This window comes from Oryza glaberrima, chromosome 3, assembly GCF_000147395.1.
Source record: "Oryza glaberrima chromosome 3, OglaRS2, whole genome shotgun sequence".
Taxonomy (NCBI): Eukaryota; Viridiplantae; Streptophyta; class Magnoliopsida; order Poales; family Poaceae; genus Oryza; species Oryza glaberrima.
The window spans coordinates 1,073,216-1,124,748 of record NC_068328.1 but is presented as its reverse complement, the minus strand read 5'-3'; the positions used below and the strand labels follow the sequence as shown (position 1 = coordinate 1,124,748).

Genomic DNA, 51,533 nt, shown 5'->3' with positions numbered 1-51,533 from the left:
AATGTACAAATGAAACACATGATTTTTTCTTTACTGAGAAACACAACATAAATGTAGACTCTCACAACGCACGCGCACTCACCCATATAAACATACATGCACACGCCATATCTCTATGAGCACCTCTGGAAGAGTGGACCATCATATCTTGAGATTGACGAAGTCACCACGATTGTTTCGCGGTTGATGGATACATCACTAAATGCAACACCCGTGTCAAAGTTTAGGAATTAAACATGGATGGCCTGGTTCCACCACAAAGGACCTATCTAGTCGGCTACGCTCAATTCCCAAACAAAACATATGAATTAAAAACGAGACCGCCATGAAATGATGTACCTCAAATTCTTCTAACTGAACACAATAGTGAACGAGTCCCTATAAATCCTCATCAATTAGCTGATGAATACGCAAGTATGTCGGGAGAGAGGGCAAGTCAAAATGGAGCGTTATTCCTTGATTAGCGTATGGTTTGATGGGATTGCCTGTGAAGGTTAAGTTTAGGGCAAATTTGGGGCCATTACAAAATTATCGTTTGGAACTGCAATATATCTATTTCTTAAACAAATCATTATTTTCCTTTCATAAAAAAATGAATTATGAGGCGGTTCAGATTGATGATATTTTTAACCATACCATTTTTTTGGGTGAAATTGCTAAAGATATGCATATATTTAGTTTTTTTTTACCAAATTTTGGCATAAGATATCCTGCCAAAAAATTTTAGTAATATTATCAACATGCTAAAATGTTGACAATGCCAAAATTTGATAAGGTTTATTTTAGCTATAATATAAACAATCCTACAATACTTTCTTATAAATTAGGGCTTATTCACTTTGATGCTATTTTCAATCGTACCATTTTTTGGTAAAGTTGTCAAAAAAATATCTATGTTTAGTTGGTTGTCAAATTTGATAAATATATAAAAATCTTGCTAAAATTTTATCAATATTATTATCTTGCCAAGTAAAATTTTTAATCTGAATATGTCCTTGATCTTCTCTGTTTCCGAACGGGCCCAAGCATGGGCCACCGCTGATGAGACTGACACGGGGTCCGCCGTACGAAGCCGGCCATTCCGCTCCGCGGCTCGTGGGGGCGAACAACCGCCCCTGACACACGAGTCACTCGCGCGGTACGACCCGGTCCTCACGGCTCACGCCATCGCATCGCACTCGACACCGTCCTCCCCACGCGGGGGCTCTCACTGAGAGGTGGGCCCATCAGGTCATACCCACACGACAAGTAACAAACGCCCCAGTCCAGGAGCAGTTGGGCCCGTACCGCCGCGCCGCCGCCGCCCGCTGCAACCCGCCCATAGACCGGAGCCCATCCCCGCCGTGCGTTCGCGCCTCGAGATCGGGCGTAGGCCCGGTCCACCGCGTTGCGCCCGTGTCCCCACACGCCAGTGGGAGAGCCCCCGCACTGCCCCTCAGGTGGGCGTCCATTAATCGGGAACTCCACGCGCCGCTGCGTCCCTTCCCCCTCCTCTCCTTCCTCCTCCTCGTCCGCCATCTCAATCGAGAGAGCGAGCACACGAGAGAGAGAGAGAGAGGGAAGCGGAGGAGGGAGAAGAGATCAGAGGAAAGAGGAAGAGGAAGAGGAAGAGAGAGAGAGAGAGAGAGAGAGAGAAGAGAGAGAGTGAAGAGAAAGAGTAGCGTTGATACACCGTCGAATCGAATCGAATCGTGCCGGACCCCCACCATCGCCTCCCCTCTCCCCATATCGGAATCGGAACGGGGAGCATCGCATCCCTTCCCTTTCCTTTCCCTCTTGCGTTTGCGTGATTCGTACGGTTTATCACCGCCTCTTTCTCTTCCACTCTCCCCGTCGCATCGTCGTCACCGCCGCGCGCGCCGCAACGCCCACGCCCACCGGAAGTAGCAGCAGCAGTAGTAGTACCAACATTCGTTTTCCCCTCCTCATCTCTCGTCTTTTGTATTCTGCTGCTTCTGATTAATGGAGGAGTGAAGTGGTCGGGTGTTGGTGTGGTGCTGTGTGACTGCTTGCTTGCAGCTGCTGTTGACGGCGGGAGCGATGGCGGGAGGAGGAGTTGGAGGAGGCGCTGGCGAGCACGCGGCGGCGGCGTACTGGTACGACGCGTGCGAGGACGGCGCGTCGCTGCTGTGCGGCATCGACTTCGCCGCGTCCGCGGACTTCGACCCCGGCCTCATACCCGCGATGGACACCGGCGCCGACGACGGCTTCGTCGCCGAGATCGACAGGATACTCGAGAGCATCAACGCGGAGAGCTCCCCTGCGCCCCCACCCCCGCCGCCGCCGCCGCTACCTGAGCCCGTGCCTGTGGCTCCGCCGGAGCTACCGATTCAGGAAAAGCAATTACAGGTGGCCTCTGCGCCCGTGGCCAACAATGCCGTGGCGGTGGTGGGCGTTGTGCAGAGAAGTAAAGGCGTGGTGGCGAGGAAGGAGCCGAGGAGGGAGTCGCATGGCTGCGCTGCAAATGGCGGCGGCGGTGGGGAGTGGAGGGACGGGAAGCGCCCGCGCCTCGCCTCCGGTGGTGTCGGGGGACCGCGTCAGGAGTGGCGGCGGAGGCCGATGCTGCCACCACCGCCCTCGCGTGGGTGGGATGACCGGCGTGGAAGGCGCGATTTCGACAGGGTCCGCAAGCACGAGCACCATCGGCGCGAGGCCCGGGGTTTCTGGGAGCGTGACCGCGGCGGCAAGATGGTGTTCCGCCCAGGCACCTGGGAGCAGGAGTCTGACCGCGAGGCAAAGCGTGCCAGGACGCAGGATGGAGGCTCCATGGAGAAGAAGGCAGAGGCAGATAGGATGGGGGCTGCGCAGCTGGAGAAGCCTGTCGCGGAGGAGCATGCAAGGCAATACCAGCTAGAGGTGCTTGAGCAAGCTAAGAGCAGGAACACAATAGCCTTCCTGGAGACCGGCGCAGGGAAGACTCTCATCGCCGTGCTTCTCATCAAAAGTGTGTGCGATAAAATGCTCAAGGAGAACAAGAAGATGCTTGCTGTCTTCTTGGTTCCCAAGGTGCCTCTTGTGTATCAGGTACAGATAAACGAGTGTGCTTTCAATCTGTAAAGGTTGGAAGTTTTGGGAGGAATAACTGTGTTACTGAAATTGCAGCAAGCTGAGGTGATTCGTGACAGAACCGGCTATCGTGTTGGGCATTATTGTGGAGAGATGGGACAGGATTTCTGGGATGCTAGAAAGTGGCAGCGCGAATTCGAGTCGAAACAGGCAAATTTATTTCATCAATTTGCTTTTGCATTTCTAATTTTACACCATTATTATTGAGGATGTTTCATGGCCTAACTCTGAGCTGTACCTTTTCCTAAAATCGCTCTTATTTGACCAACACTTGTTTGTGCAATTCCCTCGGATATTAAATTGTATTATAATGGAGCAATTGCATGAATGGCATTGCCATATATTATCAATGATAATACTCAAGACCTAGATAGCAGATTTCTAAAAAAATCCTTCATATATAGTACATCATTTTGTGAACGTGACCTGTGCATCCTTCATTCGTGATCATGGCTTTTGGTATCAATCAAGACATAGTGTAGCCGACTTGCCATGCATGAAAGAAAAATTGGGATGGTAAAAGGGATCGGCTACCTGATATATATTCTCGTAATTTTGGGATATATTGATAACCATCTTTATATTCTAATTAACCACACCTTTCGTTTTCTTGCACGTCCCATACTTTAACATGGCACGTTTTGCTCGTGTGGAAGTTGAAAATATCTCAATTTATCACGTGCTGTATGCCTGTATATCGATGGCTGGATGTGCATCCATCTGTGGAAATTATTTATGTTTTTCTATTACAAAAGGAAAGGCGTATTTGCATTGAATTAAATATCTTTTGTGATTTGCTCACATTAGATGCATTCCTTTTCACGCAGGTACTAGTTATGACAGCCCAAATTTTGTTAAACATCCTCAGGCACAGTATTATTAAAATGGATGCGATACATCTTTTGATTTTAGATGAGTGCCATCATGCAGTGAAAAAACATCCATATTCTCTAGTGATGTCAGAATTTTATCACACGACTCCGAAGGAGAAGAGGCCAGCAGTTTTCGGTATGACGGCTTCTCCTGTCAATCTAAAAGGTATTTCCCTGCCCTGTTTCCTGCCACCGTTTCCATCTTTCATGATCAATCGCTGTTTCATACGTAGATTCGCCGTTGGTTTTCATATGTTTGTTAATACTATTATGTGGATAGGAGTGACGAGTCAAGAGGACTGTGCCATCAAGATAAGAAATCTTGAGAGCAAACTAGATTCAGTAGTTTGTACCATCAAAGATCGTAAAGAGCTTGAGAAGCATGTCCCCATGCCTTTGGAAGTTGTTGTCCAATATGACAAAGCAGCCACTCTTTGGTCCTTGCATGAGCAAATCAAACAAATGGAAAGCATGGTTGAAGAAGCTGCACTCTCTAGCTCTAAGAGAACTAAATGGCAGTTCATGGGGGCTAGGGATGCTGGGTCTAGAGATGAGCTGCGTCTTGTCTATGGTGTTTCAGAGCGTACAGAGAGTGATGGTGCGGCTAATTTAATCCAGAAGTTGAGAGCTATAAATTATGCTTTAGGTGAACTTGGACAATGGTGTGCATATAAGGTATTTCTTTCATGTTGAACATTAGCGTCTCATTAATCATTGTGCATTTTTAATTGTTCTTCTCCTAATTTCAGGTTGCACAGTCCTTTTTGACTGCATTACAAAATGATGAAAGGGCAAACTATCAGGTTGATGTCAAGTTTCAAGAGTCTTATTTAAAAAAGGTTGTTGATCTGTTACACTGCCAGTTGACTGAAGGGGCTGCAATGAAAAGTGAGACCAGTGATGTTGAAATGCAAAATACTGAAAAACACAACACAAATGACCTTGAGGAGGGGGAGCTGCCTGACAGTCATGGTATTATTTTGTCTTAATTTTAAGTGTGTTATGTAGTTGTTGTTCCTTTAGATTTTCCTTTTAACCTTCCATCATTTTGATGCCCCTTTTTCGTTAATCTTTATCATTATGTGACTTAACTTCTCCATGCCATTTTGATGCCTACTTTGCTTTTAATATTTGATTATTTGACTTGTGAGTCTAGCTCAGTCTCTTTCTAATGATATCATTTTTCCCACCAGCTGTTTCTGTAGGTGAGCATGTAGATGAAGTTATCGGCGCTGCCGTAGCAGATGGTAAAGTTACTCCTAGGGTGCAGGCTTTGATCAAAATACTTCTCAAATATCAGCATACTGAGGATTTTCGTGCCATAATCTTTGTGGAGAGAGTTGTGACAGCATTAGTTCTTCCTAAGGTGAAGTGCTGTTGAAGTTTTATTTCTGTACATGTATTCCCTTTATATCCTTTGTTAATGCTCTTTGTTTTTCTTTTTCTTTTTTTAACCTGATAGGTATTGGCAGAACTTCCATCTCTAAGTTTTATTCGATGTGCAAGCTTGATAGGCCATAACAATAATCAAGAGATGCGCGCGTGCCAGATGCAGGATACAATTTCAAAATTTCGTGATGGCCGTGTATGTTTCTTGACAATGTTAATTTATTTCATTTGTCAACGATAAGTGATAACCACCTGTCAGTTGCAGCTCATTTATTACTCAATGCCAGATGATTTCTCATAAATGTTTTTGACATGCCTTGCAGGTTACACTTTTAGTCGCAACAAGCGTTGCAGAGGAAGGGCTTGATATTCGACAGTGCAATGTTGTCATTCGATTTGACCTTGCAAAGACCGTCTTAGCCTACATACAGTCACGTGGTCGTGCAAGAAAGCCTGGATCTGATTATATATTAATGCTTGAAAGGTTAATTTTACTCGATTAGCAAATATAGACACAAAATTGAACGATTAAGCCTTTGGATTTGATATAGTGGTTATTTTTACTCAATTGGCTTGTAAATTTGTAAATGCACAGGGGCAATATATCACATGAAACTTTTTTGAGGAATGCTCGGAATAGTGAGGAGACGTTGAGAAAGGAAGCTATGGAAAGAACCGATCTTAGTCATTTGGATGGTACTTCTGTGTTGAGTCCTGTTGATACATCACCTGGTTCAATGTATCAGGTTGAATCAACAGGTGCTGTTGTCAGCTTGAACTCAGCAGTTGGACTCATACATTTTTACTGTTCACAGTTGCCAAGTGACAGGTAAATTATTTAATGTATTTTTAGTGTACAAAGCTTATTTAGAATATCATGGTGTCAGATTCAGCCTGATTTTCCAATTCTCAGATACTCAATTCTTCATCCGGAATTCATTATGCAAAAGTATGAGAAGCCAGGTGGTTCAGTGGAATATTCTTGCAAGCTTCAGCTCCCTTGTAATGCCCCGTTCGAAAAACTTGAGGGTCCTATATGCAGTTCAATACGACTGGCACAGCAGGTAATATGATGCTTTTGTTTGAGTTAAAAAAACCATAATAATACCAGTCCTGTAGCCCTTTTGGCCATCACTAACATGAAACCACACTTGTTCTCTTTGTGCAGGCTGTTTGTTTGGCTGCTTGTAAGAAGCTGCATGAGATGGGTGCCTTCACAGATACGCTCTTACCTGACAGAGGAAGCGGGGAAGGGGAAAAAACTGAGCAGAATGATGAAGGTGAACCACTTCCTGGAACAGCTCGCCATAGAGAGTTTTATCCTGAAGGTGTTGCTGATATTCTACGGGTGAGTTAATTTCATTCTCACTCATTTATTTCTGTGCACTTTCCAGTGCAACTAACCATTATCTGGAATTTTTTTCAATGGATTCCAACAGGGAGAATGGATTTTATCTGGCAGAGATGGCTACCAAAACTCTCAATTTATTAAGTTATATATGTATTCTGTGAACTGTGTAAATGTTGGGACTTCTAAGGACCCTTTCGTTACACAACTTTCAAATTTTGCAATTATTTTTGGCAATGAGCTGGATGCAGAGGTATGTTCCATCATATGCATAATGCATGTCCTGAAACTTGAATAAAATAGTCTAAAACTGTAACATAAGCACTTGTTCTTTTCTTTTCAGGTTTTATCGACGACGATGGATCTCTTTGTTGCAAGGACAATGATAACAAAGGCATCTCTCGTATTCCGTGGACGAATTGAAATTACAGAAAGTCAGGTTGACCTTCTTGGCAAATGAAGAACTTCCATTTTCATGGTTTTACATTAATGTAGCTAATACCTAATATTGTGATTCCAGCTGGTGTTGCTGAAGAGCTTTCATGTTAGGCTCATGAGCATAGTACTTGATGTTGATGTTGATCCCTCAACTACACCTTGGGATCCCGCAAAAGCATACCTCTTTGTCCCTGTAGGAGCTGAGAAGTGTACAGATCCTTTAAGAGAGATTGATTGGACTTTGGTTAACAACATTGTTAACACTGATGCCTGGAACAATCCACTTCAGAGGGCACGCCCAGATGTCTATCTAGGCACCAATGAACGAACACTTGGTGGGGATAGGAGGGAATACGGGTTTGGGAAATTGCGCCATGGGACTGCTTTTGGACAAAAGGCCCATCCTACTTATGGTATTAGGGGAGCTATTGCTGAATTTGACATTGTGAAAGCATCTGGATTAGTTCCTGCTCGTGATAGAGGACATTTTAGTGATTATCAGAACCAAGGCAAGTTGTTCATGGCAGATTCATGTTGGAATGCTAAAGATCTTGCTGGAATGGTTGTCACTGCTGCCCACTCAGGGAAGAGGTTTTATGTGGACTGCATTTGCTATAACATGAATGCAGAAAATTCATTCCCTAGGAAAGAAGGCTACCTGGGGCCATTGGAGTATAGTTCATATGCTGATTACTACAAGCAGAAGTAAGATGACCTTTTATTTAATTCTGAAATCAAGGAGAGTGGCGCTTTAGTTTTTTTTACTCTTGAGTTCCCCATTTTCCTTCCCTTTTTATGGCTTTACAACTTTAGAGAAGTACAGCATGATTCACTGTCTTGTTCTCAGGTATGGTGTGGAGTTAATCTATAGGAAACAGCCTCTTATACGGGCCCGTGGTGTTTCATATTGCAAGAATCTTCTTTCTCCTAGATTTGAGCATTCTGACGGTAAAGTTATGCAGTCATTTTGTTTTATTATTTAATATTTCATTCTGAGCAGTGGTATATGACAATATTTTGAAGGAAAATAAACTAAAGTCTTATGTGATTATTATGCTACCATTTGTTCAACAGCTAGAGAAGGTGACTTCTCTGAGAACCTTGACAAAACATACTACGTGTATTTGCCACCTGAGTTGTGCCTTGTGCACCCACTTCCTGGATCACTAGTTCGTGGAGCTCAGAGGTTGCCCTCAATAATGAGAAGGGTGGAGAGCATGCTTCTTGCAGTTCAATTGAAGGACATAATTGATTACCCTGTTCCTGCAACTAAGGTAATCTCAGCATCCTTGACTACCCAAATGGTCATTTTTAGGAAAAGCATCTTATGTCCCCCCTGGTAGTCCCTTGCATTTTCTTACCTTTTTATAACACACCATTCTCATCTAGTGACTGTGTTAAATAGGGCATCTAGCTTTAGTGGGTTCTGCTTGTTAGCTAGAAGACAGTAGCACATGTGACATGACTTCACACTGAATGTCAAATGTGGCATATTACCACAGGAGGCCCACAATTATCTTGAAATCTTGAATTTTGATTAGTGTTGGTAGGCAAGTGATAAACAAGGATTCACTCAGCATCCATAATTTATGTTAATTTTGAAATAACAGGTAATCATCCTAAACTAAAGGGTGCTTGTAAGGACTATATTTCCAAAAGAATGATTAATTTTGGGAGGTTGCTGATTAACTGTATGCTATGTATCATATAGGGGGTACATGGTATTTTTAATTTTCTATCTGCTCCCTATTTTGCATTTCAGTGCCTCCCTGGAGTGCTCACCTAATATTTTCCTCTACTCTTTTTGACTCGTTGCATGTGGGCCAAAAATATAATTTTATTTTTGAAAAAAATGCTTATATATGCTTGTTGATTCATAAATTCACAAGTGCTTGTTGGGGTTCATGGCAGATACTAGAAGCCTTGACTGCTGCATCATGCCAGGAGACATTCTGCTATGAAAGAGCAGAGCTGCTGGGTGATGCATACCTGAAATGGGTCGTGAGTAGATTCCTCTTCCTAAAATATCCTCAAAAGCATGAGGGACAGCTTACAAGGATGCGGCAGCAGATGGTTAGTAACATGGTCCTGTACCAATATGCTCTGAATAAAACCCTCCAATCATATATTCAAGCAGACCGGTTTGCTCCATCAAGATGGGCAGCTCCAGGAGTGCTACCTGTATTCGATGAAGAGTCTAGAGAGTATGAACCTTCCATCTTTGACGAGGAATCAACTGGTTGCGAGTTACAGAAGGAATCCTATGATGACTATGCAGATAACATGCAAGAAGATGGTGAAATTGAAGGAGACTCTAGCTGCTATCGGGTTCTGTCGAGCAAAACTTTAGCGGATGTTGTTGAGGCACTTATTGGGGTGTATTATGTAGCAGGAGGGAAAATCGCTGCAAACCACCTGATGAAATGGATTGGAATTCATGCAGAGTTGGATCCTGAAGAGATCCCACCTCCAAAGCCATATGACATTCCTGAGAGCATAATGAGAAGCATCAACTTTGACACGTTGAAAGGTGTCTTGGGTATCGAATTCCAGAATAAAGGTTTACTTGTTGAGGCCATAACACATGCATCGAGACCATCTTCTGGTGTTTCCTGTTACCAGCGTTTGGAATTTGTTGGTGATGCTGTGTTGGATCATCTCATAACCAGGCATTTGTTTTTTACATATACTGACCTACCTCCTGGCCGCTTGACTGATTTGAGAGCTGCAGCTGTTAATAATGAGAATTTTGCAAGGGTTGCAGTTAAGCATAAGCTGCATGTACATCTTCGCCATGGATCATCTGCATTAGAAACACAGGTAGGTATTTTTCTTTGTGGTGACAAACTAGACATTGTTGGTAGGTCTTGTTTGATTAGGAAGAACCTTTTTCCTCTTCTTTTCTGAAAGCAATGCTGACTCTTAATTCAATCTTCCGTAGATTCGAGAGTTTGTGAAAGATGTCCAAGAGGAGCTTTTGAAACCAGGTTTCAATTCTTTTGGGCTTGGGGATTGTAAGGCTCCTAAAGTTCTTGGTGACATTGTTGAGTCGATTGCTGGCGCGATATTCCTGGATAGTGGATATGATACCTCAGTGGTCTGGAAGGTAATCATTTCTGGACTGTTTGAAAGGGATCTTTGTTGAAGTGCTCATTCGATATAAGTTCTCTAAATAAAACTATTCTGCACCAGGTTTTTCAGCCACTCCTTCATCCAATGGTGACGCCAGAGACCCTTCCGATGCATCCAGTTAGGGAGCTCCAAGAACGCTGCCAACAGCAGGCTGAAGGCCTGGAATACAAAGCATCCCGAGCAGGCAACATAGCTACTGTTGAAGTATTTGTTGATGGTGTTCAGATCGGTGTAGCTCAGAACCCTCAGAAGAAGATGGCACAGAAGTTGGCAGCGAGGAATGCACTTGTGGTCCTGAAGGAGAAGGAAACCGCAACAAAGAAAGAAGATGAAAGGGATGGCGAGAAGAAAAATGGTGCTCAGATGTTCACCAGGCAGACCCTGAACGACATCTGCTTGAGAAGGCAGTGGCCAATGCCTCAGTACAGGTGCGTAAACGAGGGTGGCCCTGCCCATGCTAAAAGATTCGTCTATTCGGTGAGGGTGAACACTTCTGATCGTGGATGGACGGATGAATGCATTGGAGAGCCAATGCCTAGTGTGAAGAAGGCTAAAGACTCTGCTGCAGTTCTTCTCCTCGAGCTTCTGAATAGAGATTTCCCTGACAAGCCTGACGGTAAGCAGCCGTAGGCACTGTGGTTGTTATTGGTGGTGGCATTGTGGGCATTTGTGGTGTTAGGCATTCAGCATTCTTACACAAACACAAAATTAATTACCCATTCAGTGCTCCTCAGCTTTGGCTAATAAGGACATAACCAGAGCTGGTGAGTGAGAGTAGAGGATTATTTTTACCTGCGCTGGCGATTATAGTGGTGAGATGTGATAAATAGGAGCCGCGATAGAAAAAGGATAGCTTGATAGCATAGGATAGGCGCGGGGCCTCATAATTCTGTCGTGCAATGTGTAAACAAAACAATGCATTAATCCAATAAATTTATATTACCATTGCGCTGGCATGCTATGGATTTGGTGAACATCTTATTTCTCCTCTTAATTGACTCAAAATATCGAACTCTATTGGTGTTGCCGTTCAAACAAGTCTGAAAACTCCATTTAAGATGACACTAATATGGGAACATGCTATGAAAAGTTTGATGCAAAGTCCAGCAGCTGAACAAACTGGGCATCTTATGCAAACCCACGACGAAACGCCAGCAAAAAAAACACGATACTGAAATGGGGGAAGAGAGGTGGTGCCAATGCAGCAGCAGGAGGGGGCTTCAGGCCGTGAGCTCCATGATGGCGCTCACAATGTCGCCGTCGTGCGCCTTGAGCGCCTTGACGGCCTTGGCCCGCGACACGCTGGCCTGCGTCATGACGAGGTCGATGTCGCGGGGCTCTATCCCTGTCTCGTCCACCTCTTCCTCCTCGTCGGCCGGCGCCGCCGCCGCCGCGTCCGGCTTGGACATCACCTTGCTCAGGTCTTGCATCCTGAACTGCTGCGCGGCCTGCGCCTGCAGCTGGGAGCTCAGGTCCTCGATCTTGGCCTCCCCGAATATGACGTACGTCTCCGACGTCGGGCTCTTGAAGACGTCAGGCTTGGACACCACGAACAGTATCTGAAACACACGGGATTCAGAGAAAACATTAATTCTGTCTTCCATTCGAATGAATAGATTGTTTGCAGCAGCTGCACAGTTTCTTACATTCTTGGCTCTCTTGATGGTAATCCTGCTGACTCCCGTGACGGGTTTCATTCCGAGCTTCATCATGGCCTTGCGGCTCTTTTTCTCGCTCCTGCTCTGCTTGGAGCCCTCGTTTCCGATTGCACCTTGTTCACCTTCAATTCAAGGTCATTTAAAACTGCAAGTCAGGCTATAAATCTTGCTATCTAGAGTAGTACATTAGTAATTGCTACAAGAACCGAAAGAGACACCATTAACGTAATCCAAGCACCCCGACGCACTAATACGTTTCTAAACAGTAGTAAAACCCAACTACTACACACGCTGCATTTCACATGGAAAGATTGCAGTATTAACGAAGACGAAACGAGAAGAAGAAGGAGAAGAGGAGGAAGAGAGTTAACCGTCTTCATCCTCATCCTCGTCGTCATCGTCGTCTTCTTCGTCGTCGTCATCATCCTTGGCATCCTCCACAACGGGGGCGTCGTCCTCCGGCTGCGCCTTGGCCGCGGCCTCGTCGGGCTTGACGGGCGGCGCGGCGCTGCTCTCCAGCTCCGCCTCGGCGGTCGCCACCGGCGCCGTTTGCTCGCTGACCATGTCGAGGAGGAGGAGGAGGAGGAGGAGACGAGCGAGGCTCGCGGTTGCAACAACGACTTGCGGTGGTGGCGCGCGCACCAGGAGGGTCGCCTCAGGATAAGGGGAGGGACCAGAGCCGAGTCCGCGCCCGCGTCCTCGCGCGGCGGCGACTTATCCCTTAACTTGCTGGGCCGCGCGGGGTGCTGGTGTCTTGGGTGCCGGACGCCAACGCAGGAGAGCACGCGGCCCATGGGTGGGTAGCCCGTCTCGTGTGGATGGAGTCGTGGCCCGCGCCGCGCGCCCGGCAAGCGAGGCATACGGCACGCGGCTCAGCGTGGTCGACGACAGGTTCAACCGTGCAACAGAGCATGATGGTGTGCGCACCGCAGTCGGGTACCGGAGACCTACATCACGAGGATTCATGCGCCAATCTCGACCGGGACAGTGTACGTGCCGAAATTTTTTCCTCTCTTTGCCTTCCTAGGCTTCTCCCTGAGTCTGAGCTTATGCACAGCACTACTAATTAGTAGGAGGAGTACCTGCGTATGGAGTGTCTCTTAGTAATATTTTGCAACACGGTGGCTGAAGGGTGATATCCACACATACATGCTTGCGTGTCGCCCAAACTCATGCACGAATATGTAGTGGAGCACTTGGGAGATCTGGAACTAATTAAGGCCGCTACCAAAAGTTATAGAACCACTGTTTTTCTGTAGCAACAGCCAACATGTACACAACTATGCTGTATATACACACGTGTTGACGCATGTTTAAGTCCACGCAAAGTGCATACCGACTGCACTGCAACATAAACAAAAATACTACATTGTTGCCGGGCGCATTAAGATGGCGAAGGAGTGTGCATCATGTGTAGCATATCTGATCGAATAGACTAAAACAACAATGTGCGACAATATGCATAATGAATTGAAAAGAAATCATCAAAAATCTCCAAACAAGTTAATGTTCTACTATAGGGCACTTCTCGCCTATCGAGCTCTTATTACTGGCTGCCCACGAGGAGATGCACTTGATAGTGCAGTGACAAGGGATGTGTGGTTTCAATGTCGAGGTCTCGTGTTCAATTTTCAATGCACTCATAATTTCTTATCAAGAAATATTTGGAGGCACATCTCTTTCTCCAAATCTCGTTTTTTTACTAGGTGCCCGTGTCCTAGAGCGAATTGGACAGAGGGAGGTGATGGTGGTGGAGAACGACACTGGCACCATCGAGCACGAAGATGGGTTGACACTAACATCTGATCCCCCTACTCCCTGCTATCAGCAGAGTTGCCTTGATCGCGTCATTAGCTCTTAACACCACGGTGGCCGATGTCTCCCTCCAACTAAGTGGCACCACGTCTCTACATTGGATCTACTCGACATAGCGTGTAGGCGGCATTGTTGTGGTGTTGTGTCAAGAGCACGTTCCATTACCGCCAATGGCATGGGTGGCGTAGAGATGGAGCTTCTCCACACCAACAGATAAGGAGATAGGTGGAACTGGAGGAAAGTTTTTAAACTTTTTGAACCTTTTTAATTTTTACTTTTAAAATAAATGCTTCTAAAAACTTATTCTCAAAATTTGAACCTTTTGGTCACACTATCCTGCCTGACGTGATAAAACAACACTAACACACCATATGCAATGGACGTGACAGTTTTATCCAGCCACATCAGTAAGAGCGGCGTGACTAAATAACGCTGCCACGCTAGCGAGACTGGCATGACCAAATAACGCTATCACACCAGCGAGACCGCCGTCATAGTATTGTTTTGCCACGCCAGCTAAGCTGGCATGGCTAAAGGTTTAGATCCGAAAATAAGGTTTTGAAAAGTTTATTTTTAAAATAAAAAGGTTCAAAAGTAAAAGAAAAAACACAATGGAGGGGGCCGGGGGAGGATCCTATTGTTGTTGCCGTCAATTCTTTTTTAAATATTACATATATACCCTCACAGTCACAACTCGGTAGTGGCACATTCGTTGGTCATGGATTCAAGGATCACCAGTCACTACGGCCGTGCCGCCGTGGCACGTACATATTTGAAGAAATCTAAAATATGGCCATCCGGTCGTGACGCCCATTGGAACACAGTCCACCAAATCTGCTTACCACCAACCCGAGTTCAATGGGAACGTGCATGATGTAGTGACCCATGAACTCAGTAATGGCCTCTCTCTCAAGTTGATGCCGGACACACAGGTAATTCGTGGCCAAATCCTACTCAACCTGGAGCTAATTTATGCTTCAGTGTGCCCCAATAACCCAATTACCCGGCGCTATCCAATCACACACGCCCCCACCCACCCAAATACACTTTCCATGGTCGATCTGCAGGTTGGCCACAATCCCAGTATCCCACATTGCAAATCACGCGAGTACGTGGCACTTCACCTAACAATGTGCAATGCCTGGCCGCGGGCTATATATGTGTGTTAACCTCGACGACTTAATTGCCAGTTAATTAAGCTAGCTTGTGTCAGCTCACCAATTAAGTGACCACTGTACTAGCTCGAACGGGTGGCTAATTGTGTACTAATGATGCGGTTGATCATGACGGCGGAATCAGCAGCAGTGTCGGTCTTGTGGTTATGCACCATGGCAATCGTGTGTGCCGGTTTCCCTGCCAACGATGGGTCACTGCACCCCAACTTCTACGCGGCGACGTGCCCGCAGGCGGAGACCATCGTTCGCCAGGAGGTCACCCGGGCCCTCTACACCAACATCGGCTTCGCTGCCGGCCTCGTCCGCATGCACTTCCACGACTGCTTCGTCAGGGTACGCACGCACGCGAATTAATTCACCATGCAATGCATCATGCAAAATGGATTATCCATCCATGCATGCAGGGGTGCGACGGGTCGGTGCTGCTGGAGTCGACGTCGGACAACGTCGCGGAGAGGGACTCGCCGATCAACAACCCGAGCCTACGCGGCTTCGAGGTCATCGACGCCGCCAAGGCTCGGCTGGAGGCCGCCTGCCCAGGCGTCGTCTCCTGCGCCGACGTCCTCGCCTACGCCGCCAGGGACGGCGTCGCGCTCACCGGGGGCCCCCGCTACGACGTGCCCGGCGGCCGGAGGGACGGCACGGCTTCGCTCGAGCCGGAGGTGGCGGACAACATCCCGGCTCCGACGTTCACACTGGACCAGCTCACCCAGAGCTTCGCCGCCAAGGGCCTCACACAGGAGGAGATGGTCACCCTGTCCGGCGCGCACACCGTCGGCCGCGCGCACTGCACGTCGTTCAGCGATCGCCTCTACAACTTCAGCGCGACGGGCGCCGCCGACCCCAGCGTCGACCCGGCGTTGCTGCCGCAGCTCCGCCGCGCGTGCCCGGCCGCGGGACCCGACGGCGCCGTGGACGCCGGCCTCGTCGTGCCCATGGAGCCCCGCACGCCCAACGGCTTCGACGCGCTCTACTACTGGGCCGTGCTACGCAACCGCGCCCTCTTCACCTCCGACCAGGCGCTGCTGTCCAGCCCGCCCACCGCCGCGCAGGTCAGGCAGACCGCGTACGGCGGGTACCCGTGGAAGCTCAAGTTCGCCGCCGCCATGGTGAAGATGGGGCAGATCGAGGTGCTCACCGGCGGCAGCGGCGAGATCAGGACCAAGTGCAGCGCCGTCAACTGAACGATTCATCGTCTGCTCATCTCAGTTTGCTGTCTTGCTCTTGCTTGTGTGGAAGTAGAAATAATTTGTTGCGAACGAGCTAGCTAGCTCCTAGCTCTGCTATGCTACTTTGCTTAGTGGTCTGCTCTATCATTATGTGTGACGGCCTTTAAAAAAAAAAAAGAAGTGTGTGACGAAGTTTCCTACTTTGATAGGAAAAAGTACATCGAAGGTCCCTCAACTTGTTATCGAATTACAAAATCGTCCTCCAACCACAAAACCAGATATATGTCATCCCTCAACTTACAAAACCGGGTCACTCTAGGTTCCTAGGCAGTATTGACTCTGGTTGACCGCGGTTTTGTCCAATGTGGCAGTTGAGTCAGCTTGGACCCCACATGTCAGTGAAACACAACTTTTTCCCCTTTCCCCTCTCTTCCCTTATCCTTTTTCCCGTGCACGAGCGCTACCGACGGTGACGGGAGGCGGCGTTGAGAGCTCACGCTGCGGGAGAGGAAGGGGCTGCGGCGGCAGGTGCACACCGTCGTCGGCGCGGCGCGTGCGCTGGAGGCGGCACACGGCAAGCTTGTGGAGCAGGATTGTGGGCGATAGGAGGAAGCCGAGGGGAAGCTGTGGGCGACAGCGGAGGCGGCTGTGGTGGCGATGGCGGCGGCGCCCAGGGCGGAGGGGAAGCAGGTGCTCACATACCTTGTGCTCGGGTCGATGTGGTTGTCGTCATTGCCAGCAAGGTGGTGGGGGGGGGGGGTGTTAACAACCAAATTTGGTAACATCGACATCGGAAAAGGAGATTAGATCGAAGTGGAGTCGGAGGCGGAGATCGATCCGAGAACAGAGCAAGAATCGGCTGAAGTCCAAATCGGCTACGATAAGGATCGGTTGGGTCTGAGTCGGACTAGGTAAGCCGATGCAGCCGATTCCGACAGTACGACTTGGTGTACGACATCGGGTTGAATTGAGGTGCTTCAAGATGATTGCCGCACATGGATAGAGTCCTGAGAAGGCAATTGTATCTATTAATTATGATGTTTTATGTAATTTCCTTAGAGATATGTTTGGGCAAAAGTTTGCCGCAAAGACTTATGGTATCTTAGAGTTTGTTAGAGATAATGGTCGTGTCCGGTATGGACATATCTTGTAATTCTCGGGTATAAATAGACCCCGAGCCCTATGTAAAAAACAACAACACATGTTCAATACAATTTCGGCGCATCGCCACCTTTTTGCTTTAGTTTTATTTCGACGAGTTCCTGCTTTCGGGTTGAGCTGCATCGGTTTCGATCTTCAACAAGAGGTAAAACTTGTTATGACAGCTTGTGTTCTCGGGATTAGTGCTTCCATCTTTATGATACTCTAATCTTGTTTACGTAATTCGTCCTGTTATCATATATCGTACATAATCTCTGACAATATCGCTATCTAACCTACAATCGGCTAACATCTGTTAGTAGAGGGCAGCCGATTAGGTTAGATCTTGATGTTGATTTAGATTATATAAGATATCCACCACTCTATGAAACTTCCAGCGGCTTGATTGTCTAGATATTGTTCTTCTTTTCATACTTAATGCTGCATCAGTTGAGTTTGATCTATTAAGTCGTGCTTAGAATATCAATCTCTAGCCTGCCTTCTGGTTGCCGATTAGGGTAGTATCGGAGTTTCAGCCGATCTTATCTGATTTAACCATATTCGCTCTATATGCTTCAGTGACATGTTAAATCCGCCCTTTATGTCAAGATCTTATTGCATTTAAGTATATTAAGTTTTTGTTTGATATATTATATTTGTTTTAATATCCTGATATAGAGTAGTATCGGAGTATTAGTCGATACATGCTAGATCTATATGATCGGCTATGCTATAAATATATATAGTTCTGTTATTAATATATATTTCGATCCAAGTGGTTTATACTGTCTCGGCATGGCGACCGATCTATCCCAATCACTTGATTTAAATATATATCGATATAAGAGCTATATATTGGTAATATCTACAACCAATCAAGTAGGTTTAGTTTTTTATTATCTATTTATAGTCGCCGATCGATTCACATATGACATCGGCTCAAAGATAAATGATATGTCATCGGCACTTAGCCGATCGGCTATCATTTATAGATTTAACCGCGATCTCTTTGTTTCTATTTCTTGTTGATTGCAGGATCAAATCAACTGGCACGCTAACACACCCGAAGGTGAGCTTTGGACCTGCACTAGAGTTAAGCAGATCTCCCAGGTCTTGTGTTTTACGTCAACAGGGGGCGGAGGAGGGAAAGGGGAAGGATAGAGGAAATTCGTCGCTGGCGAGGTGGGGGTGATGGTGGTGGAAAAATGCTGCGGGCGGAGGCCGTGGCCGGCGACGTGGCGTGCCCGCTGCCGACCCCCTCCTCCACACCAGCTTCTCCCGCGGTGCCAGCTCTCTCCGCCGTGACCGCGGACGCAGTAGCGTTGCGGTGTACTGCTTAGCAAGGAGACGGAAAGTGACGGAGAGGGAAGCGGGGAGGCCAGCGGCGAGCGATAGGGAGGGAGGAGACGAGGCCGGTGGGGTGGTACGGCTGGCGACGGCGGCTCCCAAGTGGCGGCACGTGGGCTCAGTGCTGGCCGAGCTTGCCGACCTCCCCGCCCCCCTCGTGCGGGCGGCCCGGGGGGTGGGTCAACTCGGGGCAGTAGGGCGGCCGACGATGGGCGGCGGGGTAGCATGGCGACACGGCGGCGGCGAGCGGGGCGCAGCCACGCAGGACCTCGATGGTCGAAGCCGAAGCCACGAATGGCCTGCACCGAGATCGACTCGACGACGCCGCCATCAGCCGTCGGCGATGGCGACGCGCGGCTGTGGCCGGCGGGGGAGGCGGACGAGCTAACACCGCCGACACGCCTCATGCCGGCTCTGCCGTGCCGCTGTCGTGCTACGTCCTCCCAGGCCTCTCCGACCCTAAGCTCGCCCGCGTGGCCTCTAGCTTCCTCTCGACCTCCGACTCCGCAAGAAGGGCAGCGTTGGCCCTCATCGTCACTAGTGAGCTCGCAGGAGCTCGAGGCATCTAGCGGTGGAGGCTTGCCTCGACCTCCCGGCGAGCCAAGCGGCGTCGCGGCGATGCGCCACCCAGCGTCGTAAGCAGGGGGAAAGGGGGAAAAGGGTAGACTAAGTTGTTTCACTGACATGTGGGACCCACGTGGGTCCCACGTTGACTTAGCTGCCACGTCAGATAAAACCGGGGTTAAAACCCACCGAGGACCTAAAGTGATCCGGTTTTGTAAGTTGAGGGATGACGTATATCTGGTTTTGCGGTTGGGGACGATTTTGTAATCCGATGATAAGTTGAGGGACCTTCAATGTACTTTTTCCACTATGATATGGGTCTAAAAAGGCCCACGTAACAGTCACTAGGCCTAGTTAGGTTACCACGCCAAAGTGGGCCTGGATGGCCCAGCCCATGTTCGTATAACGTACTAGTCAACCAGCCCACGGCCCTTCTCCGTTTTGTCCTCTACGGCTCTACGCCACTACGTGCAGACTTACCTAGTTGTACATAACAATCTCGATCGTTTTGCTACGGCGTTGAGGCCGGAACGGAGCCGGTCGTCGCCGGAAAGAAACCTACTCGTAGCTGCTCTGGTTTCCTCCCTACGTTCGACCCGGAAACGAACACCACAAGATCAGAGAACCTTCCTCAATTATTAACCATCCTGTTCTTCACTGAAGGATGATCAGACGAAAAACTCGTAGAGTTTACATCGCGGATTGCACATGGCGCGTCCACTTCTTCCGATCACGTACCAGCACACGGGTATCGTCATCAACATCTCAACCTTCTTCTTTTCTTTTTAACCTTTGCATCCGACTGACGATGTGCTAATGACGATGATCATCGATCATCAGCGGCGTCTTCCCCATTGGAGCAATGGATGAAGCGGTTCGAGGAGGCGGAGAGGCTCGTGGCCGACGTCGTCGAGAGGATCGCGGAGAGGGAGTCCGTCTCGCCGTCGCTGCCGCAGGAGCTGCAGCGGCGAACCGCCGAAATCAGGAGGAAAGTCGCGATTCTCGAGACCAGGCTTGACATGATGCAGGAAGACCTTTCTCAACTCCCAAACAAGCAACGCATGTAAGTAGTTAAGCAAACCACACGTGATATTGCAATTGGACGATAGTATATTGATCAAATTGGCCTAAACGTAACGTTAATTTTGTTTGCTTAAACCTGGCAGAAGCCTGAAAGAGTTGAACAAGCTAGCAGCCAAGCACTCCACTCTGAGCTCCAAGGTGAAGGAGGTTGGCGCTCCGTTCACCCGGAAGCGCTTCTCCAATAGGTGAATTTGCCAGCTTATATACTCCACTATTTTAACCGCTTGCAGCTTCAGCTGAGTTTCAACAAGTCTGAACTCTGAACTTTACGATGAAACACTTCTTCCTACTTGTGTCTTTCTGAATCTTTATTTAGGAGCGACCTGCTTGGACCGGATGACAACCACGCAAAGATCGATGTAAGCAGCATTGCCAATATGGACAACCGTGAGATCATTGAGTTGCAGAGGAACGTTATTAAAGGTAAGAGAGGATATACCTTTTTTCTTCCCTTCTCGTCTGGCGTCAGCACGTACGTGTGCTGCTCCATGTAATGTACAGGTGTTCAGTGACTGAACTTCTCTGAATTATGATGCAGAGCAAGACGACGAATTGGACAAGCTGGAGGAGACGATAGTCAGCACCAAGCACATTGCGCTGGCGATCAACGAAGAGTTGGATCTGCACACTAGGTTGATTGTAAGTATCTCAGTAGCTCCTATTTGTAAGCATCGTTTCTGAATTAACTTGGTTCCTATACTAATGCCTTTTACAAACGTTGCAGGATGACTTAGACGAGAAAACAGAAGAGACAAGCAACCAGCTTCAGGTGATCCACCGTGCCTATTGTTTGATTCTACAGATGCCCGCATATATTTATCTTATCTTTCTAAGATAAGCTAGCTAACATGTCGTTTCGTGTTTGTATGTACAGCGTGCGCAGAAAAAGTTGAAATCTGTAACAGCACGCATGAGGAAAAGCGCTTCCTGCTCATGCCTTCTCCTGTCGGTTATTGCAGTTGTAATTCTTGTAGCTCTATTATGGGCTCTCATCATGTACTAGTAATAGTGTCACAAAGACATCAAAAGAAGGCATCAACGCGTTATGAATACGCAGAAGATACATAACAGTGCTATAGTCTGAATCCAACCAAACAGGTCTGCATTCTTCAGAAAAGGGGGTGAAATGATCTTGTAAGTTGTAAGTTGGTGGACTATTGTCACCATCACTCACATGCATTTTACAATCTTGGCCACATCCACATGTGCAGTACTTTACAAAACCTATAGGATGCCCTATCCCTGCAGGACGATCTCATTTGTGTTCCTATTTTACAGGTCAAAGAAACGTACGCCCCAGTGCCCCACTAGCATAAAAACTATCACACTTGTGCTGCCCTTCACCGATCCCTGCCCTATGACATGCCCTGCAAAGGGCAAAACTACCTCGATCAGCACCATTTGCACACTTAACCACATGATGGCTGCCATTTTTATATCAAGCCTCTAGAACTCCATGCACGTTCGGTTCTGTCCCTAGCACATGAGACAACTAGCCGGATGCCTTGACCGATCTTGAAGCAACTGCAGTTTTTAATCCTCGCAGGCACTGTCCCAGTTTAAAATCCCTCATCCGAGTAATCTCCTATCCCTTGGTAACAATGACAAATTAATTTACAACGCCACTCGTTTAGTGGTTCAGTGGTCACTACTGCAATGGCACCAAACAACAGATGGTCATCGCAAGTCGCAGCCAGGGTTAAACCTATCAGTTTAGCCGATTTGATCGGTGCTCACCGAAATACCGAAATTTCTGAAATTTTAAGCAAAATTTAGTTGAATTTGAATAAATATTACCAAAATTCATGGAAAAATTAAAAAATTTCGGCCGAAATAATATCGTATCGGAGGGGTCTGAAATGACCGAAATTTCCAACCCTGGTCGCAGCAGCTGTTTTACCGGCTAGTTTTTTGCACACATCGCACCAAATATCCCAAAGCCCTGCCTGCCTGAAAATCTTGGCCATGTCTCTAGCTACAGGCCTTCACATGGCTGCCTGAAAGCTTGTCTGCGCATGCCTGTCAGTGTCAGTGAATATTACTAGTAGTAGAAGCAGTTGATAAGAACATGTAGACTGGTTAGTCCACTGCAGTGACCAATGTTCATTTACTAGTTATTGGGGTTCTTCTTCAGATCATTTGCTAGCCTCCTAGCTATAAATTTGTCCACATTGTTCAGATCTTTGACGCATTATTCAGCTGCCTATAGTAGTAGCTAGCTAGGTGAGATCGAGGGGCAATGGAGTTGGTGGTGGCGGTAGCAGGTGCAGTAGTCGTGGCACTGAGCTTGTGCATTGGAGGTGTGCAAGGTCAGCTCCAGGTAGGGTTCTACGACCAATCGTGCCCCCAGGCCGAAGTGATTGTGAGAGACGAGGTCGGCAAGGCCGTGAGCGCCAACGTTGGCCTCGCCGCCGGCCTTGTCCGGATGCACTTCCATGACTGCTTCGTCAAGGTCGATCCCAATAAACTAATCTCTAATTCGATCTCTCCTTTATATTGTTCAATTCATTCCGGGGAAATGGGATCAATCAGCTGATCGAGATGGTTGATCGATGAACTGTTTTTAGGGATGTGACGCGTCGGTTTTGCTGGATTCGACGGCGAACAGCACGGCGGAGAAGGACGCGATACCGAACAAGAGCCTGAGGGGGTTCGAGGTGGTGGACAGCGCCAAGCGGCGGCTGGAGAGCGCGTGCAAGGGGGTGGTCTCCTGCGCGGACATACTCGCCTTCGCCGCCAGAGACAGCGTCGTGCTGGTACGCAGCTAGCTCTTTCACGGTGGCTGCGAATTTGTTTTTAACTTGCATACGGTCGGTGGTGGACGGCAGGCCGGCGGCACCCCGTACCGCGTTCCGGCCGGGAGAAGGGACGGCAACACCTCCGTGGCGTCCGACGCGATGGCCAACCTGCCCCGTCCCACCTCAGATGTGGCCCAACTCACACAAAGTTTCGCCACTCATGGGCTTTCCCAGGACGACATGGTCATCCTTTCAGGTACAGGTCCATATAAAAGCCCACATAGGTCAACTTGTTAATGACAGCCCACTATTCAATTCAGCCCAACTTCTGGAATTCTCATAAGGCCCAGGCGAATAGGCAATAAATTAAGAACTTATTAGCCCCACAAATAATCTAATCTAAAACTCGCCGTTAGTTTGAACTCAAGATCTTAGAATGTTACTTAGGTCACTATAAACATTAGGCTACATGCATATCCACCACTCTTCTTCTCGAAAAGATTTATTTTTTTTTCTTTTTTTTAACAAACAATATTTTTCTCTCTGTGTTTTTTTTTTAATCAGGGGCGCACACGATAGGGGTGGCGCATTGCAGCTCGTTCAGCTCGAGGCTGTACGGGTACAACTCCAGCACGGGGCAGGACCCGGCGCTGAACGCGGCGATGGCGTCGCGGCTGTCGCGGAGTTGCCCGCAGGGGAGCGCCAACACGGTAGCCATGGACGACGGCAGCGAGAACACGTTCGACACCAGCTACTACCAGAACCTCCTCGCCGGCCGCGGCGTCCTCGCCTCCGACCAGACGCTCACCGCCGACAACGCCACCGCCGCGCTCGTGGCGCAGAACGCCTACAACATGTACCTCTTCGCCACCAAGTTCGGCCAGGCCATGGTCAAGATGGGCGCCATCCAGGTGCTCACCGGCAGCGACGGCCAGATCCGCACAAACTGCAGGGTTGCAAACTGAGCTAGGCCTCGCTTGCTGAACAACATTTTTGAAGCCTCTACTTGTTCCTATCATCAGAGTTTTTGTTCTTCTTTTGTCTCTATGCTTTAATTTGTCAAACGGCAAAAATTCAATGGAATTACGCATTGGTTTTGAACTAAATTATCCAACCATTACGCGTGAGATATTCATTGCTCTTTGGAATTTGGACAGTACAGTGAGGCACGAGAGATTAGCAGACATGCAAGCTCACAGGTTCTCGAAGCTCTGCTAAAAAAATCCTGCGAAGCCATGGCGCGTTGCCTGGAAATACAGGGGAAAAAAGTGTTTTTTATTTAGCTGGTGAATGCATGGATCGGCGCCACACGCTGCGTACACACTTTTAGTCATGTGCCAAGCAAAATTGAGAGCCAACCTAACAATCTAATCTAGCAATCGCAATTTTTTATGTTGAACCGGACACTGAATATTGATAAGGCTGAGACTTTCTACGAACAGTTGTTAGTTATTGGCCGTAAAGTTGACGCTGGCGAAAAGAGGCAACAGGCCTGCAAATGCAATGCAACCAAAGCAGAGCCAACTTTGATATCAAGATGGAAGAACAAACAAAAGGAGGACTTAGTGGTTGGCCCGAGTACAAGACGAGTCTAAGGAAATAATACTTCTGAATCCTGATACCGGTATTAATGAAGTATGGTAGTGATCATGCAAGCAATTCGATTAGTACTGTTACTGATTAAGCAAACTGCTGAAAAAGATATTTCTTCTACAGTGCTGGTACTGATTTATGCAACCTCACTTTATCATGGCTTCTCAAATTGAGGTCAAAGCGACAGCAGTCCATGCTGGATTGATTGGTAGGCTATAAATTGCCAGGTTTCTTTGCGCGATTTATGCATCCAGCTTCTACCAAACACGACTACCTGCATGGCTGCATCTGCATGCATGTGCAGGCAGTACCACCCCTACTCATCCATCTGGTAGGTAGCAGTTAACAGAAGGGATTTATCCCATTTTTTTTTCCAGGTAGATAAACACGTTTCTGAATGCTAAAGAAGCTTGAACTCGAATTATTCTGACAGTGAAGTTTTGTCCTGAAACAGCCTAAGGAATGTTCCTACTTTCTTCAGTTATTATTGGTTAATTACTGCATGCAACTTCACCCAAATCTGCAGGGCCCTGCGTTTATACTTCATGATGTACTATGATTCCTTTGGGTAAAGCTAACCGCACAGATCCAAACGTAGTGTCACACCATTAAGCTTTAATGGTGCGAGTGAAGAAAAGGGTTTCAGGCTAAGGTAGCTTCTCCTTAACGTGGAAGCCATCGTGCAAGAATCTGGCTTTGAGTTGTCTGTCGTCTGCACTGCCCTAACGAACCGCACTATACCAGTACAGTTAGTCCTTTTTCTCTTGTTAACCACTGCCAGAAAACCTGATAGCGATCATGCATGTGGAGCAAGGAGGACCCAATTTGTAAGTAGGAGTAGCAAGCATGAGTCAAACGAAGCAATCGATTAGGATGATGCCTGTGGATTCCGTGAAGTGTAACTAGCTGGCAACGAAGAGCTTGGGCAGCAGCATTCCGCGTAGCTGACGCTATTTTGCGTACCGGATGCAACTAATGGGAGAGATGACAATAATAGTAGAACACTGCAAACTGAAGCAACCCCAACATTTTTAGTACAAACCGACCACGCTACGGTGCATTCCGGAGGACACGGTTGGCTTGTTCTGAAGTGTGATATAGCGAAATTTATAGGAGTACTTAAGTTTTTATTAGTCATCAGGAGTGTGCTGGAAGCAGGGCACATCCAGCCATTTCTTCCAGACCGTCAGTTTCACATCCCAATCGTTAAATGTTCAGGTAATAAAGTCGCAAAATTCACAAGCTCGAAACAGCAGACGTGATTCCGAGGGACCTCTGTCCTGAAACATCCATTGTCCCATCATTTACTTTAGCAATAATCGCATGCTGATGTAGTACTACTCCAGGGCCCAGATTTGCATGGGGACAACTGACAAGGTGAGAACAGAGAAGAAAGTTCCAAGCTACAGAAGAAGAAAAGAAAACAAATTAGAGTCGTTCTCATCATCTCAAATGCCAGCTCAGCCCAACATGCACCCTGCCTGCGGTTTTCCTGTAACATAACATGTGTTCTGCTTAACTGCTTGTTGCTACTGCAGTGCCAGTTCAAATGCTCAATTACCCTCCGGTTAGTATTTACAGCAGAATGCAGATGAAGACCAAAAGCCTTGAGCATTTTTACAGTCCAAAAATCAAAGTTGTTTCTTTGCAATGCCTTTCTATCGCCTCCACTCAATCATGCTCGCCCCCAAAAGGGCACCACCCCAATTGGCACCATGCATCTCGCTCCCCCACTTCACCCCCCACATGTCGTCTCTCGCTCTCACGCCTATAAAACCACCTCGAGTCCCACCACCTCATCACCATCCTTAACCGAGAAGCATAGCTCGCTTCCACGCAAGATTAAAAGCTGCCCTCTTGCTCCTGCAGACTGCAGTTCTGCAAGATCAGCGCCTGAAGCAAGAAGCGAAGAATCAAACGAGAGCCTAGCAGCGTAGCAGATCGATCGATCGATATTATGGAGGCGCGAGGAAGCAGAGGAATGCGGCTGTGGCTCCTGTCCGCGGCGGTGATGGCCATGGCGATGGCGACGAGGTCGCAGGCGCAGCTGCAGGTCGGGTACTACGACACGCTGTGCCCGGCGGCGGAGATCATCGTGCAGGAGGAGGTCAGCAAGGCGGTGTCCGGGAACCCCGGCATGGCCGCCGGCCTCGTCCGTCTCCACTTCCACGACTGCTTCGTCAGGGTCAGTACAGTAACTAATAGTAACTTATTACACCACCAAATTCGGTTCCTCCATTAATGAGACCACGTATACTAGCTTGTTGGGAATGTGAAGCTAATTAAGCTAGAGATAGATGCCTTTGCAAAGTTGCAACTGCATATATGCGGCGGCTGCACATACAAGTGTTTTTTTGAGTGATCCAATGGTTGCAACGTGATGTCACTGTGGGGATGTGCTTCGCTTGCAAATGGAGCCTCTGCATCTCTTTTGCCGCGCACCCTGCTCTGCTTCGTCCGTTTCTCGCGTATGTAGTACTCTACTTAATTTTACTGCGAGGATGATAAGCCGATCGAGGTAGGGGAATAATGCACGCACGGTAGATTGCTGCACCGTGTCTGCACCTGCACGGAACGATGGGATACTCTGGAACCATGACAGCTAGAAATCGCTCGTTCATGTTTGCCATCTGGCATCCCCTGTTTTATCCTAGCATCCAAAACATTAGTACAGTGCTACAGTCAATCAATCAAGCACGTAGTACCTGTGTTACCTAATTTACTGCATTCGTTTTGACATGTGGTGCACGTAATAGCGAGACACCTGAATTCCTTGTGGATGCAGGGGTGCGACGCGTCGGTGCTGCTGGACTCGACGCAGGGGAACAGGGCGGAGAAGGACGCGCCCCCGAACACGAGCCTCCGCGGCTTCGAGGTCATCGACAGCGCCAAGTCCCGCCTCGAGACGGCCTGCTTCGGCGTCGTCTCCTGCGCCGACGTCCTCGCCTTCGCCGCCCGGGACGCCCTCGCGCTGGTACGTACGTTTTCTTCTGCTCCATTGAATTACCAGCTGCTTCCTCCGGCGCATCACTGCTAGTGCTACTTGCCCGTGCGGGTACAAGTCGGGGGGGATCACAACGCGCACGGCGCACGGTTGATTCGTCGGTGGATTGGGTGATTTGCGAGTGATAGATAGATAGATCGAGCCTGGAATATAAAACCGGTCGGGCCCTACACGGATTGCCCCAACTTTCGTTCTATCTTTCTCCAAAAGCTGACGCTGAAAGTAGTTGTACTCCGACTGGCAGTAGGAACTTACTCTGTTCTTCTCCTTTCCGATCGATGCTGCCGGCCCGACCCGGCGTAGAATGGGAGGTGATTCATTGCCGATGCTTTTCTGGAAGCAACGCACCACGGCGGCATCACGCACGATATGTGCCGATGCCGCGATGCGACTGCAGGAGAAGCAGAGGCCGCTCTTTTTCTTTTGTTTTGGTTGGTTCACGTATAATGAGCCCGTTGTTTGCACGGACCCACCGGTCGGTGTCCGTATCAGCGTCACATGGCCGTGTCGCCCTCACACAGGTTAAGGAAAAGAGAGCCTTTGCTTTCCAAAATCGATCATCTTTTGGGGATGCGCCAAAAGAATGGAGATTAAGTAATCCAATCTGATCGTGGGATCATGGCACTTGGCACACTAATAAAGTTCACTTTAACCCTCTGGGGGTGATGAACAGTTATTTTAGGAGGCTGGTGTGATGGGCCAACTCCAATCATTCCTAATCTAGCTTTGCTCCGATCTCCATGCAAACAAATCGTAAACTGTATCGCCATGCAATTCAGTGTAGAAGGAAGTTGAGACATCGATCGGAGCAAAATTATGGAGTACTAGTACTAGTACGTTCGTATGATTATATTGATTCAGTTGGACTAAATTTGATTATTACTGACGCCACAACGGTAAAGTAGGAGCATTACGACATGATATATACGGTCAGCAGGTTTAGAACCATTTTTTGTGTTACATGTGTTTTTTAAATGAACATTACTGATCATACGACCGTTGCAGTTTCATATTGTTCAAGTTGACATATTCTGAACAAGTAGTCAAAGATTCCTCACTAGCGGTAAGTCAATGGAGTATACAGTATATACCACCACGTCAATAATTCACAACCGACCAAATGCATGTATTTTCCAAATAGACACTAGCATATTTATCAATTTATGAACTCCAAATGGTGCTCTGCTAAGACCGTTATACTGAAACTTCAGCTGGAGCTGGAAACAACACATAGATGATGCTTATGCGTGTGCATAACCTTTCACATCATCACATGATGAAAAAGACATATACCTGCAAAAAGCAACGCTAGTGAGTAGTGACGGCTCCAGCCCTCTCCGGTATCAATCAGGATTACATTAGGGGATAACCAAAGAGGAAATTAAATACCGAAAGCTACGAGGAGGGGTTTAATTCTGGGGGCAGGATGAGCAAGTGGGACGGATGGTTTACGTGGATTCGTCTCACGCCCATGTGGCCGGCACGCCCATCGGTCCACAACACCACATGCCATGGATCGATCGGTTTAGTTTGTCCCCATTCCCTCCCGTTGTGCGGCCCATGCGTCCCCCCGCCGCTTCACCACCAACCCAATCAACCATGTGCCGCGTCTAACTAACTCGAGAACACAAACCACTGTACGGTTTCCATCCCTAATCTACATGTTTCCGTGTATCACATGGATATAGGTACACCGCTGATGCACGAGCCAAGATGACAGCAGCTAAAATTATACTTTTAGTACAGTTTTTGAGAAACAGAGTAACAATTGGCGTGCGTGTGTACGTGCAGGTGGGAGGGAACGCGTACCAGGTGCCGGGGGGGAGGAGAGACGGCAACGTGTCGGTGGCGCAGGAGACGAACGGGAACCTGCCGCCGCCGTCGGCGAACGTGGCGCAGCTGAACCAGATGTTCGGCGCCAAGGGGCTCACCCAGGCGGAAATGGTGGCACTGTCGGGCGCGCACACCATCGGCGTGTCGCACTGCAGCTCCTTCAGCAACCGCCTCTACTCGTCGGGCCCCAACGCCGGGCAGGACCCCAGCATGGACCCCAGCTACGTCGCCGCGCTGACGACGCAGTGCCCGCAGCAGCAGGGGCAGCCCGCGGCGGGGATGGTGCCCATGGACGCCGTCACGCCCAACGCCTTTGACACCAACTACTACGCCGCCATTGTCGCTAACCGGGGATTGCTCAGCTCCGACCAGGCGCTCCTCGCCGACCAGACCACCGCCGCGCAGGTCGTCGGCTACACCAACAACCCGGACTCGTTCCAGACCGACTTCGCCGCCGCCATGGTCAAGATGGGCTCCATCGGCGTGCTCACCGGCAACGCCGGCACCATCAGGACAAACTGCAGGGTGGCCAGCTGATCGATCGACCTAAGCATGATGTATAGCTCGTGGCAGGCTTGTGTGAGTTGGGATTGTGATGAGATTAAATTGAAAATTGTACGTACGACGACGTAGCTAGCTAGATAGAGTGTTGTAAACTTATTTGTTTGATCATTCATTTGGTCTCTCTGTATTACGTGCTAGCTAGCTCAATTAGCTTGCTCGTGCGTCCCTTCTCCCCTCTTCCCGTAGATTATTTTACTCTGCACTCTGTACTTCTCTGTGACATTATAGTGACAATATAGTTTTATTGTTCCATCTTTTAACCTCTGCATGTACATGCTGCGAATAGAAAGCCAGAATGAGAAACCTATTTAAGCTCCAACCTTTAAATTTAGCTTCATGAGTTGGGTCTAAAATGGAGTTATGGAGCAGGTTAAACCCGACTCCATCTCTCTAATTCATCCTATGAGAGCACTTTACTCATCTCCGTTCTCATTTCAGATGGAATTGAAACTGTTTGGTTAGGCTATCTAGGAGATTTGGAGCTGGAGCTGTGACCTTAAGGGTCTGTTTGGCACAGCTCCAAACTCCAGCTCCACCTTAGCTTAGCCAAACAGTTTTCGCTTCACCAAAAATGGAGCAGAGATAGGTGGAGCTCTCTCACAAAATGAACTAGAGAGGTGGAGCTAGATTTAGGCAGCTTCACAAAACTCCACTACAGACCCAACTCCTGAAGCTAAATTTAGAAGTTTGAGCTCTGTTTGAGCTCTACTGAACAGGCCCTAACTATCCACTGGCTAGTGGCAACCGCAGGGAGACATACGGGCATACATACGGCCTTGAGGCTTCAACCACGGGCCAATAGTGCTCGCTCGTGGATTCTTCTGTTAGTGTGGGCCTTTGGCGCGACATCTGTGGGCTTTGATTGTTACAGCCTGAGAAGGCCTCTACTATGTGGCCCATAACAACGTGGCAAAATCTGGGCTTACGTTGAGCCCGAGCCTGCATGTCACATGGGCTACACACTGACGTGGGCTATGATTGTGGCGCTGGGCTGCAAAAATCCCCTTCCTTTTCAGCAGCCGACGCACGCAGAGATCGATCTCGTGAGCAGCGCCAGCGCATGAAGAGCAAGAAGACATCTCCCAAAGAAAAGATCATCGAACGAAGAGGAACTCAAGCAGGCAGAGGCAGGCGCAGAGAATCGAAGCAGCGGCAGCAGCAGGCCGGCTCGTCGGCCAGTCGGGCGGCAGCGTCAGCAGCAGCAGCATGCATGCGCCACGAGTTAAAAGGGGAATCTCCCACACCCACTACTCCTCACTCCCTGCCTGCCTGCAGCGTGCTGCGCTGCATATATGGCGAGAACGAAAAGCGCGTGTACTGGTCCAGGCTCCCCAAGAGCTAGCATATGCTGCTACTACTACCACTGCATTGCTGTGGCTACTGTTGCAGCGTGTCGCAGACTAGCAGTAGCACAGTGCCCCGCCATAATGCCCCGTGCCGATCTCCGTGACGCGTGCGCGCCCGTGCCGATGCCGATCTGCAATGTGTAGATAAAGATTTGTCGATTCGTCGTCGTCCTGAGATCAGGTAACAATGTAACATGCATGCTGCCGAGTACTACAAATATCTCTCGCAAGTCGCAATACAATTCTCATGCAGCTGGCCGGTGAAATGTCGCGTCGGCCGCCATCGTTGCAGACGTCCTAACTCCGTCCGCACAGGTATGGTACGGTGTACTGTACGAGAGATACGTAACCCACAGGCGTACAGTGCCCCGCCCGCGGCTGCTTATTTTCGTGGCACAGTAGTATAGTTGGCTAGTCGCTACTGGAGTACTACACATTTCGCATGAGTGATCCAGAGATTTTTCAGAATAAATTTATTGTAAGGACGTTGTTGAAAGCTTAAGTCTAACAGTTGTGCTGGTGACACCACCAGATATTACCAAAAAAGAATAATTATTATATTGAGTTTTGATGGAATTTAAAGGCATGCATGCATAGTCGTCGAAGATTCTATATGCGCATGCCGGCCGTTTCTTTGCATCCTGATATCTCCTGTGTAGTTGTCAAAAAAGCAAAAGATAAATAGCTGCATGATGTGAACGGTATACAGTACTGTTCAGGCCAGGAAACATCTCCACACAAGGAACACGCGCGATGACTGTAAGAGCAAGTTTAATAGCATAGCCAACTACTACCTCCAAATTATCTATAGTTAATCTAATAACTAATTCGTACAATAGTTAACTATAAATATATACTACATCATTAATAATTGGTCCCACTTGTCATACACACATAACGTTTTAAAGTCCGTGCTGCTGTTGGCTATAAATTTGTAGCCCGTTTCTCTTCTCTCTCCTCTCTTATCTCCCCACATAAACTTATAGCCGACTTATAGTCTATTATTGTACTTGGTCTAAATATATGCCCACCTGCTAGCTACAACCAGAAATTCAATGAAACCATACTATTAACTTTTGGACTTGAACGAGCAAAAGTATACCGGTATATAGTAGCTGTCGAAATCCATCGACCGAACTGTACGTGTGTACATATTGGCCTCTACGACAAGTCGTGATCCAGACATTTTCATGCATGGCTGAAAATGTATGGCTATAAACGATTGCGTTTCTCTCTTCTCCACCATACAAGCACCAATCATACACATGCATATATAACTTGTTGAATCGATCACATCTGATCGAGATAAGCGAGTGGGGAGAGATGGTCAGATGGACTTCGATTCTATTGTATAGAGAGTATCGAACAGATTAGATATATAGCTGCTGGGATGTTGATGACACGGAGACATCTCCCCCCTGCAGGAGATCCAGCTTATTTGCTAGCTCTCCCTCTGTTGACGCCAGTGGCCTGAGCTGATCAGCTGAAAGCTGCGTGTGTGGAAGCCATGCGTGCTGGAATTCCAACACCTACATCTGCAACAGTGTGCATGCGTGCTGCATATATGCTACTGAATTTTTTTCGTTTTCCTTTCACACGCTGCAGTTCGAGTCGCCATCGCTTCTTTTTGACCGGGCCTAACTCCATATCATCCATGCGTGCATAATAATGGAGGACTATAGTTTTTCCACTGGAATCATCTGGACCAATGTATTCAGGGTTCGCGATGATCCTTTTTCAGTTCGGACATGCGCTAACGGACAGTAAGCTGCATCATCATATGCATGCATGGTCGATCTACTAATCTGGCGATAAAGTGATTACATTCGATTCCGTGTTCTGGATGTTGCTAAGAGCAAGACTAATAATACAGCCGACTTGTTAGGTATAAGGTTCTTTGTAGCCTTCTTTCAGCTCACCCATGTAATTTAGTTAGCTCTTTGCAATTAATATATAACCCACTTGTCTCTCTCACACAGTTTCTTGGTTCTTGTGTCCAAACCGACTGTAAGTTTACAGCCCACTTCTTCTCTCTCTCATCTCTTTTTTCTTCCACCTTAGCATTTAGTCAGTTTACAGCCTACTATTATACTTGCTCTCAGAGGTTTCAAATTAATTTGGCTTGCGTGTCATCTGAGAACTTCGAGTGGTCGTTCATGGCTCATGTGGCGGCAGAAAACGGAGGGTTTCGCTGTCCTACACTAGTAGGGGTAGCTGGAACCTAAGCTTCCATATCCTGATCGATCCATCGGCTTCTCTGTGCTATCTTTTCTGGCCATTTGGTCCTATCTTTTCGATGGGACGTCGCTGTAAAGGAAGTCTCGGATCTGGTTCGAAGTTTAGTACAGTAACCAGCTTCAGGCAGGCATGGGGATTGGGGAGGGCTAGTAGATGTATGGCAGCCATCCCATCCAGGTGACGTGTCTGCAACTGCATCTAGGAGTAGGCCTCATCTTCTTTAGGCCCTGCGCTGCATGCATTTCGTGTCATTATATTTATGACCGCACACCATGCCACAAAAGGTGCCAGTAGGAGACTACTCTAGCTAAGGGTAGGTACTATAATCCAACTATAAACATATTTTAAAAAGATAAAAGATGAGAGAGAATAGCAGCGGGCTACAGATTTGTAGCACAGTTGTAGCACGGACTACAAGACACAGTGTAAGAATGACATGTGAGACCAGGTATTAATAGTGTAGTATATGTTTATGTGAGATCATTTTGTGTCCAATTTGTATCGTATTCATTGACGTGTTCTACATTTGTATGCCTCAATTGGTTGCGAAGCAGATGCAAGGATGCATCAAATCACTACAGTGCATGGGGAGATTGGGGACAAGGAGCGATGGGGAATGGATGGGCCAGAGAGCATTGCGTCGAGACTAGGAGGAGGACGCAGCGGTGAGGTGGATGGAGGCGTCGCTGCCAACCAAGGGTTCGATGTGAGTTCCTCCTTTCCCCTCCGCTTTGTCCTCTGGTCATGCTCTGCAAGACGGATAATGGTGCAGTACGTGATGACAGTGAGCAACGTGGTGGTCCCGGTGCGGTGACGAGCTGGTTGAGCTGATGCATCGAGCTGGCATTTTTCATTTTTTTTTATTCATTGACTATATATAGATGCTGGTTCTTAACTAATAACCGGCACCTACAACCTTTATAGGTGCCGATTTTGGAACTGGCACCTATACGGTTGAGAATAGGTGCCCCCAATTGGTTCTGGATAGGAATCTGACACCTATAGCCAATTCGCATCAATAGGGCGTCCTGAGTGATTTTACAATATTTTCATACAGATCATCAATTCGATTGTCGTTGGGATCGAACAATTAATTTCTTATGTTCAAAAAATGTCCAGACGCATTGTCAAACGCTGGGAGTCTAGGACCAATGGCACGAGCTACGTGGACTTGGTGGTGCCAACATGCCGAGCTGCCAAGCACCGTGCGTGAGGCTATGTCACTAGCGTCGTCAAGCTGCCAGGGACACCCATTTTGCAAATAAATGAACATGTACGAACACCTCTTTCGCCCTTGGGATGGGAAGTAGTGCACAAGCTAGCACTACTACAAAATACCTCATAGGTACCGGTTCATAGATGGCGGTTTATTTAAAAGTACGGGTGACAGGGCACAAGAACAGCTGTGGAATGACAGGGTGCAGGAGCTAGCCAGCAGTCGGTCACATGAGGGCGGGTCCTACTAACATACACCAGAGCAGCTCATGCATGCGCTACTTGATCAGCCACAGAGCATCCAACCGCGCTTCATGTACACGACTGGTCGCGCGGGACACGAATCACGAGCGAAACCCACATTTTTAAGCACGGATAAAACAACAATAATGAATGAGCTAAACCAATGATTTCTCCTTGCATGAATCCCATGATGGTGTCTCACTTCTCATCCAGCAATCAAAGGATCAGGAGATATATATAGTCATCGATCTCTATCTACAATAACTCGCTGTTCAACAATCTGCAGCCATCATTCATGCGTGCATGCAATGCAAGTACTGAGGAGCGACCACTACTCGATCAGTACTCACTATTGCGTTCAAGGGATGGATGCACTCATGGACACGATGGCTTGGTAAGCATGAACAGTAGCGTATGGTACCACAACAGTTAAAGCCTGGCTAGTATTAGTACGGGCCAACTACTAGTCAACTACTGGAACTAACCGGGATAGAGGAGAGTAATATGCAAGAGGAGAGTACTTACTTCCCCAGTCTCAATTTAACTGCAACCATACGTTTTCGTATCCAATTTTAATCGTTCGTCTTATTTAAAAATTTTTTATAATTAATATTTTTGTTGTCATGAGATGATAAAACATGAATGGTACTTTATGCATGATTTATTTTTTTATTTATTTTAAAATAATTTTTAAATAAGACGGACGATTAAAGTTGAATACGGAGAAGATCGCAGAATTTTGTATTGAGATTGAGAGTAACCCAAAATGCAGAGAATACTCTTGCTTGCATTGGGAGCTGAGCTCGAGAAAGATTAGCTCTCACTGAATTGTGGTCCTAGTCTCTGCGTAGCATTTGCAGTTGGCGTGAGACGATGACAAAGATGCCATTTCGTCTCCGCCCATTGGCCTGCAGCTGCAGCGCGCCCAGTTTTGTCTCCAGCACGGACCTCGTGTACTCACCTCTCCTTTCTTGCTTTCACTGAAGTGTGGGCCCGATGTGTTCTTGGACCCACCTAGCAGCGACTCAGTGGTTCTCTGCTAGTATTATCATTCCACCCAAGAAAACTTAATGGCGTCACCGGTGAGCAGGGGATGGAGAGACTGTCACTCCTGCCGCTGCCAACACATGCCTGCCGAATGGGACCCATATCGGACGTCCTTAGAACATCGCTGCGGCCCGCGGGGCCATCGTATTTACATTTCCGTCGTCCTTATTATATTGTCTATTTATTTTTATCTGCGATATTTTGTTGTGATTCGGATAAAATGTTACATTCGTATATAATAGTACGTTTTTTTACATAACTTTCTAGTAATATGACATGTGAATAAATTTCATGCTACGTGTGCTTTTGGCAACCATTCGTAGTGAGAATTGATGAACTCATTATCATAGGAGATCTTATAGTTCGTAGAGCTAGCTAACGATCACGTGACGATAGAAACGCGGCTAAGGAATATCACAAGTTCCTAGTCCGCTAATGGTGGCTGGAATCAAATGCAAAGGTTTACTTTTCTTTTGTTACCGAAACTTACTCTTACTCATGCATTAAGCATTAAGGTGAGATACGCCTGCTACTGCATCGTTAGAGCCAAGAGGATGTTTGGTTTCATCTATAAAGTCTCGTGTTCAATTATTAACATGCTCACACCTCCTTTATTATTAGAATGTCATCCTCGGTTGTTCAATATTGTTTTTTTTTTTCTAAAAAAACGCATGCATGTAACCACAACTTCTCTGGTTAGAAAACTAATAATTTTAGAGCACAAACTATATATAATAAGTTTTTATATATTCGTCGTTTGTTTTTTATTTTTTGAGAAATCGGTGTTCAAAACGATTTATATGAAAGAGAAGAGGTTTTTACGTAGAAGGGAGAGGGAGAGTGATGAAAAGAGAATGACTCTCTCTTTAAGCAGTGGAGACAATTTGATGCATATATCAACTTATGTACGTAGTTACCCAAAAAAAAAAAAAATCTTATGTAGGTATTTGAGGATATGCATAGTTTTCTCCCGAAGAATCTACTTGTAGACTATGCCTTCCGATTAAATAAATATAAGTTGCTTAAGCTCCTAAAACTCTTTCATAAATGTAGTTTGTTTTCAACTCCTATACACATTTTTTTAATACTTTCTCCTCCATTTGCCCTTGCAAATGAAAATAAGAAAATCTGGCCTATTCCTTCACAAATATAAATGATCCAGCTTGTCATATGTACGTACTCCATAAATGAAGGGATAGCATGCATGATCATTTGCACAAGTGTATAAAATGTTTTATATTTAAATTCAGAAGGACATTCGGACCTAATTAGAAAAAAAAAGTAGAATCAGAGAAAGTATGCGATATGTGTGATACGTATGGAACCCTCCTATGAGTCACCAGGGTCATGCAAATTAAGCAACATCTTTCCAGCTGTGTTTCTTGACTGTCCGTCCCATTTTAAGTGCAATCATGAGTTTCCACGCCCAACTTTAATCATCTGTTTTCTTTAAACTTTTTATAAATAGTATTTTTATTGCTATGAGATTATAAAATTTAAATAAGACGGATGATTAAAGTTAGACACGAAAACTCATAGCTACACTTACAATAAAATGGAGGGGTACTACTCAGCTCACTGTTCAGACCCGCACCACTACAGCGCACCAGTACATGTACACATAGCTACAGTGTTTTTATGTGCAGTTATCAAGGAGGACGCATCACTACAGTGCCCGTAACAGCATCCTTTTTCTCTACTTGATCAGTTAAGTCATTGTATGCCAACTATATATGTATATAAAATAATTGATCCAGCTAGAGGCCGTGCCAAACTGTGAACTTGAGAAGGCCACGATATATTTGCGATCAACCTGATGATTAATTAATTTCTTCTTCATGCAGCAGCTTTGTTTGACCCATATACATTGATTGGAACCTTATCTTAGGCGTATTCCACACATATATATACACGTTTTCTGCGTATATATCTCTAGCTAGAAAAAGTGATGCCAATTAGCACGTTTGGATTCTCATCAGGGGGTTTGTTGATACATCGTCCTGAACGTACTAATCGACAGTATAGCCTAACTGCCTAAGTGTAACACACACAGCTGTACTTTTTACTTATTGGCCATGACAGTGAAATACATCTGGAATGTTCAAATTGTTCACTCAGTTTAATAGTACTTCATGCATCTTGTTAAAGAATATTCCCTCTGTTGTATAGAAAAACAAAGACGCAATAGAGCTATCTAGTGTGTCGTATTTTTTACTAGATTTCTTTCCATAAAAACCTTTTTTATGGAGGGAGTATATTCGTTGGGACATAAAAACATGTTAATTAGAACAATTCATTTCTGTCGTCTTTTAATTAGTTAGAGTGGCTCGACGGACCGTCTTACAGATGGATTTTAGTCGCACGCATGAATGTTTCCCAGATGACATAAGGGAGATTTTTGCCTAGTATTTTTTTTCACTTGTTGACCTATCAGCATCTATAATATTGTTTAGTTTCTAGTTCTGCCATGCATAAATATGCTTATATCCCACCAAGTTTTGCGTCTCAAGCCCAATTATTACGACTTGTCGTAATAGGCAAATTAAATAGGCGATCGTACTAGTGCACCATCAACATTGAGATCGAGCTAGAAGGGCGAATGCACAGTACAAACAAAAGCTTTTAAGACGTTTTGTTAGATTGAAAGCTTGATTTTTCGTACATACAGTATGTTAGATGGATTTTCATATTCAATTCCTAACTAATGGTCCCTCTATCTTTGCACGAAAATCGAGTCTCTGTTGGATGATTAATCCGATGGGGGACCAATCAAACAGGTGCTGCAAATATAGGACAGATCAGCGTCAATCGTTCTCCAAAGTCCAAAAAGAAGATATAGCCCATTATTTGATCCGCCACCCGCGTCCAAACGAAAATTCTACCAGATCGTCTGACAAAGCACCACAGGACCAGTTAGTAATATGCAAATTTTAGATATGAATTTGGAAATTTATAAATTAATTTATCTTCTCTGTATAGTGTATGTATAAATTAATCTTTCCTCTTCTATATATAGTGCGAGTATGAAAGGACATGTTCAAAGGATGATGCCTTATCTCTCTTCTCCAGATCAACTGTATATATTAATTCCAACTTGACAAAGGTATAAATAGTATTTTCTTTTGAAAGAAAATGTTATATCGTTAGAGCGCAGTCAGGAAAACGAACATGAGAAGGGGGCAAAAATATGTAAATATATACATGGTTATACATGTATCTTAAAGCAAAATTTCTAGTTCCACTAACTGTAAACACATACTCCCTCTATTCCAAATTGATCTACATATAGTTTTTTTGAGGTTATTCCTAAATGATCTATATATTTGTGTTCATTCATTAAGTTTATTCGTTATTTGCGCATTGAAGTAAATAGACATTGATGCATGCATCCATGCACATAAGTATTTATAACCCACATGCAATATCTTGATTTGCTATTGGCTAGGAAATAATGGGGATGGTGCATGCATCGAGTTTGTTGCTAGAGTAAATGTAGTATGAGAGAGTTATTAGTTTTTTTTTTGTCTTGGTGTAGCAATGAAATATGTAGATCAATTTAGAATGGAGGGAGTAGAATATATGCACCTTTATCACTCTCAACTTTTCCTTTTTACCCCTATCTATTTGGAAGCTAGTTAGATCCATGTTGTCCAAGCTAAACTTTGTTGAAAAAAGCTGTGAAATTCTCGGAAACAATTACCTTTCACTGTTTGCACAATAAAAAGCGCTTTAGCACTTTATGTACTACTGCAAACCTACCTACTGCCAGCACAGCAGTACACCCCTTTCAGCATGCAAATTAAGCCAGAGTGTGCATGGTTAACCGTTCTCTCACTTTGCTTAATTATTTGTAGCTCTTGATGAGTAGAAGCCGATGAGTGGTGGGCCATGTCTAGCTTGGTCTACCGTACGTAAGAACAAATATACTCCTCTGACATGCAATGCAATTAGTAGTAGTACTCACAAATATTACAAGTACGTAGTTGATGTGATATTATTCGGACCCACAGTTATTACAGGATCAATCAACCAAGGATCATATGGATGTTGTACTGGCCAGAAATTGAACCAAATTTATTTCACGTGTGGACATGTGCCAAACAGTAGTTAACCCCTTCACTATAATTGCTGACATGTAACTTTCAGGGCGGACGACCTACCGATCAAGACGCATGACAGAGTCATATATATATACATACTACTACTTTTCTCATCTTATAATATAACAATTTTTAGGATTTGATACATCTATTAATAAAGTTTGTCTCCTTGGGTGCTTGAGTGGGTGTGAAGTCAAGCTGGTTGGGTGATAATGAAGCATATGGATAGTATGGGTAGTTTAGTGCTAAAAAAAATCATCTTGATGTTCAATATTATTATGTTTGGAACAAGATTTGAACTATATAAATTGCTTTATTTTTTTACAAATGGGGTACACGAATCATCGAATAGCCATATGACAAGTACGAGCACCAGCACATTGGACGCTATCCACATGCTCGATTCTAGGTACGTATTGCATCTCCACCCTCAATTGATAGACGCACAACTAATAAATTTTGTTGTTGAAAAAAAATATCGAGTAATAATTAATGTACAAGTCCCTAAATCCCTCGGATAAGATAACCAATTAATACCTTAGAATCTACCGAGTAATTATTTTGGTATTACACCAAAACGAAATAAAAGATTTTCAACTATCAATTCCAAAAGAGCACGACTGCGCATATGGTATGAGTGAGATCGAGGAGGTTGTATGCATGCATGGAAACATGTACATACCTGTACATACCTAGGACAGTATATAGGCTTGTATCCTTAATCCCTTGTAAATTCATCTAAGAAAAATGAAAAATGTGAAGATTTGACAAATTTCATTGATTGATCACTGACCTTAGTAAGGCTATGTTTGGATTCAAACATTGGATCCAAACTTCCAACTTTTTCCATCACATCAACCTGTACCAATTTCAAACCAAACTTCTAACTTTGAAAAGAAATAAACACAACCTTAATTCCTAGCTCCACCTTCGTGGTTCTTATGCATTAATTAGATCAGAAGTTACTAGATGACTGGGACAATTTACAGGGCTCTTCTGAGACGCGAGAATTTTCTAGAATTTTTACAATATTTAGTCCATTTCCCCGTAAAATTCAGCAAAAATTCACAATTCTAAAAGAGGCTTTAGTGTCACGAATTGAGTCGTATGATCTTTGTTTTTCTCTTTGAGTTTTTAATATATATGAGTCAAAACATCCTTGTGCAAAGCACTAGCTTGTTTCTGATAAGTAAATATATATGAGGCACGTCACATTTAGTTCGGCGGATCGACATCCTCGTAAATTATATATAAAGGCTTGAGCAGTACTATGGTGTCACTGTTTAGGACGAGATTGCAAAGAAGAGAGAGAATACCACTTGTTGTTTTAGTTTACTTGTCGTTCGTGGCTGCCCACATCAATCGAGCTGCCCCTGTGCCAAGTGAATCAGGAATTGAAGATTGTCACCACCTATTTGTAGCGCGTGCATACACCAACCCAAATCAGGAAGATGCTAAAAGGATGGATAAATGCCACTTCCAGCTTTCGGGCGAGAACAATCTTTCCTCTAAATAAATGGTGGCTAGTAGTCCAGTGGTTACAGTGACGAGTAACACTCTAAGAAACTGAGTTCAAATCTTCATAATAGCGAATGTAAGATTGGGTTGTTTGAGTGACTAAGTTCCCAATTGAAAAGGGTTACATATATCCCATTGGATGTATATATAGACCGGATTAAAAAAAAAGACCTTATCTAAAAAAAATGATGTCTGAGTGCGGGAAGTACGGTATTTTTAGATGACCTACATGAACGCATTCGATATGCTCTTCATGACAGTGTGATGGTTGGTTGGGAAGGAGCGCAATACACGGAATTTCGATCACAGATCGTGAACAATGATGCAACTTGATTTTCAGAGATTTTAAGAGAGAGATTGTAATATGAAAGGAGGAAGAGATTTTTTAGATATAGTAACCAATAACTATAACCTGGACATGATGTTTTTTCCTCGAGGGACAGGCATTCCATGTGCCTGATCACTCGGATCTCGACTTTTTTCGTATGGATAATGTAATACATACATATCTTGTAACTCTCCAAATCTTAATACAATCTGGTCTCGACCAATCGTTCGATCGATCCGGCAAAATAAATATTTTATCATTATAACATTTATCTTTCTTTTTCAAAATACTTGTTGGTCTGATATTTCAAAACATTTTTAGAGTTGCATTTCCCTTCCTAAGTTTCATCAGTACAATAATATACTCCCTCTGTTTCAAAATATAAGGCACAATCGCCCTTACTCCAAAGACTAAGAAACAATTATTATAACCTCCTAATTTGTATCACCCTAATAAATAAAATACATGCACCCAATAGAATTAGAGATGTTGAGGGTGGAGAATTTTAAACAATCATAATTTAATAGAGAAGAGATACTAATTAATTGCATGCATGCATGCACGTCTTATTTAGAGCAAGTTCAATAGTATAGCCCACTACTAACTCCAATTCATCTATATCCAATCTAATAATCAATTCATACAATAGTTGCTTGCTATACTATTAATATGTGGTCCCACCTGTCATACACACATTGCGTCTTGGAGTCCGTACTGCAGCTGGCTACAAATCTGTATCCCGCTGCTCATCTCTCTCATCGTTTATCTCATTAAAATACGTTTATAGCTGGCTAATAGCTTGCTATTGTACCTGCTCTTATGGAACATCTGAAAAAAATAGTTGCACCTTATATTATGAAACGAATGGAGTAATTACTATACTAAGTTCTAGTAGTAGTCTTCGTAGAGAACTTCAATATTTGATTTGGGAAAGATGACTTAGAGTAAATAAAGAGGGTAGCATGGTAATTTACCCCACCTCTTAATTTAATGTGAGATTTCAATAGGAGAGATCAAGTAGCATATACGAGTGTCGCTCATATTTTTAATGTGTATAAATGAAAGGAAACAACATAACATATACTTCATCCGTCTCAAAAAAAAAAAACAACTTATGTTACGAACATGCATAGATGTAGCGTACATGTGTCTAGATTCATAGACAGAAGTTAATTTTTTATGTGACAGGGTGAGTATGTATATATGCATTTTTTTTAAAAATAATAAAAATTGGAAGGAGAGGAACTAGGTGATCGAATGCTTAGGCTGGACCCACCATTTAACTAGCTATGTAACTAAGTAGGAGTGTCCCCACACCTCTCATGCAATGTACACACATGCATTGATGGATGCATGCGTCCGCGGGCGGCCGGCCGGTCGTCCCCGAGATACATATGCGCTCCCTCCCCTACTTAGGATGGTCCATGCACACCGTGCATGCGTAGCGATATAAAGATCGGCACGGCAGTGACGGCACCGGTAGTTGCAGCTAGCTAAGCCAGCGAGATCATACATACATGTCACGCTACAATTTCAATCTCTCACCGTTTCCCCGTCGATCACCCGCACCAGAAGATCGATTGATCCAAACTTGCAGCATGCATTAATTCAGACCAAAGCAATCGGTCTATCTACGGATATCGCTATATGTATTGCATACATATGCATCACACACAGCATTTCTCAGTTGCATACACATGCCGTTCCAAAACGATCGGTTTCTGCATTTACATATGCATGGCAATGTGGCACAAATAATGTACCATATGTCATCGATCGTACGTTTTAACAACTTTTGAATTTTGTTTATATGTGTTATGTCTCCTACTGTACTTCATGATCATGCATCGATCTAGCTAGCTATAGTAATATACCCGCTGTCCCTAGCTAGCTAACTTTAGTACTCTCTCTGAAGAATGCTTACGGGCCAACAATATTTTACATATCAAGTGTATATATAGAGAGGACCACTCTGTCTAGTTAATGATGCCTAATTAATCGAAAGATTATGCCAAAATTACAACTAGCAAATCCTACAAGATACATATATACATTGAGAAAATTAAAGAAATTACAACATGCGTTTCATTATATGTGATATTTAAGACATTTCTATTCGTTCAAAAAAAATATTTAAGACATTTCTTGGTTCACTTCAATTTCATCATTTAATTAATACTAGTATATCTAGAGATCAAGCATACTATATATATATATGGTGCACATATTTCAAGTGAACTAGACAGAGTGCCTCTCACTGGATTTAGAAAAACAAGACATAAAAAGGGCACAGTATACTCATTATCTAAAAAAAGGGGACAGCATACTGGTAATTAATGAACTAGCATGGATTTTTCCCACACAATTTATTTGATATACACCTTTTTAGTTTCACACCTTTTAGCTTCTTTTTTCCATTGATATATTTGAAATCTATATACAATAGTACAATTTGATTTGATATACAAATTTTAGTTTCTATCTCCGTAACACGTACAATTGTAATTTATAAATATAACAATATTTTAAATTAGAAATTTCAATTGATAAACAACTCTAATTAGCTTCTGTTGCCACATATATAATTGTAACAATATTAATCAAATCACATCGTTATAGTCTAGAACCATTAAAATCTGACAATGCAAATATCTCCTTTTCTCCTATTAAAGTGGTAATTTTAAATTAGGTTTCTAGCTAGAATAATGTGGGGTGTCCCTTTTTCAATTTCTGTTAATTAACAATATAAATATATAGATAAATATTCGAAGAAACTCGTTACTTTGTCCTCAGTCCTAACTATATAATAAATTCTATATCTTTTGAGCTTAATTAGAATTGAACTTCATATATATCTAAGTAGCTACTTTATCAATGAAACACGCATGGTTGCAAGGAGTAAAGCGCCGACCCAGGGCTAGCCAAATGCATATAGTAATGGTTTGCATTCTTAATAATAATTAACCACACCTGCTGTGTAAAACAAATTAATTAATTAACATGCACGCAGGAAAAATTAGGCTGACGTTTGGATGTACGTGAATATGATACTTATGTAGGAGTAACAACCAAACTTATATGTGCAGCTTTTTTTTTATTTAAGAGAGAGACGCACACATGCAAGAATTAATATATGATCCATATATATAGCTCTACGGTTTTCACACTTATATATAAAAACCAAATAATCGGGTTATCAGAAGAAATAGAGTGAAAATAATCAAGAAAAGGGGGCATGATAAAGAGAAGCAGAAAACTAAGGCATGCATAAAATGCTCTTCTCAAAACCATATCACTCATCAAAATCTTAAATTCATATACTATCAGTGACAGATTATTATTAACACAAACATTACATGCATGTAGGTTGGTCGAAACAAATTAATATTTGGTAATGGTACATTAATTGTTGCACATCATAGCATTGACGAAGTAACTAATGCATGACAGGAAGAATTAGCGGGGAAATGCTAATTAAGTTTTATGTTGATATATATCTGGTACTTTTATTCAGTGTTTCATGAAGCCAGTTTATACTTTGTATAGATATTGATAATCCAAAATATCAAGCCAATATTCAACTTGCATACAGTTCAATAAGTCCTTAGATAATTTGATATGGTTTGCTAATTAAACATATCTTTAATTAATACTCCTATATACAGGATAGATTAATTGATTACGCTTCAAGAATGTGCACATATGCTCTGATCTAGTTAAGCTATAGGCTCTTATAAATACATCAATGATATATACACTAAAACTTTATGATCTTGTAAGATTATACCATATATCTGATGTCTTTTCTTCATACTTATATATATATTGATGCAATGTGCTTTAATTTATCAATCAATTAAACAATTAACTTTTATTGGCTCAATTTAACCAATACATGCATGTTCTTATTTCCTATATATGTACATATGTGCGTTTAACAGAGGGATTTTTCTAAAAAATAATTGTGCAGAATTAAAGCAAGATTACATATGTACAGAAAATATGCATGCTGCATGAAGATTCAATCTTAGGAACAAAAACTAATCGAATTAATAATTGGCAAACACTTTATAATTTGTGATGCGTAATTCATTGCTAAAAAGGGAAATTATCATAGATAATATATGCACATTCACACATTGCACAGTGTATTGCTGGCGCAGAAGAAACAGCAGAATGATCTGCCAATATATAGGAATAGAATTGAATATTGGCTATGTTAAAAGCAAACATGCTAAAAGGCTGATACATTAACACCAATCAGACTGAAAATACTGAATTCCTGACAAAGGGCATATGCATGGGAGCCTGAACCTAATCAAAGAAAGTATCAATATTAACGTACGGCAATCTCTACAATGACCTAAATAGATCATGAACAGCTAGCTAACCAGTTGTACATATAAACCCAGCATGACACTCAGAAATTAATGGCAGAGGCTAGAGTCCTAGACTCATGGGCAAAAGCTAGCAGAAAAAGGCAGCTCGTCTACTATCAACGCAATAATCAATTTCTTCTGTTATCACTGCGTACGCCCAGACCCAGTACCCTGAATGAGTCGGGGAGCGAAGCAGAATTAATTCTACCATATCGATGCAAGTGTGCATTTGCAGTACTGCAAGTTCAGTTCATGCAATGCATGCGCAACAAGTGTATGTGCAATGTGGCCTGCAAATTTTGCTGTCTATCCACATGGATGGCCGGGATGATGGAGATTCTATACTTCTCTCTTCCTCCTCCTGACACCAAAAGGAAGAACCCAATAGGAGGCAAGGAGAGAAGAAGGATCTACTACTGCTTTCTAATCCACATCTTTATCCCTTTTTTTCACTCCTTGCTCGCAGAAAGGTTTGGGATTCCACACACAAATTAACCTTGGCATTTCGTTCACACACTGCACAGTAAACTAGCCATGTTGTGTATGAGAGTTCTGCTGCCAGCTAGTAGCTAGCTAGCCGGCCTGATGAACATTTCACACATTGCACAGTGTATTGCTGGCGCAGAAGAAACAGCAGCAACAGAAGCAGCAGCAGGGACGACGACGAAAGAAGGAATAGCACAAGAGACAAATGCGCAAACCAAATCAAGAACGGAGCAGTGATGTGCAGAGGGAGAGAGAAAGATGTATAGCTAGGGATGCATATATACATATGGAGTGAGAGAGGAGTGAGAGACTGTAATATGCATGTGTAGGAGAAGGATTTAGGATCTGACCTGCAGCCCTCCAATAACTGCCTGTCCTAGCTTGATAGCTGGCCTGCAGGCTGGCTCGCTCCCCACATTTTAAAGGCATCTTCTCCTCTTCTCCTCTCTTCTCTTCTCTTCTCTTCTCTTCATCACAGCTTAGCTAGCTATAGCTGCTGTTGCTGATGCCTTGGAAGGAGAGCCCAATTGACCTGCACAAACAACGGCAGCACCAAGAACAATCCATGTGCCCAGTATACATGATGCGTAGAGTACGGGCTCTCCAATGTAACAATCTCCATTAGCTAGCTAGCTCATCACCAGTATGTATATATAACAAGTGTACATATATAAACTCGTACCATCAGTGCAAATTGATTGTTATCATATGTGAGGATCACACACCGGTGTTTCCATAGGCTCAGTCATGATATATACAATTGGGCTGGAGTTCTTGGAAACAATTATATTTTCTTCTCCTTCTTCTTCCCCTAATCACTAGTACCAGTAGTATATATTTTCTCCCAGACACAAAGAAGAGATCGAGCAGCTAAGAAAACTTAATTATAATTAAGCACAAGAGAAAAAGGCAAAGCAAATCGAAGCAAGAAAAAACCATCAACCTAGAAAGAATATTTTTTTTTGGTACGTTGCTGCTTTGTTCTTTTTTCTTAAACTGTTCCCCCTCACACTGCACTGACTAATTTAAGAGAGATGATGAGCTATATACGAAATACGAAGGCGCTAGATGCTCCAAGCGCCTCCACCTCCGCCGCCACCGCCGCCGCTGCGCGCCGCCATCGCCGCCTTTGTTTACTTCTCCGGCCACACTCTTCGTCGACGATTTCCATTTGTGTCAGTACGTAGTAGCAGAATTGAAGCATAAAGTAGCAGAGATCGTGTACGTGTACGGCCGTACCCTCTTCACAAGTCAAGGTTCAAGGAGCACCTCGCTTTCCCGGAGGAAGATGACGATGATGACGGCGGCGATGGCAGCGGCGGCGGCGCCGTCTTCCCGACCACGCCGGCGTGGTCTTGTTCGGAATTCGCGCAGTCGAGGTTCACCCCGAACAGCCGAACTCGCTTCGACGGAGCCGACGGCGGCTCCGCGTGCCCCGCCGTCATGCGCACCGGCACCGACTCCAGCACCACCGCGGGATGATGCTGCTGCTGCGGCGGCAACGGCCGGTAGAACAGCACCTGCCTGCTGGTGGCCGCGGCGTACGCGTCGTACCCGACGGCGTGGGCGTGTCGGCGGTGGTGGTCGTAGATGGGAGTCGAGGAGGGAGGCAGGAGAAACCTGGCGCCGGCGGCGGCGGCGGCGGCTCCGTGTCCGTGGTGGTGCGCCCAGGGAGCGAAGGGGATGGAGGAAGGGAGGTGGTGGGCGAAGCGGTGCGTGGGCGGCTGGAGCGCGGCGACGACGTCGGGGCGGCGGCGCCAGTCGATGAAGAGCCTCCCGCGCGCGGCCTCGCCGACGCCGCGGCCGAAGGAGACGGTGTCCCCGGCGTCGAGGCGCTTCTCCTTGACGAAGCGGCTCCACCCCTTGGTCATCACGTAGCTCTGGCTGCTGTTCCAGTAGGAGTAGCGGAACCGCCATGGCTTCCCCGTGCGGTCCTCGAAGCTGAGCAGGAGCCCCTTCTCGTTGGACGCCGCGTCCAGCGGGAAGTACTTCTCCGCGTGCTGCTTCGGGATCACCAGCCGGTTCAGCTTCCCCACGTCGCTCGGCGTCACCACCTTGTCGAACATGTGCTCCTTCTCCACCGCCGCCAAGCTCCTCCCACCACTCTCCTGCACCTCGCCGCCGCCCGCCGCCGCCGATGCCGGCCTCACGATTGGCGTGATGAACTCCATGTACGTGCACTATGCCGATCGATCGATCGATGATGCCTCAGCTCCTCCTCTGGGCTCCGGCCGCCGGCTTGTCCTCCTGCCGGTGGACTTGACCTCGGCTTTGACCCGATGTATGCTTATGGTATGCTGCTTGTGCTGCCTTGTTACTATTGATAGTATATGGCTACTAGTTAATTTGAGGGCTTATTATATGGATTAGGAGGCAACTATCTCTTGTTTAATTGGGTCTTTTGGGATTGGAAATTTAGAATTGTGAGGGCTCTGGAGCTATAGCTAATAAGAATTAGCTAGCTCCTTGTGGCTACTATATGCTTAGCTATAGGAACTTAGGAAGTGAGAATTCAGGGTTTGTGTGTGTGTGTGTGCTATAGCTTAGCTCAATTGTAGTGCTTGCTTGTGTTGGGAAAATTCAGGCTCAAGAGATTCAGATGAAGGTGTTTGAACAAGAGAGGGGCTAGAGCTAGATGGGGAGGAAGAAGAAAGAGGCAATGAGTGTGAGATGTGATGAGTGGTGGTGGTGGTGGTACTATGAAGGTTCTTGGTGGGAGGAGGAAAAGGATGAGGATGGATACTTACTTTTGGCTTGCAACCAAAGGTAATTGGCCTAGCTACTTACCTAGTAGCTATATACTAGTGTGGAGCAGATGTGTGTTGTTGTAGGTATAGTACACATGTATATGTATATATGTATTTATGTATCTTTGTGTATGTATGCATGTGTATCAGAGAGGGAGGGTGAGGTGTAGCCTAGGAGGGCAAGGGTGGGCACAATACACTAGCTTGCTTTTTAAAGGGTGAAGAGATGAGAGAGAGGGATAGGAGGAGTGGGGGAGGAGAGGGAAAGAGATGGTAGGGATTGTGAGAGGAGTGTGGGGCCCACGAATTATCTGGTTGAGCTCATGTGAGCTTGTCCTTCTCATGCTATAGGGAGCCTTTATGTGAGTTAGGCAGGTGATGAACCCCCCAAAATGCCAGTTGTAGGCTGCAAATTTTCAACATGCACATCTCTTCTTATTGGTAGGTAACTTATAACTGTATTTTATGCAGATATTATATGTGTGCGAATGTACCAAGTATTTGTGCCGTCGGTTTACTTGTGTATTGAGTCGGTTTACCAAGTATTCCATGTTGAATAGTAGAGGGAGAGAGATACACACGTTGTATTGAGTCTAAGATGGCCGGTGGCGGTATATATATAGGAGTTACACAGTAAGGTATAAGGAATGAGTCCACGCAAATCAATCATATCGTAATATATCTCCAACTTCCATATATATGGCCTCATCTTTTCGCTTATGCTTATGCTTATCAGCCAAAATTTGAATTTTCAACCTTAAATTTAGAGTTGATTTTGGGGTTTTTTCATCGAAGTTTATTTTTCAGCCTTTGGTTTTATATCGCTAAGAACACATATATAAAAGTTTTATTCAAAAATTATTATTTGTTTGCAGATACAATGGGGCTGATACTCTAACATTCCAATCTACAGGTTCAGTTGGAAGTATATATTAAAAATCTTTATATGTCAACTAAAACTTTTGCAATATTGCTCTTCTAGAGTTTGGATTGTTCATTCTAGGTTAGATTATTTTTGATAGTAGTATGTACATATGACATAAGCACTTAAGCAGTATAGGAACTTGGAAGTTATGTTATGCATGTGTTCTTTTCAGAGTTATGCCGACCATACACTTTAATTCAGTTAGCAAGTTTTTTTTTTCGTTTTAAATATCACCACGTGCATTTTCAGGTTAAGAATAAATTAATTAATGCATATACTTCTTGTTTAGTTTTAGTGGAATTCCGATAGAACAAATTAAAAGGTCCCATTCTGGCAACTGTATGGGCTGCTTATATTATTATGTTAAATCTTAGTTGCCTGGTTCTTATCACTCATGCTCAGTCTGAACCACTCTACCTTAATTTGTTGCAATCTGCACACATTTCTGACTCTGAAAACTGCACGTCGTCGTTCTTCCATTTCTCCATATATAAATTCAAGGTGATTGTACTGCAAATCTGCAGCATCTCCTACTCCTAGCTGTACATGATTGCAGGGTAGTACGTACTACTAAAACGTACCTACCTAAAATTGCAGATATTGTTGCCAAACTAATTAAAATATCAATATGTATACATCCAGATAGAATATTGTAACGTGTGATACCACAAGTGCAGTTTTTAATTGGGCAAGCTGGGTCTGAAGTTAAATATTTTCAGGTTATCTGCTTGACTGCTTGGCATTAGAAATTGGCAGTGTCCCTGTAAAGCCAGCTATTGTGTCAGGGCAGAGAGAAGAGAAATGAGATGAGGCAAGTGTGCTAATCAGCTCTCAGCTCAGCATGGCTGCTGCATGCTTACCTCTGATCACAATACTGATTCGGCCCCATGAGTGAGAAGAGGCGTCTATTTTATGGGCAGACAATTACGGCTTACACATGTGGTGCATACAATAAGGTACAATCCGCTGCTGCTTAGCATATAATATAGTGTTGATTAGAGGTATATTTTATATGGTGCACACACATGTTGCT

General features: G+C 45.1%; 7 protein-coding genes across 7 annotated transcripts; 5 read left to right on the top strand and 2 right to left on the bottom strand.

The window, feature by feature from the left end:
• Window positions 1–1,480: 1,480 nt before the first annotated feature.
• On the top strand, window positions 1,481–11,304 carry LOC127768298 (endoribonuclease Dicer homolog 1). The gene is made up of 19 exons (XM_052293847.1): window positions 1,481–3,024; window positions 3,103–3,216; window positions 3,894–4,104; window positions 4,219–4,613; window positions 4,688–4,910; window positions 5,132–5,304; window positions 5,401–5,523; window positions 5,651–5,811; window positions 5,923–6,156; window positions 6,241–6,391; window positions 6,496–6,675; window positions 6,767–6,928; window positions 7,019–7,114; window positions 7,196–7,818; window positions 7,961–8,061; window positions 8,188–8,387; window positions 9,025–9,933; window positions 10,055–10,219; window positions 10,306–11,304. The coding sequence occupies exons 1-19, from the start codon at window positions 2,041–2,043 to the stop codon at window positions 10,873–10,875; spliced, it is 5,775 nt and encodes a 1,924-aa protein (XP_052149807.1). The 5' UTR covers window positions 1,481–2,040; the 3' UTR covers window positions 10,876–11,304.
• LOC127768301 (nascent polypeptide-associated complex subunit alpha-like protein 1) lies at window positions 11,253–12,603 on the bottom strand. Its single transcript, XM_052293849.1, has 3 exons — window positions 12,275–12,603; window positions 11,892–12,025; window positions 11,253–11,804 (listed from the first exon to the last, which is right to left on the bottom strand). The coding sequence occupies exons 1-3, from the start codon at window positions 12,465–12,467 to the stop codon at window positions 11,466–11,468; spliced, it is 666 nt and encodes a 221-aa protein (XP_052149809.1). The 5' UTR covers window positions 12,468–12,603; the 3' UTR covers window positions 11,253–11,465.
• A 2,323-nt stretch (window positions 12,604–14,926) lies between these two features.
• Window positions 14,927–16,317, top strand: LOC127768300 (peroxidase 5-like). Its single transcript, XM_052293848.1, has 2 exons — window positions 14,927–15,226; window positions 15,298–16,317. The coding sequence occupies exons 1-2, from the start codon at window positions 14,987–14,989 to the stop codon at window positions 16,075–16,077; spliced, it is 1,020 nt and encodes a 339-aa protein (XP_052149808.1). The 5' UTR covers window positions 14,927–14,986; the 3' UTR covers window positions 16,078–16,317.
• Window positions 16,318–20,307: 3,990 nt separating this feature from the next.
• LOC127765152 (syntaxin-52-like) lies at window positions 20,308–21,199 on the top strand. The gene is made up of 5 exons (XM_052289990.1): window positions 20,308–20,381; window positions 20,513–20,619; window positions 20,735–20,835; window positions 20,921–20,965; window positions 21,071–21,199. Exons 2-5 carry the CDS (start codon window positions 20,574–20,576, stop codon window positions 21,197–21,199), a joined length of 321 nt encoding a protein of 106 aa, XP_052145950.1. The 5' UTR covers window positions 20,308–20,381; window positions 20,513–20,573.
• Window positions 21,200–22,279: 1,080 nt separating this feature from the next.
• Window positions 22,280–24,042, top strand: LOC127767776 (peroxidase 5-like). The gene is made up of 4 exons (XM_052293218.1): window positions 22,280–22,648; window positions 22,764–22,952; window positions 23,025–23,190; window positions 23,499–24,042. Exons 1-4 carry the CDS (start codon window positions 22,436–22,438, stop codon window positions 23,897–23,899), a joined length of 969 nt encoding a protein of 322 aa, XP_052149178.1. The 5' UTR covers window positions 22,280–22,435; the 3' UTR covers window positions 23,900–24,042.
• A 2,273-nt stretch (window positions 24,043–26,315) lies between these two features.
• On the top strand, window positions 26,316–30,188 carry LOC127767628 (peroxidase 5-like). Its single transcript, XM_052293025.1, has 3 exons — window positions 26,316–26,712; window positions 27,313–27,501; window positions 29,323–30,188. The coding sequence occupies exons 1-3, from the start codon at window positions 26,485–26,487 to the stop codon at window positions 29,899–29,901; spliced, it is 996 nt and encodes a 331-aa protein (XP_052148985.1). The 5' UTR covers window positions 26,316–26,484; the 3' UTR covers window positions 29,902–30,188.
• Window positions 30,189–47,476: 17,288 nt separating this feature from the next.
• On the bottom strand, window positions 47,477–49,739 carry LOC127765615 (B3 domain-containing protein Os03g0120900). The gene is made up of 2 exons (XM_052290559.1): window positions 48,068–49,739; window positions 47,477–47,980 (listed from the first exon to the last, which is right to left on the bottom strand). The coding sequence occupies exon 1, from the start codon at window positions 48,997–48,999 to the stop codon at window positions 48,073–48,075; it is 927 nt and encodes a 308-aa protein (XP_052146519.1). The 5' UTR covers window positions 49,000–49,739; the 3' UTR covers window positions 47,477–47,980; window positions 48,068–48,072.
• Window positions 49,740–51,533: the final 1,794 nt, after the last annotated feature.

Excerpts from the sequence above, each read along its gene's own strand:
- LOC127767776 (XM_052293218.1), top strand. The coding sequence starts at position 22,436 with ATGGAGTTGGTGGTGGCGGTAGCAGGTGCAGTAGTCGTGGCACTGAGC. Across the intron at positions 22,649-22,763 it reads TCCATGACTGCTTCGTCAAG|GGATGTGACGCGTCGGTTTT; the intron begins GTCGATCCCAAT and ends AACTGTTTTTAG. Across the intron at positions 22,953-23,024 it reads CCAGAGACAGCGTCGTGCTG|GCCGGCGGCACCCCGTACCG; the intron begins GTACGCAGCTAG and ends GGTGGACGGCAG.
- LOC127768300 (XM_052293848.1), top strand. The coding sequence starts at position 14,987 with ATGATGCGGTTGATCATGACGGCGGAATCAGCAGCAGTGTCGGTCTTG. Across the intron at positions 15,227-15,297 it reads TCCACGACTGCTTCGTCAGG|GGGTGCGACGGGTCGGTGCT; the intron begins GTACGCACGCAC and ends CCATGCATGCAG.
- LOC127768298 (XM_052293847.1), top strand. The coding sequence starts at position 2,041 with ATGGCGGGAGGAGGAGTTGGAGGAGGCGCTGGCGAGCACGCGGCGGCG. Across the intron at positions 5,812-5,922 it reads TATATATTAATGCTTGAAAG|GGGCAATATATCACATGAAA; the intron begins GTTAATTTTACT and ends GTAAATGCACAG. Across the intron at positions 8,388-9,024 it reads ACCCTGTTCCTGCAACTAAG|ATACTAGAAGCCTTGACTGC; the intron begins GTAATCTCAGCA and ends GGTTCATGGCAG.
- LOC127768301 (XM_052293849.1), bottom strand. The coding sequence starts at position 12,467 with ATGGTCAGCGAGCAAACGGCGCCGGTGGCGACCGCCGAGGCGGAGCTG. Across the intron at positions 12,026-12,274 it reads CGAGGATGAGGATGAAGACG|GTGAACAAGGTGCAATCGGA; the intron begins GTTAACTCTCTT and ends CTTGAATTGAAG. Across the intron at positions 11,805-11,891 it reads CCATCAAGAGAGCCAAGAAT|ATACTGTTCGTGGTGTCCAA; the intron begins GTAAGAAACTGT and ends CGTGTGTTTCAG.
- LOC127765615 (XM_052290559.1), bottom strand. The coding sequence starts at position 48,999 with ATGGAGTTCATCACGCCAATCGTGAGGCCGGCATCGGCGGCGGCGGGC.
- LOC127765152 (XM_052289990.1), top strand. The coding sequence starts at position 20,574 with ATGGACAACCGTGAGATCATTGAGTTGCAGAGGAACGTTATTAAAG. Across the intron at positions 20,836-20,920 it reads ATCTGCACACTAGGTTGATT|GATGACTTAGACGAGAAAAC; the intron begins GTAAGTATCTCA and ends CAAACGTTGCAG. Across the intron at positions 20,966-21,070 it reads AGACAAGCAACCAGCTTCAG|CGTGCGCAGAAAAAGTTGAA; the intron begins GTGATCCACCGT and ends TTGTATGTACAG.
- LOC127767628 (XM_052293025.1), top strand. The coding sequence starts at position 26,485 with ATGGAGGCGCGAGGAAGCAGAGGAATGCGGCTGTGGCTCCTGTCCGCG. Across the intron at positions 26,713-27,312 it reads TCCACGACTGCTTCGTCAGG|GGGTGCGACGCGTCGGTGCT; the intron begins GTCAGTACAGTA and ends TTGTGGATGCAG. Across the intron at positions 27,502-29,322 it reads CCCGGGACGCCCTCGCGCTG|GTGGGAGGGAACGCGTACCA; the intron begins GTACGTACGTTT and ends GTGTACGTGCAG.